This window comes from Chelon labrosus, assembly GCF_963514085.1.
Source record: "Chelon labrosus genome assembly, chromosome: 1".
NCBI lineage: Eukaryota > Metazoa > Chordata > Actinopteri > Mugiliformes > Mugilidae > Chelon > Chelon labrosus.
This window is the reverse complement of record NC_140337.1, coordinates 8,447,044-8,505,010: the sequence shown is the minus strand read 5'-3', so window position 1 is coordinate 8,505,010 and position 57,967 is coordinate 8,447,044. Positions and strand designations below refer to the sequence as shown.

At 41.7% G+C, this 57,967-nt stretch overlaps 4 protein-coding genes across 4 annotated transcripts; 3 read left to right on the top strand and 1 right to left on the bottom strand.

Annotated features, from left to right (window-relative positions):
• The first annotated feature begins 938 nt into the window (after nt 1–938).
• On the top strand, nt 939–6,104 carry b4gat1 (beta-1,4-glucuronyltransferase 1). Its single transcript, XM_084552187.1, has 2 exons — nt 939–2,658; nt 3,538–6,104. Exons 1-2 carry the CDS (start codon nt 1,567–1,569, stop codon nt 3,727–3,729), a joined length of 1,284 nt encoding a protein of 427 aa, XP_084408313.1. The 5' UTR covers nt 939–1,566; the 3' UTR covers nt 3,730–6,104.
• A 12,346-nt stretch (nt 6,105–18,450) lies between these two features.
• six7 (SIX homeobox 7) lies at nt 18,451–20,460 on the top strand (the record flags this gene model as incomplete). The annotated part of the gene is made up of 3 exons (XM_084566405.1): nt 18,451–18,858; nt 19,815–19,978; nt 20,250–20,460. The coding sequence occupies 3 exons, from the start codon at nt 18,451–18,453 to the stop codon at nt 20,458–20,460; spliced, it is 783 nt and encodes a 260-aa protein (XP_084422531.1).
• Nucleotides 20,461–23,671: 3,211 nt separating this feature from the next.
• LOC311494834 (actin-related protein 2) lies at nt 23,672–28,534 on the top strand. Its single transcript, XM_084554076.1, has 9 exons — nt 23,672–23,852; nt 24,917–25,027; nt 25,557–25,715; nt 26,217–26,346; nt 26,490–26,626; nt 26,710–26,859; nt 27,075–27,220; nt 27,306–27,438; nt 27,845–28,534. Exons 1-9 carry the CDS (start codon nt 23,805–23,807, stop codon nt 28,013–28,015), a joined length of 1,185 nt encoding a protein of 394 aa, XP_084410202.1. The 5' UTR covers nt 23,672–23,804; the 3' UTR covers nt 28,016–28,534.
• A 1,729-nt stretch (nt 28,535–30,263) lies between these two features.
• On the bottom strand, nt 30,264–56,236 carry rin1b (Ras and Rab interactor 1b; the record flags this gene model as incomplete). Its single annotated transcript, XM_084541556.1, has 12 exons — nt 30,264–30,587; nt 33,760–33,929; nt 34,867–34,998; nt 35,411–35,719; nt 39,305–39,875; nt 39,993–40,277; nt 40,490–40,653; nt 44,484–44,575; nt 45,064–45,136; nt 45,373–45,487; nt 45,747–45,890; nt 56,165–56,236. The coding sequence occupies 12 exons, from the start codon at nt 56,234–56,236 to the stop codon at nt 30,264–30,266; spliced, it is 2,451 nt and encodes an 816-aa protein (XP_084397682.1).
• Nucleotides 56,237–57,967: the final 1,731 nt, after the last annotated feature.

Here is a 57,967-nt window from a genome sequence, read left to right as displayed (position 1 = left end):
GCATGGTGGTGGTCCAGTCATTTATACTGAGTATTAGGCACATTCATGGTTCCCTGGGGTGGTCAAAGTAGTATAGATCAGGGGTTCCCAAACTTTTCCATGCCAAGGCCCCCCAAACAGCATTAGCTTCTGGCCAAGGACCCCTTTTGCAAACCTACAGGCAATGCTACAAAATATGTAAAGAAACATCAATTTTTAGAATGTTTTTTCTTACTTTTATTTACTATTCAATAACTATTACATTTGTTTAGCATAAGTGCTGCCTCATATTTTCTGATTTTAGTTGGCCTTAGGTTTTTGCAGCAGTGTCCTCCACAGCAGGGCTGTTGGTAAGTTCCTTCAGTCTCTTTCTTGTCAAAAACCTGTTCATTTTGCGCTAGCTACACGCTAGCTTGAGGGGCAAAGCAGCTTGATAAATGGCACAAACCGATGAGCATGGCAAATAACATTTCAATATATCGAAATTATTATAATATTATTATATTATTTTATCAGAATCAGAATCAGAAAAGACTTTATTGCCAAGCATGTTTGTACATACAAGGAATTTGCTTTGGTGTTGTTACGCATAAAATAAAATAAAATAAAATAAAATACAGAAACTATATTTTATTATATTATGAAAATGATTTAAAAAAAATAATTTGATTATATTTTACAATAATGATTAAATAATTAGATTCTATTTTTTTATCTGTGCAATTCTTGTCTTATCTTCCAATTATCTGAGGACCCCTGGCGCCCCCTGGCGGCCGCCCCCCACTTTGAAAACCACTGGTATAGATCACGATCCAGAGCATGTGAAAGAGATTTAATAAATGGAACATAGGATATCAAGCAAGCGATTATTTGTGTGTAAAATGAATACATAAAGAAGGAAAACTATGATATAGGATTTACAAAAAGAGCTGGACAAAAACGACGAGGATGGGATTCGAACCCACGCGTGCAGAGCACAATGGATTAGCAGTCCATCGCCTTAACCACTCGGCCACCTCGTCATGTGACTACTGTACGTAGGCCCACTTTTTTTTATAGAGAGACTTTTTATAGAGCGACGTTGATATGATTATTCAGTTTTTCGGTAATATTCCGGCCCTTATGTGAGCTCCCGCAATATTAACTCGAGCTTTTCATCTCCACGACACCCGTTAGCATTGTCTTAGCAAGCAGCTAGCGGAGCCTCGCTGCCAAATTCAGATGCGCCTCTTCGCCGTAGAATACGGTCATTGCACATCGACATGCGCCGCGGTCGCAGCTCAGTCTGGTAACAAATGTTTTGATGGAGATCATTGAAACTGGACCCGCTGGTCGCTCAATTCGTGATTGTCGTGAGTCTTATAATAAATCGCTATCCGTGTAAGCGCTGCCACTCACTAGATGAACATGCAGTTTTGTATTCTTTGTATCTTAGGCTAGAGGGCTGTAGTATTAGCATTGTGGTAGCCATGTAGGTAACGTTAGCTGGGGCGCCTGGACAGAAATAGACAGCCTTCGAGGAAGCGGCTCTCCTCTGTTTGGACCTGCTTTGTGTTCAGTAGTCGGTCAGTTTTTTGTCTCTCTGGAATGCATTTCTCCAAGAAATGTTCCGTCTTCAAAGTGGTGCTGAGTGCTCTGCTGATAGTGGCGCTACTGCAGCTCATATATCTGTCCTTCCTATCCAAGTTCCACGGTAAGCAGCAGCGGTACCGATACTCCGAGCTCTTCGGAGGCTCCGGGACCAAGAAAAATGCGCATCCAGAGAAGAACTCGCGGAAGGAGCGCCTGAGGTACTCCCTGTCTACCGGGGGCATCTTCGACAACAGTGGACAGTACCGGGTGTACAAGAATTTGATCAAAAGTGATTTCACCACAAATCTGAAGCCAGGCGGCAATGTCCTGGCTTTAGCTACACACACGACTATCAACAACCTCCATCACCTGGAATCTCTGCTGGAAAGGTGGCAGAACCCTCTGTCTGTGGCCATATTCGCACATGGGCAAGATGTTAAGTTTGCCACAGCTCTGGTGTATGCACTCAGTTTCTTCTGCCCTCACATCCAAGCCTTGGTGGACTTCCACTTGGTCTGTCTCTCAGGAGAGATTGCCAGCTTCCCTGAACAGGACCGGGAGCATTTTGCAGGGCTTGAGGACTGTGCCTCTGTGTTCTCCAGGCTGGAGACCCACAGGGATAAATACCAGAACTATGCCATCAGTGGAAACATCTCCTACCCCAACAACCTTCTTCGTAACGTCGCCCGCAGTGGTACAGAGTCCTCCTACATCCTGGTCATTGACATTGACATGATGCCAAGTGCTGACCTACACCCACAGTTCCTAGACATGATCTCCAGGCGTGAGCCAGCAAGTGATGAAGTATTCGTCCTGCCAGCTTTTGAGATACGCCACGCCAGGAAGATGCCTGCCACCAAGCCGGAGTTGGTTCAGCTCTACCAGGTAGGAGAAGTCCGGCCTTTTTATGAAGAGTTGTGTCCTCGCTGTCAAGCCCCCACCAACTACTCACAGTGGGTTAACAGCCACGTTAGAGGGACAGGGACCCTGGAAGTTGCCTACACTCTCACCTGGGTGGACCCCTGGGAGCCCTTCTACATTGGGCCCCAGACTGTGCCCCTCTATGACGAGAACTTCAAGCAATATGGCTTCAATCGTATCAGCCAGGTTGGTAAAACTTTAACATTTAAGTGCAAACGTTTATTTTTGACCATGGTTTGATAGAAAATAACCCAGTAACAACTACAGCTAGATAATGGCTTACAGAAATATTTTCTAAATACCAGACTTGGCATCAGGTGAATATTGACCAAAATCATAACTGGTCACTACAATTATGAACTCCAAGGCTGTCAGCCCCAAGTTTATGGCTAAGTCCCAAAACTGCTGGGTTCCAAACCTTTATCACAACCTGGTGCTTGACAATTATCCATCCTTAGATGTATTTCTTTTATCTTATACATGTGATAGCAGTCCAGTTGTTTGGTGAAAGCCTGAGATTAAACAGTTCGATGGCCCTTGTAGTTCCACAAAAAGACGAAAACCAACAAACCCTCTCAAAATGTTTTGGCAATCAAGTGCCAAGATCAATTTATCCTTACAACTTTTTGAGAGAACGTCTGCGAGAGTTGAAGATGTGAGCTTTAATCGTTTGGAGATATCTTTAGGACTGATGACTTCAGTTTTTACTTCTAAAGAGTTGCCAGACTTTGTGACATTGCAACACTAAATCAGTAAATTCAAATGAATTTACTTTACAATAATTGTTTTCAGTTGTTCAGTCTCTCATCTCCTTCAGTGGCTTCTTTTTACATTCTTCCCAACATCTCTAAACCATGATCAACTTCACCACTCCTCGTGAGCTCTTTCTAAAACATAATTCCTGCACCCTTTTTTTACACCCTATACACCTTAATACTTTCTTCCTCATTTCCCCTCTGTTGCCTTTATTCTCACTTTTTCTGCTCTCTACAATCTCTTTCCCCACTCTGGTCTTTCTCATCACTTACCTCGTCTTTCTCATCCTGTTGTTCTGTCTTCCTCCAGGCCTGTGAGCTCCATGTGGCCGGATACAAGTTCTCTGTGCTCAGCTCTGCCTTTGTGGTGCACCGCGGCTTCAAGATCCAGGGGGAGTTCCACGCCAGGAAAGACGAGGAGAACAAACGCAACCGGGTTCTGTTTCGCAGCTTCAAAGAGGGCCTGAAAACCAAATACCCATCCTCTGCCAGACGATGCTGAAACAGACGAAGGGCTCTGTATCCTGTCTGTATCAGTCTCTATTAGAATCTGTGTTCAGCTGAAATGATGTACTTTTCCTTATTGTCACCAGATTTGGCTTTCAGTCAAGCCCTCTATACTCAACTTTCAAAATCAGCACATAAACGTCCTAGTTTTTCTAATCCAACTATTTGAAAATAACAGGAAGTTATCTCAGGGGATTTCTGAGTACATCCTGCTTATCGGTACTTAACTAAAGCTAATATAAAAGCAATGTTATTCTATTTTAAAATCTTTTTGAGTGACTGCAATAAACATAGGTACGAAATTTCCACTGAATTTAACATGACCGGTTGCCTTGTTCCTTTTAGGGGAAAGAGCCATGGGTCATTGCTGTAAGAATAAAAAAAAAAAAAAAAGGACAACACCAGTATCTAAACTGACCTGAGATCATTTTGACGTCGTTATATGTGCAGCAGCTAAGAAGTCTGCAACCTGATGTAAGAAGTTGGTGTTCATTTAGTCACTCAGAAAGCTAAGGGGCATCACAAATGTGTCCTGGTTTTTAAGAAGACATTAGCATGGAAGCTAACGTGACTCTTGTTTTTTGCAGCAGGTTGTAGCGTGGCTGTTAAGTCTCACAAAGATAGAACAGTGATGTTGATGCTTTACAAATATACTGTTTAAAATTACATCATTCGACTGAGATGAAATTGGTTTGATATGATTGACTGATATGAAGAAGTGTTCTCCATCTATGTAGAGAGAGATCTAATATATTCTTCTCCGTGAATACAAGAGTAGGAGGCACAGCTGTGAAACCAGAACCCATTTGGAATCAGAATTATTGAGTTACAGAAATGTGCACATGTTGTGGATAAAAAAACTAATTGAAAACATGCAGTTTAATTTCAGTCCAACCTTAAATTCTGTCTGGAAGTCCACAAAACTCTTTCTTGGACATTTTTGCCATTCGTTCAGTACATTTATTGGCAATAAACTAAATGTTAACTAAGTCTGGTTATCAGGCTAAGTAGAGACCCAGTTTTTAACAAAATGATATTTTTTCAGTGATTGTAAATAAAGTGGAACCAAGGCCTTTTGAAATTCAGTCGGTACTGTGCTCTGACCACTAGATGGCAACAGCCACTTGAGTGGTAGGTGCAGTATATGCAGTATTATACCCTGTAGTGACAGCAGCAGGGATTAATCAACACCTGTGTTGATCGGTGCTCAGAAGGATGTGCTTTTACTAAGCGCCACAACGGTCAGCACATCTCAGAAGTTTTTGGTACTCTTTGAGTTCTTGCTGCAAACTGATGAGACGACTCTCCTTGCGTGATCAATGAAATACTGGGAAATGTTTGTATGGAGACGATGTACAACACTAGCTTTTTGCCAACACTGGAGAAAACTGCTGTATTATAATAACACTGAGGATCTAACACTTGTATGCCTCTATGATATCTAGAGCTTTTCCACCTCTTGTAGAGAAAATCAGGCAGCTACAGGCGGAAATGTAGCATGGTTATAGAGGGTAGAAGATAAATATAATGCACAGTAAAATCAGCCTGTGTTGTCTAAAGGATTTCTGTGGAAATGCCATCTTAACCACTAGTAAACAAATAGCTCATTTTATTCTATAACACTATGGTACATACAAACAGTATTAAACCTCAACTACCACTCTTCTCATGTCTTTTTGTGTAATTGCATATGTATGCTACAGTGTATGCAGAAGCAAAAGATTTAGATTGGTTGTTATGTAATTGTTGATTTTAGAAGAGATTTAAATATTTTTCCTTCCTCATTCTTAATGTTTATGATATATTTATTGTAAAAATGTTTGGTTATTTTTTAACAGGCGTTTATTTTTTTTTTGTTTGTTTTTTAAATGATCCCAACCAATAAACTGTAGCACAAAATAATGTATTTATGGTGTGGGATCAGTTTGAACCAATTACTTTTTGTGATTATGTGGTGCAGTGCTTTATATCTCATATGTCTTTTCCTTATTTGAGAATGTCTTTACTTTTTGGTATTTATTCTGTTTTCATGAAAGCATAATGCCTGATTTGTATTGTTTTGAATTTCTTATTAAACCTCCCGGATGACTTTTAATTTGATCCACAGTCGGTTCCTGGTCTTCAGACAGCTTCCTTGAGCTCTTGGAAACGCACAAATCCAATCAATTAACTTCACCAGAGGGATTTATAATGACAAGTAGTGTCAACAGTGTTTCTAGAAGTATCACTTAAATAGGAGATAAAGAAGCTAAGGGCAGGTCAAGGAAAGAATTACAGCACTCAATTTCTAAGTAACATGTTTCCAACAAACAGAACGCAGCCGACTTTGCTCATTTGAACGTAAATAGATTCAGTGTGTAGTGCCGTGTGTTATTCACAGAAAACCAAGTTATTTGTGGTAGTATCATTCTCTGAACACTTGACACAGCTGACATTAACCTTTGGTGTAGCATAGCTTAAGACGAGAGTTTACAAGCATCCCTGCACCAACAGCATGTAATGGGTGATTACAAAGTGAGGTGGCTCCGCATCCAATTAAAAGCTCCTACTTAGTAATTAAGATTTGTACCAAAGTGGAGTTGATGGCGTTTTTAGTAAGGCTTCTGTTTGAACAAATTACTTGTGTAACGGCTACTAAACGGCTACAATTCATGAGTAACCAAACAAAACATACAGAATATCCTATTAAATGTTTCTAAATTACAAACTTGTATTTATTATCTGTTTGTGTAGCTTCAAAGTTGAGTGCTGATTGGTGAGCGGGCCATCTGTTGGTTAAGTGGACCGCGTGTGACGTCCGGCACTTGACAACTATCCGAGGTGTTGTGGCATTTTGTGGCTAAGCCTTAATAATGAGCCACACACACGAGAGCTACCAGCACGCAACTCCACACTTTGGCTTTAGGTCAGCCTTCAATGGGAACGACTAATCATCAGTAAATCTTTTGCCTTCTGGTATATACATACCTGTTAGTTAGGCTTCTTTTCCTCATCCACACTTTAATTAGGTGCAGGTATAATTGTATACATTCAGGATACCACTAAGGCATGAGGTTTCATCTCGCCATCATCTTCCTCTGCCCCTGCTCAGGGTGTTAATAATGTGGCAGAAGGTGCAGAAATGTTAGGAGGGGGTGGTGGATCAGGAGAGGCAGGTTTGGTGAGGTAAAGTGGGGTTTATCTCAACAGCTTTGGGGAGTGAAGGCTTATCTGGGTCAGGAAGCTTTATGACATAAGCAATTAGGGTTGCCCTCTCTTGTGTACGCTAGCAGGAGGGAGGCCTCCCGCCATCTAGATTAGCCATCCTGCTAAGGCCAGGAGAGCTCCACGGCTTCTGGACAGAGGAGGGAACCAGCTGGAGGGCGAGGTGAGCAGGTGCTGGGAGGGGGTGGGGGTGGGGGGGTTCCTTGAGAGGAGGATGACGACGGTGAGGGCAACGAGAGCAAGGGGTCAACAAACATGCCTCGTAGACATACAGGGCCTGGGGTACGGGTCAATGAACTGGGGAGAAAAGAAAGAGTTAGTGACCCGTGCCGATGGAAGGAATTCACAAAATGAAACGAGGATACAAATGAAGTGGTAGTTTGTTCACTGTAGCATGTTTAACAGCAGCTTGAAGACAAAAACACAATAGAGGATGTTTATGTCATTCAGCTTAACATCAGCGATGTCTTCTCATGAGCCACTTGACTGGAAGGATTTACAAGTGATTAGGCCAATTGGTTTAGAGAAATGCCTGAAAAGATCTTTGCATATTGAACAAGTGATTTGTTAGCTTAAGTGTCTTGGTGTGGGGGTTTTGAATATGTGAGAATACCAAACTTAAAAAATAGAAATACTAGAGCTGTATGAGAGGTGCAGGATCTCTGTAACAAAGTCAGGGGGTAGATAGGATTTTAACAGGTTCAATATCAGCCTTCTCCACAGTTGCTAAAACATTAGGTACACTAGTGAAAACTTTGTGCTGAAACAGCATCCGGAAGGCGGTAATTCCACTAGACGATCAGTGTGGAGGATGTAATTTATGGTGCTGTTAAACTGGACTGAATTAAACACTGGAGGGTTTTTGTTATTTAGCCTGGCCCACTGATTAAAATGGGATTGTCAATATACCAGAAACATGTTGGTAAAAGACCACAGCCTCCAAAATGAAAACACAGTTGAATCAACAGTTCTCTCAGTTATTTTAAACAAATGCTGTTATAATATAATATTTCAACCTTCGTGATGCTGAGATTTGGTGCAGGACCGTTAAATTAGAATGCATTTGTGTGCAATAGTGTACCTAATGAACTGAGAGTAAATATATATTTGCAGTTACTCATTATTTATTCCAAAAATGTCACAAAGTGCTAAAAAAAACCTTCAAATTGTTTTGGTCCTCATCCAATTGTTGCAAAAGATAAATGCACACACACAGTGTGTTTGCAGTTACACTTAAACTAAAATTACTTGGGTGACTCATTGATTAATCAAAGTGGTTCATTTCTGTCTATTGTTATACAACTAGTCTTTCTGTATGACCTCCCCCTCCTGTTCGTTCATGTGCAGTTACATGTTAATTACCTGCAGCTCTCTCACCCCAAAACACAGATGTAGCATTTCTTGATAACACAGTCACAACAGATTGTAGCCACATGCTAAGTGTGTCTCTCTCTCTCTTTGTGATGTAGGCATCCGTTTCACTTAAACAAGTCAAGGCTTAGCTGCCATCAATGCCAGCTTTGGGAGACGTTTACCTGTCTGCTTACTGTAAAAAGCCTCTCAGGCGAAGGGCACACATATCACTCTGTCTCTAAACCTGGTGTTCTTGGACGCCCCGGCTGCCCGCATTTTAAATGTATCCTGCTAAAGCCAGACTCTAACGCCAGGCTGGAGGACAGAAGTAATGAGACGTGACACTGCCCAGGGAAAGAAAAGGAGGCCTAACAGATATAGGTAATCCTTCTCACCAAGCTAACGCCTCTTAGCCTTCCACCCCTGCTGTCACATGAACGCAGCAGGAAAAGATACAATCAACATATAGACTAAAAAAAAAGTTACACAGTAATCATTACAAATCATCTGGCTTACATGTACACGTCTTCCACCCGTATAGGTTTAAATAATGCACACGTTACACAAACGTATGGTCTTGACAAGATACACACACCCACACACACACAAGCACAGACACATAACGGCCGTGGACACGGGTACTTAATTCTGCTTCGATCGATGCGCTAATACAAGGCTCATTTATCACAATAAAACAGTAACAGATGATGGAAGCTATGATACAATGACCCCAGTGTTTGCACAACACAAACTGGGTGTCTGCCAACAACGTCTCAAAGATTACCTGAAGGATTTTAGTAAAATTATCATGCCTTACAACTGCTGCAACAGAAAACAGTTCTTCCTCTACAATCCTAAAAGGTGTATAATGTAAAATACAGAATATTGAAGCTTATTCACTTGCTGTTGGTGCAAACGTAGAAGGGCAGTTACAGTAGCTAATACACTTAATATAGCAGTTGTGAGACAGGAGATTAAGCAGGAATTATATGACAGATTAAACTTTAGTCGATCTGTCAGCCTTTGTGTACCAAAGGATCACACAACATGACTTTAATCAAAATCAATATAAGCCATAAGTGAGGGTGGCTGTGTTTGTTTTCACTATTTTTAGTGGACTTTCTTGCCTTCAGGCCGCCAGAGTCTGTACAGGTGCAACAGAAATCCTGTTGAACCACAGATGTTGCGATTAATACGGTAAATACAACTGTTGAGCAGTTTAAAATAGCTATTATAAGGTGTGACGCTAACGTTAATTACAACATTTACACTTGGTTAGCATTTGGAGATTTCAACATTATACTGAGGTTGACAAATGCAACGCAATACATTTTATCTGCCAACTTTAAGACACAAAAATGTCTCTGCTCTGCCCTGCACCATCCACGGTCATTTTAATGCCCCTAAAATGCACTTAAAGCTCAAATATTCTGTGATTTGACCTTTAACCTGACCCGTAATTTAGGAAACCAATAAACGATGAAGCAGAACCATTGTGGATGGAAAACATAAACGAACCTTCTTGGGCAAGAAATAGTAATTTAAATGACATTTAGCATCAAAGCTCTGCTAGATGGTTCTCAAGACAAGAACTGAATGAACTGAGTTACCACCAGAGTACGTTTCTCAAATACCACAAGCACACAGGTGAAGGTACAGGACATGGGTGGATAGTTTGCAACATAGACGTAGCATATTTTTTAAGTGTGCAGAGCATAATCTGTCATTGCTTTAGATAGTAGCAATAATAAAATCAAACATTTGCATCAAGCAAGCATACGCCTATGCTGATAAGAATATTAAAAACAGGCAAAATATTCATATTATCTATATATAATTAATCGCGAGTTAACTATTTTAATGTTTTGACAGCGCTAGTAAAATTGTTTGTAAAATGCTCCAAAAAACGATTTTGCTTCCTCAACCTAGCTCTTTAAATTTCCAACAGAGATCTTACCCACATCTACCAGACATCTCAGCAACTAAATGACAGACAATACTCCGGCTAGACTGTACCTCATTAAATACATCATTTAAACAACTATAATTATTTTGTGTTGCTGGAGTGCGGTCAATTAACTGATGACCACAATGTGTTCATGTTTGTGGTCAATGGTGAAAGGTGATCCTCAAATTACTGCAGCTAAGGGGTGACCTGGAGCCAATGGGGGTGACACATGTTGAATAACAACAATAAATAAAGGGCTAACTCCATATGACCATCCCTAATGTTTTCAGACATGTGCCTATACAAAGTGCTACACAAAGTGATCACTATAGGACTTTACCACCCTGAGACCACCTCTGTTTAACTGAAAGGTCACCAACCCACCAAGGTTTTTAGTAGGAGTTTTAATAGTTTGGTGTGCACTTCGAATCAACTAATCAGATGAAATAAGTGTAATTATGCCATCAGAGAGACCACAGAGCTCTAAAACAATACAGTTTGATGAAGAAATGCTCATTGTTCACTTACACTGAATTAAACTATAAATTTTGTACAGTACCAATTAACAAATGATCCATGTACTCTTTACCTGGCAGTGCACCATTGCAGCTATTTATCTATTCACTGCAGCAATGTAAAAGATGCAAATTTAGGTCTGTACCCAAAAGATGCCTTAGAAGAAAATCTTCCCGCCAACACCCCCAAATTGCACGCGTCAGGTCACAAAAATTGTATCTGTGATCCGCCCAAACAGACAAATACCCATACAATCCTTATCCAACACCCCTCTAAAATACAAATTATCCGTCAAATGCGTCTTCCCGCCTGACGGCTCAGCGGTCTTTCTGTCCAGGCCCTGTCAGCAGCACAAGAGGGCGAGGATGGGCCGGGCTGGGCTGGGCTGGGCCGGGCGGTCCAGAGAGGATCAGGGGAGATAAGTCACCAAAGCAGGAATTAATGAGCATTATAGTATTAGGTAAGAATAAGTCCCACCTTAAATCCCTCGGGATTCCTAAACAACTCCAGTAACACCTGTTACATATGATGATGGAGGGGCGTGGAGCAAGACGAGTTTTTTGTGACAAAGAAAGACACCGCGATAAAAATATCAAGTGATAATCTAGAGGAAAAATTATTTCAAACTAAGACTTGTGAACTTGTTTCAGCATTTCTCAAACATTTTACTCCCTTAATCTTTTAACTGAGTATTGTAGTGGAATGTATGGTATGTACAATAAAGTAATTCAACAACTTGAACAAACTTTATGTCAAAGCCTAATGAGGAACAAAAGGCCCAGGTAAAATACTGTAAATTAAGTATTATAACATAACATTATTTACATATTACATACTTATTAGTTCACTTTTTGTTAGCTGCCTAAAAGATTGGTGCTGACTTTAAATCACTTCCATCAATTTCTTTGGGTTTCCAGGCTTCCCTCAGTTAATTTTTCTCACCCAGTTACATCAACAACATTGTCCCGCGCCGACAGTCAGCTCTCAGCATTCAAAGCTCCCTCACCACAATTAGCAAACAAGAAAGTAAACAATCCAGTGCAAGCGGTGATTTGCTGGGCTATTTTTCTAAAGGCTTAAATTAGAGTTTGCCAGCTAGCCGTGAGCTCGCGATAAGCTGATCCCTCAAACAGCCAACATGATACTGTCTGGAGGTTGTTTATTGAACTGTAGAGAATGGCAACTTGAACCACAGGTTAGCCATACCTGGAAAGATCATCTTAATAAAATGTCCAGACATCTTGAAGTGAAAAAGTGCTTGTTGCTCTGACTCTGGTTATTGCCATGGCAAGAACGAATACTGAGTACTGAGCATTAAGATTGTAGACTTGTGAGAACCTGCCTCTGGAAAAGGACCTCTGTGGATCAGGCATGTTCCAGTGAATCCCACAGACAGTTGATCGATTTGGGATCTAGTGAATTTGGAGGCCAGGTCAACACCTTATGCTGTTCTTCATGTTTTTTGAGTTGTTCCTAAAGTGTTTTTGTGTGTGTGCCTGTCAGGCTGCATCCTGCTGGGGATGGCTGCTGCCATCAAGGAGTGTCACTGCTATGGGGTGGGGGTGCCTGGTCTGGTCTAGGTGGGTGCTACATGTCTAAGGGGCCATCCACACGGAGACGCTTTTTGGTCTAAATGCAGATGTTTTGCATCGTTTTGGCCGATCGTCCAAACGAATCCTGTAAACGCATTACCTTAAAACGCACTTTTCTGAAACCTGGTCCCAGGGTGAAAAAATTCGCAAACGCAGCCCTGGAGTGTTCGTGTGGATGGGGAAAACGCATATTTGCGTTTCGATGATGTCATCGCCACACCCCTCGAGCAGCCTTCCACCTCTTATATCCCGGGAGACGTCTCGTAACAACATCAACAACGATGGCGGACTACATGCTCGTGTTCCTGCTGGAGAAGATATTAAGCCTATTAGGGTTACTAGGGCAAAATATCATATCATGCGATTTGTAAACAGCGCTCAAGCTTTATGCGCATGCTCCGCCTCTTCCTCTCCGTTTTTGGTGAATTTCTGAAACTGAAACAGCGCCACCTATAGGCCTGGAATATGAAGTAGCGTTTTCAGTCGTGTTGAGATGGATCCGTGTGTACGCAAATATTCTTGAAACGATGCCAGGGAAAACGGAGGGGGAAAAGATCGTTTTGGTACGTGTGGACGGGGCCTAAGTAACATCCACATGAATACCAGGTCCAAAAGTTTCCCAGCAGAACATTGGATTGTCACAAGATGGTCGATGTTATTCACTTCTCCTGTCAGTGGTCAAAATGTTGTGGCTGATCAGTGTATATCCATTCCCATGTTGATAAGAATATTAGAAAAGAGAAATTAAACACAGATTTTAAAAACGTGCAAACAATTTGCAATTAATCACAAATGACCTATGGACATTCATGCAGTTAATTATGACATTTTAATTCTGAATTTGCAGTAAAAGTTATTTGGGTCAAAGTTACAGCTAGGTCGTTGCTATGATAAGTTTCTGTCCAAATACAACCTGTCTGAATGCAAAGGCATTGGTATGAAATACAGAATAAAAGGTTTGTACAATAAACTTTACAAATTAAAGCACTGAACTGAGAACATAGGTTGATTAATAATTAATTCGCTTATTTAAGCTATTTTGACATCAAGTTGAATAATTTCCTTCCAAATATCCCATAGTTTTGACCACATGTGTGCATGATTATTATGACTGCTTCAATTTAAAAGATCCAAGCTGAAATTTTACACATTTACTGTGGTATATTGTCAAATACATCTTATACAAATGTATGTTGATATAATTTAAACCTCTGCTTGGGTTTTAAAACTTTTAACAAAATCCCTCATCAGCTTTTGCCATCTAGGTTTGCTTTATATCAGCTGTGTCTATTGAATAAAGAGATCTTCCAATCTCTCCAGTTCACACCCCACAGCGATGGATGAGGAAGTCATTTTTGTCGTTTGTCGAGTGCTCCTGGCGTGGGCTGAGAGGTAAAGCTAACACATCGCATTTTGGAGACGAGGGGAGGAGAGGACACAGGGGGGAGATAGGCCTGTCTGAGAGGATACTGCTATTGAGTTGTAAATGAGCTTGTAATTAGCCCTTACACATTTGCCTGGAGGGAATCAGTGTGTGTGTGTGTCATTGTGTTTTTTAACCCCTTTTCCTTAGAATAGGGGTTGGCAGTGATAAGCAGATAATACTAATTACTTCTCCTCCCAATTGCTTGTTAATTGTGCTTGGTGTGGATTTATACAGCGTGGTAATACCCCCCCCCCCATTCATCACACACACACATACACACTCATGCCCCCTGCCTTGCCTGTTGGCAAAATCAACAGGTCATTTTTTAATCAGGAGACTCCTGTTTAAGCCACTGATTAATTATGCCAAGTGGGGTTCCACCATATATGGGTCCAGCCAATTAGGCAGGCAGTGTCTTTGTGTATGCACATTAAATTGTAACTGCTAAAACACTTTAACATAGTCTACAGTGTGCTCTTAAATTACAAATACAATAAAGCGCACAGTCAATGGAAAGACATGTTGGTTGTATTTTAGTGTGTATTGGGAAAAAGCTAAGTATTCCCTAGGAAGGCTATGAGTCAATCACAGGTTCAACACTCATAAGCTATGTGTGTATTCAAGGCTCGGTACGTCATAATGGACGTTGGTAACCGCTCCCATTTAATGCCAGTTCAGAAATTTCTCCTCCTTCTGCCAATGCACTTGTACGAATCTCGTCACAATTTTCATCCAGTGGTCTGTAGTGAAACAGTGAATCGTCTGCCCTTACCAGATACAGCACCTTTCTACCATAGCAAATGATTCTCATTCACTTACACAAGCTGTATCAGTGGAAGCTGCCATGCCAGGTACTCGTTTGCCATTGGAAGCAACTTTACTGTCTTCCTCAAGGACAGTTTTGCCGGCCTATGAGTGGCCAGGGATTGAATCATCAACATTGCAATTAATGGGCAACCCGTTCTACCACCTGAACCACAGCTGCCCAACATGTGACTGGCCAACATAACCATACACCCATTGACAAGATTTCAACTATGGAAACCACCTACAGTTATGTGTATGATAATGTGCTGCTTTTCAACAACGCATTGAGGTAAGACATCGCAACTCCTACTTCTAACTTGTGCATCATAGAATGTGTCCAGGTCCTGGTTCCTGTTGAAGATGAACTGGCACAACTTAAGGTGCATGGAGTGATCAAGACTCTGGCAACAGATGAAGTTTAAGGAACAACTTTTTTAGACTGATGCATGGCCTTCATCAGGGTGGTCTGATCAAGCACACAATTCTTGGTTCCTGCCATTTATGAGGATACGCTGTCAATTTCAATATATTGACTTTGCTGAGGATTTTTACCTTACATTGAAGAGAAGCACCAGAATGTACCATGCCATGGTCACATTAGCATTGAGGAAAAGGCATCTGCTCTGGTTTTTCATGTCCTTTGGATGATTCACCACCTGAGCAAAAGACACACAAACACGCAAGTATCTACAATTAAAACTGGCTTTCCAATTCTGCTGTGTTTGGACTGTTTGGGATGGGTTTGCTACAATATTTTAAGGCAATCTTGGAAAACATGTTGCAGAACTGGTCACTCTTTCTTCATAAGCAATTATGAGAAATACAAGACTAATTAATGTTTCCGTGGTTAATGGAGTGTTTACTATTGTTTTATATAGTGATGAGAATGAAAATATATACCGTAAGTATTATCACTGTAAAGTAGCAGAGAATATGAAAATATGGCCAGCGTGTGATCCATATGGCTTGGGATTAGAGCCTTCTGTGTTAAAAGTCATCGCTTTGTTTACTTTTGTCACTTCTGTTACAAATAGTGTGGGTCACACCTCCAAAACTAGGTCCACAGACGCTCAGAGGCCTGACACTGGAAAATGGCTGACACTAGCTCTGTGGCAGTGCGACGAACATTATTTAGATAGATAACGAATTTAACAAACATTAAATATATAGATGAAATCAATATCTTACGTTTAAATAGCACTGGTATGGTATGATATGCACTTTACAGTCTTGGAAAATTCAAGATGCCAGCATCAACACACTGGATAAAGGGGTTAATACATAAGTGATAATAGCATGAATCAGTGATGTAAGGAGTTTCTGTTTTACAAAGATGTATATAATTAACGTTTAAACCCCACCCCCACCTCTCTACAAACACATCATCTGTTCATCCCATCGCAACCTTATGATTCATCCTGTTCTAACGGCTTTGGAGTGCTTAAGCAGATTTTGGTTCAGTCTGCTCTCAAAGTGTTAAACAGATTGGTTGGGGGGGGGGGATTTCTTGTAACGAAGGTGAGTGTGTGTGTATGTGTGTGTGTGGTGGTGGTGGTCGGTGTCTGAAACTTGGACGGGTAAGATTAACTGTGAGCATGATCTTCACTGAGCTCATTTCTCCCCTTCTGTGCTAAAGAGTGTGACTGACACACACACACACACACACACACACAGACCCCCCTCCCCTTTCCTTTATCCCACCTCTCCCACCTGGTATTTTAATCTAGATTTAGGATCAAACACATATCAAATGATCGCCTACAGCTTACAAAGTAATTCTATATGATTTCTATCTACGTTAAACTCAACAGCATCTCAGGAACAGATCTATGAAACTTCTTCCACGACTGGCACCGAAAGGGTTAATCGACTGGTTATCCAAAAGAAAATGAACTTATGTCACTTGTGATAATTTAATTATTGTTTTAAGTAATTTATAGAGTAAACATTTGCTGCTAACAAGTTCCTCAAATCTAAGAATATGCACAGTGTTTATTGATATGATGATATTTAGTGGTACAGGATTATTAGACCACCACTATTCGTCTGGTGATGGAGGGCACATGCTGAAGACCACAAGCTGGATTTGTTTCATATTTTGTTTCTGGATGTGATCTGACCACCTCATATCTCTTTTCTTTCTCCGTGGAGAACCTGCGCTGATACAAAACAACTCCACTTCTACAACATAACCATAAAAATGCAAGTGTATGTGTGCAAATTGTTTCTTTCCAGATAAGAAACTGTAAAATAAGTGTATTTTACTACTAAAAATGTTGTTGTAAATTCTAAAACCCACCAATGAGCACTAATTTATAATTATTGTAGTTTTTTCATAATGAAAATGTTGTAAATGATTTCCATGAATCATACAGTAGCTGCTATACAGCTGAATATTTAAAACTACATTACATTTGTGTCCTAAGAAAACGACAGCTTAAGTGAACACAGATTGTAACTGTTATGTATACACAGTTAATATCTGTTTCATTTAGTTGTTTACAGTTGTGGAGGTCATTTAGAAGTTAGGGATAAAATAATAAGGAAAAAAGAAAAACTCACAAGTTTATATATCTTATCAAAATATATCTGGGACTCCAGCTGTTCGTAGATCAGCTATGGCTGTCTGGCAGGATCATATCTGTGTTCTAGACAGATTTGTAGACCGGATTTTAAACCAGATGATCCTTCACCTGACTGCAACCTTTATGTAAATCTATATTCACTCCAGGGGGTAATCTATATGTGCCTTCAGAGGCAATTATTTAGGACTTTAAATAAAACTACAATTGGCTTATTTATTCTGGTTTACTAATGCTTAACATACATGTATTTTCCCCAAGGCTACTTTGTTCAAATGAACATGTTTGCATTATAGTTGACAGATGCTCAGAGGACTCTTAACCTGATTAATAAGAAAATTGTCTTTAGACTGATTAATGAGCTACTGAGATCAGAGGGATTGGATCGGGTGTCCTGGAGCTGCTCTGCCACACATCGATGTCCAGGGGCGTTTTCATTATGTCTTGGCCTGACAAGAGGTCACGCAGGATCGCCTACATGCAACCATGTCTGTTTTAATTACATGGGTATTAGCTGGTCGGGATCGCTGCGGCTTTGTGTCCCGACATGTCCCCAAGGCCAAATGTCGGGGCACATGTGATACTGATTTTCATGTTCAGGGACGCCACTATTTAACTGTGCCAACCAAGTGTGTTGAAGAAACTCTTATATTACTTTTCCAAGTTTTCAGCCTGCAGAGCTACACCAGGAAGCATTTTCTACTCTTGCCTGCTGTCCAGAGACTGACATGTTTTATGCACCACACAAACTTTCTGACAACATTTGCCCCTTCCCATCATCTGCTCCTCAGACAGGGCTCCGTCCCCACCAGATCCGACCTATTAAATAACCTATCCTCACTTGTTTGCTCACTGCAGTCATCCTGGCAGTCAATGTATCCTCAGGCTAAGCCAAACAAGCTGATCAGCCAGGCACCTCTGTACACACTACCCCCCACTAAGAAGCTAATGGCCAGCACGTATAATCCTTCTCAAAACAACCACAGAGATGCTAATTGTATCTGGCTATAAATACAGGTTGACTCCTAGTCTTCTTTCTTCATTTGTCTCTACTCCACTAAACCAGGAACACGCCGCCTCCTGTTTACACCGGCTTCTCTAAAACATTTGCCAAAATACCAGGAAAGACGCGATTGCACAGAGAGAGGGCGGACAGACGCTGCAGGTGTCAGTAAACTTGCAGCATCTCAAAAAAAAGTGCGAGTGCACGGAGCTTTACGCACGGACTGAAGGCTTCATGCGGGTTTTGGAACTTCTTCACTGAGCTACTGAAAAGCAACAGGGCGAGATGTTCCCACTGCCCATGTTTACACCGGACCAGGTCGCTCGGGTCTGCGAGAACTTGGAGGAGACCGGGGATATCGAGCGCCTCGGTCGCTTCCTCTGGTCTCTGCCGGTCGCTGTGCCTGGCACCGCCGGGGACGCGCTGAACCGACACGAGTCCGTAATGCGAGCGAGAGCGCTGGTCGCCTTCCACGGGGGGAACTTCGAGGCTCTTTACCAGATCCTCCAGAGCCACCGGTTTACGCGCGAGTCGCACGCCAAACTCCAGGACCTGTGGCTGGACGCGCACTACCGAGAGGCGGAGAGGCTCCGGGGGCGGCCGCTGGGCCCCGTGGAGAAATACCGGATCCGCAAGAAGTTCCCACTGCCCCGCACCATCTGGGACGGTGAGCAGAAGACGCACTGCTTTAAGGTAAAGACTAGGAGAGATATATCTTGTAGAGGTATCATTTGGTGACATGTAGTTAGTGATGCACTTAAATGGCACAAATTGCACATTAACATTTGAAACTTGGACACCAGCTCTCTTGTTAAGGTGTTTTTGTAACCTCACTGCTGTTCAAGCAGCCTGGTCTTTGAGCTCTTAAGATGATAAAAGTCAGAGCCACGGTTATCCCTCTGCCTTCTGCCTACAGATCTACTTTAGGCTGGTGTCCTGCTGCAGGACCTGATATGTCAAACAAGGGCACTCACCTCTGAAAAGTCTACTCGCTTTAGAATACTGTTAAACTTTGAAACACACTGATCTGTTTACACATCACTGTCCTTTCTTGTATTTAATATAATAAATTCGCTCCGTATATAAGAACACTATTTTCAGTGCAAAGCTTGCAGACTTAAGCGCAGATTTAATATACAATACCCTGATGTGGATAGCACCTTAAACAATGAACACATTTTTAATATTTTATTGTCATGAGACTGATAGTCACATAAAATAATCTGGTCACAACAGAAGGCATACAGTTAGAGAGCAATAAAGCATGTCCTTTGCCTCTTAGGTAAGTTCCTATATGTGTGATCTCCCTCTTGTGTTCAGACAAAGTATTGCTCGTGAGTTAGTAATCTTTAATTCCAAACCTCAGGAGGGAGAGCCTGTCCACCAGCCTATTAAGCCCCTTAACATGATCCAATTTAGTGGATATACATTGTTCTGTGTACTAACGTAGGTTGTGTCTAGTCTAATACGATTATACCGAGCATAATATGAGAGTGATAAGATTATTGTGGTTTAATAGGATGATATAAAACGAAACAACTAAGCGTGTCATTGTGGCCTCCATATGCAGACTCGGTGCAAGTTTCACACATCTGTTTATAGGAAACTAAGAGACATGAACTTAAACATAATGTTTTATTCTCCTACAGGAAAGAACCCGGAGTTTGTTGAGAGAGTGGTACCTCCAAGATCCATACCCCAACCCATCCAGGAAGCGCCACTTGGCCCAGGCCACAGGTCTCACGCCCACACAAGTCGGTAACTGGTTCAAGAACCGCCGGCAAAGAGACCGCGCCGCATCAGCAAAGAACAGGTACCTCATACATATTTTTTATTGATTATGATAAACAACAAGAATAAGGATTAAAACTGGGCTTGAAGAGGATAAAATGTTCTCAGATAGAATCAATAGATGTCAATGTGCACCATACTTTTAAATACTAAATATGGCCTAATTCCACAAAGACTCTGAATAAAACCAATGATTTAATATCAGTCTGTAGAGTATACCTGTCTTATGTGGGATTAGAAAGTCTCAAATCTAGGACCTCACTCTTATCTCTCTCATCTCTCCCTCCACCCAGACTCCAGCAGGATTCTTCCCTCCTGCCTTCTGAAAGCTCACCTGACGGCTCCCATCAGGAGCGCCACCACCACCCCCACCTCCTGCATGCCTCCCCTCGCAACCTGGGCAGCCCCGAGGCCAGCGACTGCAGCACGGAGACGGAGCGCAGGGGAACAGGAGCGTCCACCCCAGAGATCTCCGTCAGCAGCGACAGCGAGTTTGAGCCTTGAGACAATGGACTCTTTCCCATCAGACTCAGACATATTCTAAGAACACTTGAACTTTCAGTGCGACTGTGAACACATTAGAGGTGTTCTCGTGGGAGGAGGCCACTCGTGGCTGTGAGTGGACAATGTAAAGGGAAAATATGCACTTAACAAGCACCATGGCACATGACCTTGACTGTTATATGTATTAGTTTTTAGCTGATCATGACTCAGCGCTGTAGATTGGTAAACATCCACAGGTGTAAAACAGTATTTTCAGCTCTCAGGCAAAGTATTTAGATGATGTCAATACTGACAAGTTTTTATATTGGTTTCAGTCAATATTTTTGGATAGATAATTTTCTAATAGTTTTATGGAAGCTATATATGTTTATCAGAGAATTATGTGAACGCAGTGAACAATGCCTTGGGATGGCTGTTATTGTATGACACTATATTAACATGCACATTAATAAATTATCATCAGATTAGCACAAACTCTAGAAAGTGCAAAACAGAGTAATTACCATTAAAGTAGAATTTTCCTACATCATTCACCTTACATAATCATGTGAATTTAAAGTTATGCACCAGAAATAGCTAGCAGTGGTGGAAAATCTTATGTTGTTCAAGTTTAAGCAAATTTATCAACATTAAAAACGCAGTTACATAGCCAAACACCACCTGTATGAAGGTAGCAGCCAAACATTCTTATGCAAACCATGAAAAACATAATCTCTTTTCTGTCTTATTCAGTGGAATCGGGTTATAATGTGCATGTATACATAGTGAAAAAAACAATTCAATACATTTCACTGCCTTAAAAAGGAACTAAGGGCATCACTCTTCAAGCTGTATATGGTTAACAATGTACACATGCTGCTCAGAAAATACAAACCCTTGTCATCAGCTGTTCACTTCTCTGACTGAAATGCGCTGGGCTGTTGTGAACGCTCCTGAGCTGCTCTGATGATGGACTCCTGCAGGAGCCGACACAGAAAACATGAATCAGAAAGGTCGTAAAGCACTCTTAACTCAATGTGCCTATTACATTTGAGAACAGTGAAACCCAGCCAGACACGATTGTGTCTTCATGTCGATGGCACATTCGAAAGGCTTACTGTTTGCTGTCTTCCTTACAACCGTCGTTTCTCACAATACGTTTCTGCATTTCAATGAAAATGTGTATTTTGTAAATGTTTTATGTAAATAAATGAACCTATTTTTATCCAGAGTTATTCTGACTCGGTGTATTTACAAGTTCCAAATAGTATGAATGCTGAGACACATTCAAATAAATTGCTCTCTTTTTAGCAGTGTCCTATACCTTAAATCAAGGGTGAGAACCCCAAACACCAGACCCCCTTTTGGACATATTTTTTAGCCTCATCTAAATTTTTGTAAACGATTGTAATGGTTAGCAATTACAGTTGCTTGATATGGTAAAGACACTGGCGACTCAGTTCCTTTTTCCACACCCTGAAAACTTTATGCTGGAGTTTCATTATTTATTTGTGGATAAAAATGGAGAAGTATATTGGCTGGCTGTGTCTCAGTTGTTAAAAGACAGAGCTGACAAAAGACAACATAAAATGGTGACACACACAAACTGTATTCTTGTCTCCCCCTTGCTCTCTACATCAGAAAATCCCAAATATTTAAATGATACAAATGAGTATGTATTTATATGCTTTAGATTATAAGTAATATGTCCCTGGCCAGTCAAACTGTCAGTTGTCTATTCGTCCTTAATTTTGACTTCATGCACTGGTTCCCCACCACTGTTTCTTCTTATGAAGTAGTTATTCACATTGGATTAGCAAGCTAGCAAACATTCAAATGACACAGAGCTGCATTGATGTTCATTTGGAGTTATCTGGGCCATATTATGGATGTAAGTCCATGACTTGCTTTCCCTTTGGCTCTGGTTTAGTTTAGGAGCATATGAATTTATAAACATTTAGCTCTTTAGCTGCTGAATTTCGCCAGCTAGCCATCTAGCTAGCTAGCTACTTAGCTAGCGCCTTGTGTAGGCTAATTTAGCTAACACTTATGCACGCACTATTTATGAAACTAACTAATTATAACCCTCATTTCTATATAAAAACGAGGTTTTTTGACAACTCTCACCAATGTTTGAAGCCACTTCCATTCTTCGTCTAGTCTGAACAACAACAATGTCCACTGCTGAATAAAGAAGACAGACCTACGTACGTTGGTTGCTTTCAAAAGAAGATGGCGACGGGAAGTATTGTCATCTTTCGTGCAGCAGTACGGAAGTAGGAAATGAGGGATTAGAAAAGAGCTATCTTATCTTTGTATTATTGTACTGTATTCTCAACTACTAGTAACACAACAAGGTTGGCAAATTTCAGAATGACTGAACTGAAATATTTCAACTTTTTTAATATGTGGTTAATAATGTAATCGCCAATGGTAAACACCCCTTTTACTGCCATTTTAATTAATATAAATTCAATAAAAGTCGAAATTCAGTATCATCATTGATACCATATTAAACAAAATTCGTAATATTTGTGATGCATTTTGTGATATAGCCTACTGTTGGTTACATTCACTTATTGTTATCCCATTACTATTCACCGGCATATTTTCTACTAAAAAGTTTGGAAAACATTTGTTAGTTGACTCTTAAAAAATGAAAATGGAATAGGCATTCGGTCAAAATGTTTGTGTCTCTAGTGCCTATATTGCTGGGTACTAAAGAACTATTTGTTGCTTTGAGTGTTGATATCTTAAAATGGTTGGTCTGTAATTTAGTCGATGTTCGTCAAATTAAACTCAGAATGAGTTGATGCCATTCAAAATCCAGCTTATTCACTTGCCTATATTCAAGACTATGAAATTAAACATGGAGCTCTTATTAAATGTACCAAAAGCTTCATGTTATGACCTACTGGATATTATATTACCAATATTAAGTTAACAAGACCACAGCTTTTGAAGTTCTTGTGTAGAAAGTAATGAATGTAAGCAGAGAAATGTCTTCTCAAGAGTGGACAGAATGGGGACATTTAAAGATAATTGGAGCACCAGTTGTGCTGTTTGTGGAAATGTCAGCCTCTAAATGTCTCCTTTGTAAAAGCACTACCTGTTTCTCTCAGAAAAAAATAAAACAAAACAAAAAAAACATGCAGAATTGCTCTGCTTCCTGCTTCACTGTAAGAAATGGGCGTCTTTACATTACCTAGTCCCACCCACACTTGCAGGAGTAGAGAAGACTTCTGCTTACCTGTCAGTTGAAGTCTCTGTTAAATCCATGTTAGGATCATTTTGAATAGGTTATATGTTAGTTGGAGTCCAGACAGGTGGGAGTATTTGGAGCTGTTTGTAGATTTTGTTGAAGCATGGACAGCCAGGGGAGGAAAGTAGTGGTCTGTGACAATGGGACAGGGGTAAGTCTGATAGTCCAAAAGTCAATATTGCACTATGTAGTATGTTGTTAATATCATTGCATATAGTAAGCTATATAAGCAACTGGTATTGGTTTTCTTCTTTTCCATTACTGTCATCTTGAAATATTATCTTCATGGCATCACACTGTTCATGTAAACACATATACCTTTAAGAGATTTTGAGGAAAACCTACAATCAATGTTTATTTCACTTAAAAGTTATTGATCTAAAAATGACATTCAAATACTTTAGTGTAAAATGTCTGAAGAATTCTGAGGGTGTGAAACAGTTCGCATACTGCAGCCTGATTCCACATCTGTCTGGACTTGTCACTCCTGCCATTAGTGTGCACACACACACAGCCATAAATGGTTGCGATGCTTTGAACTGAGCACGCATTGGGTGAAAAGAAGGAAGAGAGATTTGAGCAGCTAAAATCTCAGGAGTGGCTCTGTAACACTGTACTGTAGAATTTACGTGTTGATTTCTGAGTGTGGAAATGTACCTTCAGTCAGAAACTGACCTCTTTGTTTTTTTCATTTTAACCTCTGACAGGAATCTACTATGTCCCTGCAGGCTAAGGAATGTGTCTATGGCCACAAAAACAAGTTGAGACAATAGTAGGAGCTTTAGTCAGGACAGCCAGAAGAGCAGTCTGTGAGGATCTGTGTGGCATTTAAAAGCTGTGCAATAGCACATTTATTTAATTGTGCTTGTCAAATGAATTACTCTACATGCTTTTAAAAGTGTAATGAAATTGCACTTGCATCGTCTGATAAAAAAGACAAAATCTAGTAAAAGCATCGCAATAATACACTCCCGGTCCGTTTCCTGGATGCAGATTAAGCCCAGCACCAGATTAAAATGACTGAACCGGATTTATGAATGGACTGTAGAAAGGGCTTAATGCAAGATCACAGTTAATGCTGAGCCTCGACTCAGGCCGTTACAAACAAACTCTCTGTTTCAGTCAACAAAAGCCAAAACGAGAACTGTGTTCGCACACACAAAAAAGCTCTTGATAAACTCTCCTGATATGTTTCATTTTCACATCCCTGCCCAGTTTGTCAAGTGTGGCTTTGCTGGATCCAACTTCCCTGAGCACATCTTCCCCGCCATGGTGGGCCGGCCAATCATACGATCAACCACCAAAGTGGGCAACATCGAGATTAAGGTGAGATGAAAAGAGAGCCTGTTCTTTGGGAAGTCTGACAGAAATAAACAGATATAGACAAAACAGCAACGGGAGAATAAAATGGATAGAAAAGGGGATATCACAAACTCCCATACAACCTTATCTGGTAGGTTTGGACACATACTTTAAGACGTGTTACGCTAACGTGACCTAACTCTGCTCCTTCGTCTTCAGCTAATGAGTATTAAAGTGTCTTAGAGCTGCACACCTGTTAGCTTCCTGGGCCACAGTTAAGTTCATACGCTCATGTAACCTTAGATGCAGAGTTCATTCAGACCTTTTAGCCTTTTAATCCCTGTCGGATTGTGCAAAGGCATTTTGTAAAGCAGGAATAAAAAGGACACTGGCACACTGGCATAAACAGTACACACAGGTTTGGTAATAAAAATGACTCGAGGGGTGATTTTGCTCATTATATTTTGCCATTTTAGTAGCCTGAATTCACAGGCTCATCTCAGAAAGCTGGACTCTTTACGGAGCTCCTTCCTGATCTGATCTCTTCCTCCAGGACCTGATGGTGGGGGATGAGGCCAGTGAGTGTCGCTCCATGCTGGAGGTGTCCTACCCCATGGAGAATGGCATGGTGCGCTGTTGGGATGACATGCTCCACCTGTGGGACTACACCTTTGGCGCCGACCGTCTGAACATCAACCCATCAGAATGCAAGGTGCAAAACGGATGCATCGATCATGTGTTTGCGCAGTTTGGTCTGATTCTTTGGGGAATATGAACCTGTTCTTTGAAGCTAGTGCTAAAGTTTGCATGAAACAACTTTGTGCATCCATCCATCTATCCAGCTGAGGTTGGGTTTAAGTGGCACCAAACAAAGCATGGTGTTCTAGACGTCCCTCTCTATGGCGACGTCATCCAGTTCCTTATGAGTGATTCCAAGGCGTCTCAGCCCACATGAGATATTTAATTTCGTTATCAAGTCCGTGGTCTATCCCAGAGTGTTCCTCCAGATGGACATTCCTGGTAAAAGGAGGTGCAAGTCCCCTGTCTTCTGGCCCCATCCAAACCTTTATTTTGTCCTAAAAGATTAACCTCAGGAACATGAAAGGTGTTTCATATCGTAATTGTGACATTAACCAACAAAACATGATATTTTCTCGAATTTTCTCTATAGATATGCATAGAATATTACTGACATGTTTCTGTCTTTTTCAAGATCCTACTGACCGAGCCGCCAATGAACCCCACCAAGAACCGGGAGAAAATCGCGGAGGTCATGTTTGAGAAGTACCAGTTCCATGGCATCTATGTGGCGATTCAGGCTGTGCTCACTCTGTACGCTCAAGGTAATGTAATGTATTACATCCTGCTTTTAAATCTATTGAAATCCTATGTGGCCTGACCTTCACGCTTGAACGCAAAGAGTATTGAAATTTGGCTTTATTTTTTTTTAATCACATCCTCTTCTGGGAATGGATTTTGCCAATAGGTTTGCTCACTGGTGTGGTCGTCGACTCGGGAGACGGCGTCACCCACATCTGTCCGGTGTACGAGGGGTATTCTTTACCCCACCTGACGCGCAGGCTGGACATCGCCGGACGTGACATCACACGATACCTCATTAAGGTGAGATGCAGGGTCTGAATATAGGAAAAACTTGGAAGTTGTACAGAACCTTACTTTAACAAGTCACCTTTTTCTCTTCTCAGCTCCTGCTGCTCCGTGGCTATGCCTTCAACCATACAGCCGACTTTGAGACTGTGCGTATGCTGAAGGAGAAGCTCTGCTATGTGGGATACAACATTGAGCAAGAGCAGCGTCTGGCCACAGAGACCACCTTCTTGGTGGAGTCGTTCACGGTGCGTTGAGGTGCAACATTGCCTTGTAGACATTCAGAAACTAAAGAAAATGTATTCTGTTTAATCATCTGCTGATGAAGTATGGATCATCAGCCTGCACCACCAAGTCATGTGTCCTGGCATACAGTACAACAACTCTGACTAAACTGCATTGGTGATATCATCATGAAAAAAACCTTCAGTTAAACTTGAATTTGCTCCATCCTCTGGCGCAGCTCCCTGACGGCCGGCAGGTGAACGTGGGTGGAGAACGATTTGGAGCCCCTGAAGCTCTATTCCAGCCTCATCTAATCAACGTGGAAGGAGCCGGAGTGGCCGAGCTGTTGTTTAACACCATCCAGGCTGCAGACATTGACCTCAGGTCTGATCCTCCTCCGGATCTCTAAACTTCATTTTTGTCTAACAAAATCTCTAACAATCATTTCTGCTCACCGCTTTCGTTACAGGGCCGACTTCTATAAGCACATAGTTCTGTCAGGAGGGTCCACCATGTACCCCGGCCTTCCATCCAGACTAGAAAGAGAGATCAAGCAGCTGTACCTGGAGAGGGTGCTTAACGGAGACACGCAGAAGCTATCTGTAAGAACTTGAAGATTAGTTATCGTAGTCTTATCTTGTTAAGGAGCAAATCTTTGTAAGAGTGTGGTACCAGTACGTCAAATATCGTGTTACACAACAGTTTATACTTCACGCACCTGTGCACCTATGCGGAAAACCCATGATTATCATCTGTTAGTGTCAATAACTTTTTCCATTAATCTATAATTGTTACATAGCATTGATGAAGTAGCTTTTTCTAATACTAGAATCTGTCAAAACAATCTCACTCATTTGCTTCTTCTGGAGTTTTCACTCCCAAGATTTTAAGATTAAAAGCTGATTTTGAGCAGACACTCTGATCACTGCATAAGTTAACTGTTGGACCAAGTGAGATATTTTCCTACTGTCCTTTGATAAGAGCTTTCCTTTTCTCTCACCTCTGCAGAAGTTTAAGATCCGAATCGAGGACCCTCCCAGGCGTAAACACATGGTGTTCCTGGGCGGCGCCGTGCTGGCCAACATCATGAAAGACAAGGACTCCTTCTGGCTTACCAGAGAAGAATACCAGGAGAAAGGCCTGGCCGTGCTGCAGAAACTGGGGGGTGGCATCAGATAAAATAAAATAACTTTCATGTCAACTCTTCATACTGGATGAAAAAGTCTCCCCATTCCTGCTAATGCTAGTTAATCAACTGAAAGAAAAAAAAAGAAAAAAATAGACAATTTTATACTGAAATCACTTGGAGGCCTAATGTCTCAGGAAATACTTAATATAGTTTTGTGTTTTTTACGTCTAAAACAATTAATAGGTGGTTTATTTTGCATCACTTCACATGGATATGTATACCTGAGACCTAATACTATACTTTTTGTTTAAACGGCAGTTTGATTCAGCCTTGTGTGACTACGCTAGCAAAAAGATTCATTATTTTTCAGGAAAAGTTTGCTTAAATCTCCAAACAGAATCAAAATAATTTGTCATGCCCTCTTCTTATGTTAAACTACTGATGAAACAACGATGTGAAATATGTTACTCATCCTACTGTAAAAAAAATAGATCTGTGAAAATCTATGCTGTTTTTAATGTTTTGCCCGTTATGTAAGTCTATACATTAAAACTTCTCATGCAGGTAAACGTGGCCCTTTCCTTATTTAAAACATAAAATAAATGAACAGGTAACTTTAACAGCAGTATCTGCTGCCATCTGGTGGTCCACACATTAAACTGCAACTTTTACAACCTCATCGTGACACAAAGCTGGATGTAAACAACATACTGAACAGATATTGCAATTTTTATTGCGATACTGAGTTACCTGACAAAGTACAGTAATGTGTTTGTACACTGAAAAGAAATAGTGAGCTCTCACAATGAACACATGCTTCACGCACACACACACCACATTCGAAGAACCTTCACATTAAATGAAAAAGCATGCAATAATGTTGAGAACACGTCATAGTCCTCCAACGGAACCTCCTGGGCCTACTGAAGACGCCTCCATACCTAGGTTTGATATCTACCCAACAAATTGAACGATTAAAAGTTAGTTTTAAATACACAATATGATCATTGAGAATGACACTTGAGTTGAACAGTCAGTTGATAGTGATGACTTGCAGCAGGGGTCACCAGAAGCCGGTGACCTTTGTACATTTTACATTCGACCAGTCACCGTGAGGTCCTGGTTTATCGGTCGGGCTGCCCTCTCAGTCCGACCAGGGTTGCCTTACGGTTCGGCCCGAGAGAAACGGCAGAACTCAAAAGCAAGAAACGTGAAATGAATGCAGCTCTGAAAGGATTCAACTCTTGACACTGAAAAAAAAGATTTTAATACATTCGCAAGTCATTAAGTAAATGCGTTGCAGGTCGTCTCGGTGATGTGATGTGCTTTTTTTTTTTTTTTCCTTGCTTGTTCGTGCTCGGTTTAAAAACAGAGATCTATCACTTCCCTCCTACTCGCCCATTACTCCACCTGCCAAAACCGTTTAATAGAATACGCAGGCAAGGAGGAGAGTCTGCGCCTTTTCTGAAAAGAGTAAAAATAGAATTGTCTCTGTGGGCGATTCTAAAAATAAACAGCTGATTTAAAGCTTCCCTCAAGCTGATTTCGTTCAAAGTAGACACCTGATGATTCACAAAATGGCCTCTTTTATTTTTTGTTTTAATCTGTGTTTTTGTCACTTTGGTATTGAGGTTTGGTCTTGGCTTTAACACATCTCACCTTTTTGTCAAACTGTGTCCCCACCTCTAACAGCATAGTTCCATCCTGCAGACGTTTACACATAACAGTGAAGTAATAAAACATCCAAGTGTCTTTTAGATTGTGCCCAGAACTATACCGTGAAAGGGTTACATCACCGCGGTGGACAATTTCTCCTGTGCGTACAGGAAGTGATTTTGTTTCCAGGCAACAGGAGCCTCACAGAATTTGTCTTTGGATTCGAGCCTCCTCACGTTTTAATGATGTAATCCCTTCATGGTATAACTCTGGGTTCATGTTTCAAATAACAACCATATCCATTTATTACACATTTTCCATGTCACAAATAGTACACTCCTTTACACTGGCAGCCACACCGAGTGGTACATAGTACAACTTTTGGCAACAGTCCCTGTGTTGGTCCTGCTCCACTCTGCATGTTGGTCCATTTAGGAAAGAGTTTACCGTTCAAGGTCTGCTCCGTGTCCGGAGAAGGGCTGTAGTTTTTCACAACAAGTCCTGACCCACGACGAGACACAACACACCGCCGGAGAGAAAGAGACAGAACAAGAGAGAGAAAGAGAGAGTGAAAGCGAGAGCGACCATCCATCTCCTCCTCCTCCTCCTCCTCCTCCTCCCTCCTTCCTCCATGCCTCCCACTCACTCCTCACACACCGACTCGCTCAGGTCCACGGCGCCACCTCTGGTGAGCCGCCTCATCTTGCTGAAGTCATGGTCGGTCCTCAGGTAGGAGAGTGAGGGGCCTCCCTCGGTGTGGCTGGCCAGGTCTTGAGGCTGGGCCTGCGGAGGCAGGGGCCTCATCTCGCCGCCGCTGCGCCAGTACAGGGTGTATTGCTGCGGGTCGGACACTCCGAAGGTGGAGGCGCACAGCTGTGCCAGGGCCTGGCTTGTCTCCCCGGCTCTCCACTGCACGGTCCGCACGGCGCTCCGCTCCCCGTCCTGGAACAGTATCCGAACGCACCTCTGGAGGGCGGGAGGGAGTTGGAGAAGAGATGGAGAGAAAAAGAGAGTGAAAATATACTGTATTCATGCAAAACAGAGGTCAAGAGGCTTATGGAGTGAGGGCAAAGGAGGGGGAGGAGAGAGAGAGAGAGATGGAGCCAGAGGAGGAGTGAGAGCTGTATAAACACACAGGCTGATAATCCACTTCAATAAATGAGCCAAAATCATGTTCATAAAAGAAACGATCTCTAAAACAAAGCTCCTTCTTCCCACACACAGACAGCAGATCCAAGAGCTTCGTGTAAAAAAAAAAAAAAAACGTCTTGCTCTTTTCTTACGACTTCATTGACAAACTCCCAGAATGAATCCACTGGAGCACATCCACGTCCAAACTCATCAAATATGATCCTTTCTGCTCGCCGTGCTCCGGTGAAGTTTTCCCTCTGCGCTTCGATCCAAACTTTTTGACATTTTCCAAAGAGCCAAAAGCGACCAAACACACACACACAGAAAAAAACAAATAACGAGCCCGCTCTTGAAACACTTAAGCCATTATATAATGTCAGATTCAACCACCTACAGACGCCCTCACAACTCTCTTTAAAGCGCACCAACAGAGAAAACATGCTGGACATAAGCCCTTTTACCAAACATCCAGCCTTGAGATACATGAGAGAATCCTCTCCCCTGCCACACACAAACACACTCTCCAACCATCCTGCCGGCACACACAACTACCTCCCCCAGCACACAGACGCACACAGGCTCTTAAAGAACAGAAGGAAAGCACACAGTAGCAATTATAATCAACAGGTCTGCCATTATCAAAACTTACAGAGTCACTGAGCTCCTCGCTGTCCGTGTGCATATTGTGTTTGCCTGCTTCGATGGGTAGATGCAGCTCAATAAATTTCATGTTATCTGACCGCCCACTTCTTCATAGCACTTGGCTCACTGATCCCCGCCTGTGTCAGTGGAAAATCTGGCTGCCGGGTGAGTTAGATCGGCTATTTGAAGCCAGGAGAGGCACCACGTGACGAGACAAAAACGTTCTGGATGACAATGCCTTTTTTTTTTTTTTTTTTTTTTTTTCCCATCCATGGCATCTGGTGGACCGTTGTACCAATCTGGAGGCAGGAGAGTGATGATGGGATAGTGTAGGTAAAGAGTCAGTGTGTGTGCATTAGTGCATGCCCAGTCGTAAGCTGGCGGCCCCAGATCAAGGGATTACCTCTAAAAATGTCTAAAAACTAATCCCCCCGAATGAATTTGAAACGTGTTTGCACGCGAAGAAAGGGAATCCAGGTGTGTTGGGTCGCCCTTGATGAATGCTGGTGCTGCTGTTCACCTTTTGTTTCACCTCTAAGCAAATCCTCCTTCTCCTCAACTTTCCGAGCAGCAGCAGCTGCTGCAATACCCCCCAAATCAACTCTGAATTAAATTTGGGTCACTGCTGCTAGTTCTACCTCACCTGCCAGCGTCACGGATGCAGCACAATGTGACGCAGCTCGGCACGCATCACCCATCAGTATGATTAATGCACTGTAATGTCTGACCCCTTTGGGTGGATTAACGCCAGTTGTTTTTGTTGCCGATTGTGTCTTTTGTGTCATTTGAAAGTCATAAAACACGTTCGTCACTTCTAGTGCTGATGAAGAACCACAATCCCAGCAAGTTTTATAAAGACCTGAAATCCTCTGTTTGCCATTTCCAAATATTTGCTAACTGACAGATAAAACTACAGGTTTTGATCGCATTTGTCCACAATTCACATTTGTTGCAAGTGAGGCCTTCCGTCATTTGTCAGATGGTGAGAGATCTCAATCCTGTCGCTTATTATTCTCTGGCGATCACAGTCAAAGCCGCCAGCTGCCGACCGCCGCTTCACATCGTAAATTGGGAGCAGATGTGCAAAAAAGACTGAGCTATTCCTTAAAATTTAAAGGTTTTTGAGGTGACAAACAGTCCTGTCAGTCTAAGCCAAAACGTCCTCTTGAAACTGCAGGTGAATGCTTTAATTGTCCTTGAGATACGCCTGGAACTTTATTTGAGCTGTTTGGCAAGCTGATTTGACTGAGTACAGTATAGAAAGACACACACCTGTGTAAATAAAAATCACGTCATGGAATGAAAGCAGTTTCAAGGCGTATGTAGAGGTGAGGGTTTCCAGGAGTGCAGCGGCCTCAATAAATGTGAAAGGAAAAAAAAGTTTGGGATCACCAGGACTCCTACTGAGTTTTGCCATCTGGTCAAAAATGTTAATGAAACAACTTGGCCCCTGATCATGCATAGGCGACCAGGGAGTCAACATTCACTCTAGCAGAGCTTCAGAAGTCCTTGGCAGACAGGGGCAGACACGCCAGGAGGACATCCATCTCAGTAGTACCCGGTCATTCAGGCATTTTGATCGACCAAGCCAGATGAATGCCAAGACATATGACAAACTTCATTTAAAGGCTATCTGAAGAAAAATATGCTCTGGCCTGATGGGACAAAACTATTTGGGCTGGATGAAAGCAGATATTTACAGGGTTCCTTGAAGAAAACCTGCTCTGGAGTGACCTGAAACTGGATCAACGGTTCACATTTCAGCACCAATGTGACCCAAAGGCGTCCAGTCAAGATGACAGAGTAGTTTTGGGACAAGTCTCCGACTGCTTTTAGGTGGTCCAGCCAAAGCCAAGACTTAAACCCCACAGAACATTGATGGAGAAGCCTGAAAATGACAGTTCACAGATGCTTCTCATCGAATCTGACAAAGCTTTAGAGGAACTGCCAGGAAACATGAAATAAACTAAAATAAACTTACCCAAGATGACTAGAAGCTGTGAATATTGCAAAGGAGCTTCCACAAAGTACTAAACTGAGGATGAATGGATCTGAATACACGGATGAATGAGTCTTCTTCTGTATTTCATAGTCCTTGATTCACACTCAGCTCCCTGCACCATGTAGTTTTGTTTCTTTAAATAATCTTATTATGTCATTCAGTCAATCGTGTTGAAAATATCCCTTCGAATTGTCTCACTGCATAATAAACAACTGCTCCACACATCCATCAGCATTTCACACAGGGCAAGTTTGTGCGAAAGCTATACGCTGAATTCCTCCACAACAAACCTACATGTATGTAATGCTGCCAGTGTTACCGTGGTGGTGGTGTAGTACTACAATCTAACCAGCTCGTGCCTACTTGGCTCTGCTGATTCTCTTTTTGTCTCTGGGCCTCCCGGCTCCGTCTGCAGCTCCACTCCTTCAGCGCCTCCTGCACCTCCTGCGTCACGCAGCCTGAAAACGACTGCTCCCTGTCCAGGCTCTGGATCAGACACAGGCTGGCATACACACTGGTCAGGTAGTAGCCACCTGCGGGCAAAAGAAAAGAGTAGGAGGAAAGAAATACTGCAAAGATTGTCATAAAACGTAAGTGTTTTGTAATTTACTCCTGTAGAAGAACCAATAGTAGTCAATTTAAGTAGTAACCATTTCAACTATGCGGTTAGGGTTAAGCTCAGTGATACAACGGTAGAATATTATAAGAAAAAAGTGCTACGTATTTTACAAAATGAGAATAATGACGCCATGTTACAAAATGTGTAACGCCTAATGTTGCTAAATGCTAATATTTAAAAAACAACTTTTGGGGCAACTATAAGCATTTTTTAAGTTTTTAAGTTCGGGAACTAGACCGCATCCCATATCATTCCATTTCCCACGCTTATCTATAAAAGTGTGGCCTAATCTTTTCTCTCTCTCTGTTCAACCCTCTTTTCTTGTCTTCCTCTTCCACCTTTCATTACAAGATCCAGGGGACAAGGATTTGAAGTTTTCTGAGATGTGCCCCCACCCTGAGTCTCAATCCTGGGTTCCTCTACCATCATCCATTTACACATTCCGCCCCCTTCATCCCATCCCCTTGACCCTTTTCAATCCTTTTCATCCCATCCCCTGTGACCCTTTTCATCCCATCCCCTTGACCTTTGTCACCCCTCCATCCCTTTCTCTCAAGACCTGTCTACCAATAAACGTATTTGCATCAATTAAGCATAGTCTCCGTTAGTGAATAGACGAAATATATTTGCCAGACTGACAAACCCACAGAAAGTAGAGGTTGAACATTTTAGCATTTAGCTGCTGGAGACCAAAACAGAGCTAATAGGAGATGTGTCAGGTGAGTCCACATGTGCATCTACTTGCTGATCTACAAGGAGTTCAACTATTCCTGCATGAGGAGGTTGCCTCAAACATCATCTGTCACTAGTACATTTGGGAACAAATGTAGCATTTAGGGTTTAGGTCATACCCTCCCCTCCCAGCCAGGAGGGCTCCAGCAGCTCCATCATGTACTCCACCTCTATCAGGATATGAGGTCTGTTGCACTCCACAATCACATAAGACAATGACGGCAAGAAGTCGTCCCAGCTCACTTCTTGTCCTGCAAAGGAAATAAGGGAAGGACAGCAAATGAAAGAGGCTGCCGTCATATACTTGTGTAACATTGGGAGGTGACTATTTGAATAGAGCTATTCATGCAGGATATTGCAGTGATGTATGAGTTGCCATAATTATACCCAGCATACAGCTGCACTGACGTGGCAGTGCACAATAGAAGACAGGTTGTGCTACTGCTTCCACAGTCTGAAATGTGGAGCTTTTTAAAGCGACAAAACACTCATCTCTGCAACGATTGTTGACCTTAATTCTTTTCACAGGAAAGATTTAAAGCAATAACTACGCCATGTTTATGAATGTTTAGTTGGTCATCCTCTTTTTCTATTTAGTCAAAAACCTCAGGGTTAAACGTTGAACTGATCAAGTTTTGACAATGCAGTATGAATGAGTCTCACCATGTAAGGACCCCATGGCCTTGTGGACACACTTGCACACTTGCAGCAGCAGCAGCACCTTGTCGATGGGTGAGTGCGTCCGCTGCATCAGTGCCAGCTTCTGCTTCACCCTCTCCACCTCTCTGCTGTCTGGGACGCCCGTCCTGACGCCGAGCTGCTCCATGGCCGCGTCCCCTTTCAGGTGCAGCATGTTCTGGATGAGACGATGGCTCGAGCCGTCCTGGCTGTGCAAAGCCATCAGGGCTTTCTCAAGGTGGGACTTCAGAGGCCTCAGCACACAGGAGAACATGGCCCTCTCCAACGCCAGGTCTGCGGACAGAGGGAGGGCTTCAATGTTTGGGGGGGGGGACTGAAAACTGCTCTGACAGAATGAAAGAGAAGAACTCATTCTGTGGGTTTTATTTATATGGGTCATTTGCAGGTGGAGAAACGTGTCTACATATCTCGAGGCACTGGCAAGACGCCCAGAAAGGTATGCTGATCACTGCAGGAGAATTAATAGAGCGTCAACAATGAAACATGCCTTCGGAGCAACTCAATATTTTTAAATAAATAAAGCCTTTCAGAAGAAAAGGAACGACTTTGTTCAGTTTTGATTCTTTCCTGCATGTAGCGGCACCTACTGAAATCACACAGCTGTGCTAGGGATTTCAATTCGGATTTGTCAATGTGTGACAAAAATCGGATTTTACCGTTTTACAACTGGGAACAAACAGAAAATAAGCAAGCACCAATACTTTACACTTTAAATCATCCACAGAGGAATTGTGCCATTTAGAGCTACAGAATGAGGAAAAATGAATGTTTAACCTTGCTAATTAATTTTACATATCATACTATATCGCCAATAGTCCTCTCTCTGCTTTCAGATTTACTGTAATATATGAAAGGCATTATTCTCCATAAAACCTGGAATTTGTCTTATTAAATGGAGTTTAATAAGAAGTAATCTAAATTTTGGGATTATAACAGAGCATAATCCAAATAATTCATCATACTCTTCTACTGTAAAGCTCACTGTACAAATAACCACTGTTTTACACATTTAGATACATGCATGTGCAGATTAAGCTTGCAGGGGGGGCCCAGAATCAGTTGCTTGGCCTGTTTATTTACCTCCTTGAGCAGTGCCAGGGGTCCAGGAACCGTTTTACCAGTTCATCAAAATTCTCAGCACACATGGTGTGGATATATGGATAAAGCTGCTCTTTGCACATTACAGCTCAGGAATTTGTGAGCTTGAGGGAAACCTTTTTACGTAACTTATCCTGGCTTCAGTGGCGTCACGTTTACTTGTAACCTTTTTGCTGACGTTTTCAGAAATGGTGGAGGTCATTTAGGATATTGTATTTTGTCTGGTGTAAATACTGATATTTCGAACAGTTTGATCCTTTCGTAATCCTTTCGCATTTCCTACATTATGTTACTACGCTCGTTAGCTTGCTAAACTGTGGCTTCTATACGCCTAGATGTCATAGAAATATTTAAAATAGAGATCCACAACTTCCTCATTTTTGTCAGTTTCGGCATTGTTCAGTGAGTCTTCACAACTATATTTGTCACACAAGCTAAAGAGTGAGCTTTAAAAGCGCTTAACTAAGTCTGTTTTTAATGATGAATTTAAGCTCTGGACAGAGCCAGGCTAGCTGTTTCCTCTTGTTTTCAGTATTCATGCTAAGCTAGACAGACCTTGTCTTCATTCTGCCCCCAGCACACAGTAAATCGCTGAACAAATGGATGGGTTAAATGCAGAAAAATAATTTCTCCATGTGGGAGAAATTATACAAATGTCAAACTGTTCCTTTAAAACCTGTTGCCACTTTCTTAGCCCATGAAAAGCTAACCACTTGGAGATACGGGGTTCTTTTCTTTGGCCTGGCAACAGTGATATTTAATACTCATGCACAGTACACATGCATGCATGCTCTCACACGTGGAAACACACTCTGTGAGTCTCCAGCAGTCAGTGGGCAGTCCTGACTAAGTGGGTAACAATTCACCAGTGTGCACTGTTTTCCACTCATCATAAACATCCCCCTCTCCCTCCTCTCCACCCTTCACGTTTCCCTGCTGTATAATCCACCAGCATCTCCCCTCCATCTACCTTACTACATCACTCCCCCTCGTGATCAATCATTCACACCCTTCATCCTGTTTTTCTACCTCCCTCTCTGCTTAATCCCAGCGTCCATCTCTCTCTCTTCGCAGCTCTGGAGAGTAACGTTACATGTAATGTGATTACAGCTCTGTCACTTACTGCCTCCTCTGAAACAGCTGACTTTTTTTCAGCTGTTACTAGCCGACCTGTAACAGATTACATTTTCAAAGTAACCTGCCTATTTCCATCCCTCCCTCCCTCCCCTGAATCGTGCTGCTCTTCAAGTGAGCGTGGGACTGTGATATCTTTTTATGATAAACGAGGGGGAGAAAAAAAAAATGCAAATGCCTCCCACCGACGCAAAGCGAGATAAATCAGAATCGCAGCGCAGGGAGGAAGGAAGGAAGGAAGGGAGGACGGAAGGCAGCGGCCGACCACTCTCTCTCCCCTGAAGCCTCTGCACAGCCAGGCAGCCAGCGCACGCTTACACACATGCACACCAGCCACACACGAAGCAGTTCAAAAAAGAAAAACCTACGCACAGGACTGTGTCAAAGGATCTGACTACAATCCCTCCAAAGTAACACCTTGCCACGTCTTTACAATAATCACGCGCTGAATGTGATGAATGTGAGTGCGGGATGCGTCGGGCCGGGCTTTCCTAATACTCTTTCCTAAATACCAGAGACAATATAAGCTACAACAACAATGAATGAGGCTCTACCCCTCCCCACGCAAACTACTTTGTGTTGACAGTGCCTTTCAGTGGAGCCTGGGCAGCCCACCATTTATCAGAATAGGCTGTCTGTTTCCATAGACCTGCGTCCTCTGGCACCGTGTCTATTGAATCACATGTCTTTCTAATAGTACAGCTTCTTTTTATTTTCCACGTTTCTCTCTCTCTCTCTCCTCCAGTCGCCTGCTGCACTCACCGTCCCCTCCCTTAGACGCGATAAACTAATCACGCATTCATATGAGAACTTCACGAGGTTGAGGATACTGAGCCCAGACCGTAATCCAGCGCAGTCAGCAAAATTCAATCAAATCACTGAGTGAAACTAAGTTAGTTTGAAATGTAAACAAGTTAAACATTGTAAAATTACATTTACGTGCATAGTTTGGAACACTTTTTAAAAGACAAGTGGATGAACTGTCTAAACTGTTATATATATAGGATTACTGCTTTGTGGTTGTATGCCACCAACAACCAATCAAGTATAGCTCATGTTTTCGGAGAACATCAAGACATCATAATGATGTCTTTGATTATCCTATTTGACATTTGTAGTAAATTTTGTCATGCTTGGTCAAAAACATATTTTGAGAGGTCAGAGGCCATGAATATGACATTTGACCTTTGACCCCTGAAATGTAATTATTTAATCCATGAGTCCACATCGTTGCCAAATTAAGGCATTGGCGAGATATTGTAAGAGAAAATATAATGCATCCTGCTGTGAGGCATAAAAGCCATAGAAATATATAGAGGGCAATATAAATGCTTTGTTACTTATATGTGAGGCTATAATAACTAAAGCACTAGAGGCTGGACACTGAACCATGATAATGTGGTAGATAACTCCTTGAAAAACCCTGATGTGTAATGAGTTTGTCATCAACGTTTCTACTTTCTTGTCATCTTTTGTTCCATAAACTTTAAATCAACAAATTCAAAAAAATATATAATTACAATCTGCTCCACTTGATTGATAATAAAAGTCACAGTTCAAACAATAAGTTCGATAATACTATGTGCAATAAATCTGTACTGACATGTTTACCAGATTTCTGTTTACCTTTCTCGTTCTCTGGCACCAGGGTTTCAATGGGAGGCTCCAGCTCGCCGCTGTCCAGCAGGCAGCACTTAGCCTGGGACAGGAACAGGCGCAGACCCTGCAGAAGCTGCACAGAGGTCACACGGGGCGAGGAAGAGGATGGCGAGGAAGAGGATGACGACGAAGAGGTCAGGGATTTCAGCACGTCTCTCTGCTCCAGGAGGAAGTCCTGAACCATGCCCCCGAAGATTGAGCGCCTGTCCCTGGACAGCTCCTCCACCAGCCGAGTCAGCCGCTTATCCGGAGCAAAGAAGCACACGAACGCCTCGCTCATGCGGTGCATCCCACCGCGGCCTCGAGAGCGGACGAGCGGCGGGCGCTGGTAGGTGTGCATTTGGGTTTGGGCCATGCTTTCTGGATCTGAATCTGAGTCATTGTCCTCGTCCATACTGCTGAAGGAGCTGCTGCTGTCGAGCTCGGCCAAAGACGGAGCCGGGCGCCGCTCCAGGGCCAGAACGGCCACCTCGATACCTGGCTCCTCAGCTCGGGCAGACGGCTGGTCCTTTGGAGGCTCCTCCACCTTGGCAGATGTCTTAAACAATAGAGAAGCCATCATCTTACATGATAACTCATACTTGAATGAATCACGCACTGACTTAAGACCGACAACACGATCTGAAACACAAATAAAGATCCTAACGCTTATTACTTGCGGCACATAGACAGACATCATGTCGTCTTCCTCTGCAGACCCAGGTGACACAGCAGGGGTTCTCCTCAGGACGCCTGCCCCGGGGTGAACTCTCCTCTGCGGGTTGATGTCGGATTTGCGCAACCTTTCTGACCCACCAGGTTGCTCCACTGACGGGGGAGGTGAGTAGGAGCCGACCCCCTCCAGGGACAGGTTCATGGAGGTTTCAGAGAGCCGGAGCCGCATGCTGCGCTTGAAGCGGTGCCGTTTATTGGAGGCACTGTGGTTTGTGAGTTGTGGCTGCTGCAAAAAATTTAAAAGTGGATTCAAGACTGCACCTTCCCATAGATAATAACTGGTTCAAAATGTGTTTTCACCTGTTATTTTTTCTATTGATAATCCTTAATAATCCTCAGACATCACATAAAGAACCATGTGACGTACATTAAGATAAAATGCAGTCCCCTAATAGACTCAATGAAGGTTCACTTGACCTCACACCTTTCATTACTAACCTTGCTAACCTCCAGCTGCAAGAAGAGCGGGTTGATAAAGCAGAGTTTGCCTAGTCTGCCTCGGGTCAGCAGGGAACATCGGTCCTGGGCTGTCTGGCTAGTTGATGCAACTGGCTCCATTGGACCGTTTTGGATGTCTGAAGCACTTGGTGAACTCCAGAAGTCTAGTTGGAAATACAGGAAAAGGAGAACAATTAGATATTTAGATTTTAATTTAAGGTTCTCATAATTATATTAACTCAACAAACCACACCACAATATAAAATGCTTCATACATGTCTGAGACAGCGCTTTGCTTTTTGGTGATCTTTGTAGTCATGCAAACACTTTAAAATTAAAACATTACAGTTCTTATTTTTTCTCCTTTAACGAACTGAAGGGGAAAGAAGAAAGACGGTTTTCAAGTGACATAACACACACACAATATTTCTCTACAGCGAGCTGACTAGAGCAGACTGATTCTGCAGAGCCATGATGAGAAAGAGTCTGGTTATCATTTTTAGCCCTGAAGTCGCACCTCTCTCTTCACTACAACAGTACATGTTACTGTGTTAAAGCTGGCAGCCACTACTTTAGCCAGTTCTTAGTTTACTCTCTCACGTTTGCAACTTTTCTTTTCAGTCAGTGATTTCACCCTGGAAATATGTTTTGAACTCACATGCTGAACTCTGAACAGTATTTTGTAAGTATAATGATTAATGGGCAGCATATAAAAAGAGTTCACCGTCATGTCTGGAGATAATGTGAGGCTGTAAATGCTAAAGGCTAACTTCAGCATGCTAACGTTCAAATATTATGCAGATATGCTGCCTTCAAATGGCGTTCAAGAGGTAGCATACACTGCAAGGAGCGAGAAATGTGTTCTTGTTCTCGAGTTGGCAAGAACAAGCACAAAGTTAGCTTTGGCCATGTCATTTATAATGCACTAGAAACTAAAGCACAGAACTCCGGGAAGTCCTCATAGGGCCCTCCAGCTGCCATGCGTGCTAAGCATTCTGGTAGATGGACAACGAGAGGCACTTTTCTTATTTTCGGATGTCAGCCAGTTGTTTTGACAACTATGTCCATCGGATATCGCCGTTCTTTCAGCATACAGTATGCCTATATATCTACCCATGAGAGACTAGCGGTAACCAGTGATGGGCAAGCTACTTGATATTTGTAGTGAGCTAAGCTACTAGCTACTCTACAATAAATTCAGCTTCACTACACAGAAGCTACCACCCATAAAAATGTAGCAAGCTAAGTTACAGTCTGTCAAAAGTAGCTTGATAAGCTACATTAGTAGCTACTTTCAGTTAATCAAACTGCATGCCAAGTCAATGCAATTTTAGTGATCAACACAACTGTCAGTCAGATAAAGGCTAAAATATGATTTATTCATTGAACAATAGCCCAATACACAAAAAAATAAATACAAATCAGAGCACATTTTTAGCTCTAGTTACACAAGAATGCCTTTTGAAATTGTAAATAAAATAAAGTATGTAAATAAAGAAAAAATTATAGGAATGAGCCTGAATAGGACAAAAATATGAGTTTAGTTTCCAAATTAACATTGTATTTTCATTACAAATTAACACTGTAATTGTATTTTCCTAAGAACTATTTAACTGTAATTTAACTGAATTGCTATATTTCAACAAGAATGCCCTCTGAAATTGTAAATAAAATACAGTAAGTAAATAAAAAAACATGGTCTCCACCAATGTTCCATCTAATTTTTCACGTGTCTGGGCATACACAAAAACTGTGAGTACACTGTGGACCACTGTGGGCTACACACCAGTATCACACCTGTCCAAAACCTGAGATCATAGCAAGTTACATAGTTAATCAAAAGAATCCCATTATAGCAGTAATTTCCGTTACTTTCAATATAAGTGATTTGGCCCACTTAACATAAAAAGGACAAAAATCTTGTTGTTCATGAGCCGTGTAGTATATGTCAGTGTGAGGGTTCTGCTGTTGTCTGGGTGAGGAAGAGTCCTGCTCTGGAAGAACTGACACATGTACACCTTTCAGAGATAAAATAAACCCTGTATTAAAAAAATATTAAAATTAACAGATTAAAACCTGTCCTGCTTAACTTAAAACTGTATAAATGAATATAAAACAATAGAAAGCAGAGCATTCCTCTTGTAATAGTGCAATAAGAAAAGTTCAAACAGAAAATTTGAGGAAAAGTTGTAGACACACACTCCGACAGCCATTCCATCTTAAAAGAACCACATTTAATTTTTGCTTTGTCTTGGTGAGTGGATGCGCCACTGCCTTAACCGCACTGTTACCTAGCTAACCTGCAAAACAGCGGCGCCACGGCGCATATGGGCGGGGCACGTACTGTCATGATTGGCAGCGTAAGTGAACCGCATCATATCATTGGCTGGACAGCTGTCACTCACTGAGTTACATTGCAGAATGGTACATAAACAAATAACAATTTACTTGTTTAATTTATTTATAGTTCATGTTGGATTTTTTTATGCGCTGCATTGATTTTCTTGTGCGCGGAGAACGTGCGAGCAGTGCGCTCTTCTTGCAGCTGGAGCTTAGAGGGAACATTGGCCACTAAAGTGACATATTTTTGAAGGTATGGCCACCACGGTGTATGCTCATGCTCTTCCACGGATCTTGGGCTCTCTCTCTTTTCTCTCCAGTATGTGTGTGTCGCTTGTCTATGTCGTCACCGTGAACATTCTGTAGGCCTACGCATGCGCGTTTTTGTTTTTGTCGACACAGAAACATCCTGTTTTCCTAATTTGTGTGTTTGTTGGCTGCAGGGAAATGCTGTTGTGTGTGAAATGTCAGAAATGTCCAGGAGAAATTAGCTTTCGAGGACGCTACCGCGCTACTCGATCAATAAAAGAGCTTAGCTACTGAAAAGTTACTTGGTTTTGTAAATAGCGACGTTACTGCCAAGCTACTGACAAAAGTAGTTAAGCTAGTAGCGCGCTACAAGTAGCGACGCTACTGCCCATCACTGGCGGTAACTCACAGAGCGGCCGCTAGCGTTTCCACATTAGCCACGCCCATTCCAATATAGGAAAGTGCCTCTCGCGCTCGTCGTCTATCTCTGATCTCGCCCTCATCTCCCACAATGCTTAGTGCATGTGACGTATACTGCAGTGGGCGGGCCCTATGAGAACTTCCCCGGAGTTTGGCACTTCAGTTTCTCGTGAAGTATAAATTATCTGGTTAGAACGAACTTTGTTCTTTTTCTCACAGACCTAGGAGCTAGAAAAATTTCTCGGTTCTAGCGGAGTATGTAACAAACTTAACAGTTGGCAAGCTACCAACTGAATGACTTGATGTAGGAAAGGCAACAAGCATAATGAAAGGATGAGGTCGTTGGGGAGATTGTCAGATTGTTCTCAGATTTATTGTAAAGTTTTATGACTAAATCCCAACATTTTAACTTACCATCCATCTTGACCATTTCTGACAATGTCAGCAAACACGTTATGACTCATGGAACATTTCACTTATGTGATGGACAAGACCACACAAGGGATCCGTTTAACGTGGACTTATGATCATGATAAACACAACTGCACTTGAAGGCTGCTGTATTTACCAATTCATCATACACTCACTGGCCAGTTCATTGGGTACACTAGAGAAAACAAATGAATTCTATTCTGAATACCATAACCTTCATGAAACTAAGATTGAATGCAGATCTGTTATACTAGACTGCAGTCATTTCTAGTGAGTGTAGTTTAGCATGTTAGCATGCTAAAAAATTCTGGGGTAGGAATATGATTAGTTTTGGTAATGCTAAATGAAAACTAATAGGCTCACAAAACGTTACGTCTTGATATTCAGCAGCAGTCCAGTTAGATCAGTACTATACCCACTGATCTATTTCAATAAGAATCTCCATACTAGCACAACTATTATGACAATCTTAGAAAGGTAACTATTGTAGTTTGGGGTAATTCAGAGTACCTGATTAGTTTTTTGGACATGGGTGAGATCAGCAATGACTGACCTTGTCCCATGTGCGAGATGGCCTCCAGCTGCCTGTGTGTTGCGGCGTTAGCAATAGCCTCTGGTAGCTGCAGCGGGAAAGGCAATACATCCCTGCAGATAGAGAAAATCAAAACATTGTCCAAGCCTGGGCTCATGTGTGACCAAAGGTTTCAGGCTAATTAACACCAGGCACACTGCATGGCAAAATGTATAAGGACACTTGTAAATGTAAACCAGATATGAAATCATTTGAAAATCGTAACTTTTAATCTGTTGCTTTAAGCTTTTTTTGGGTCTCCCATCAGATTTTCAATCCTGGCTGCAAACATTTGTTCCCATTCAGGCATAAAGAGGGAGGTCAGCCACTGATGTTGTATGAGGTTCATCACAAAAGTGCTGGATGGGGTTGAAGTCTATGCCAGTGGAGATGACGGTTATGTTGAAACAGGATATCCCTAAACTGAAACCACAAAATTGCAAGCATGCTGTTCCTACATCATTAATAGTTCTCCTATTTAAGGAATCCTAAACACAAAAGCTCAACCAAATTGTTCACATACATTTGGTCATGCTGTGCATCAGTTAATATGACATATTACCTGCTGATGCAGTAGAAGGCCACCAGTCGACACAAGTCCGGGAAGCTGAGTGCCGAGCTCTCCAAGGCGAATGCTAGTTATGGAACAGACAGAGTGTGATTGGCAGCTGTGGAGGCCGCGAGACACTTGCTCAGATTTAACAGGAAATACGGCAGCAGCAAATATTTTCGAGGACCTATCTTCTCCGAGCTGCATCACTTCATTCGATAAGTGTGTGAACTGCTGTGCAGCACAAATGCTGACTAGAGGAGTGTACCGCCATAGCTGCAGGGGGATAACACATGCTAATCCAGCTTGTTTTATACTCACTGGAGTCCTCCTCACAGATGAAGCACTCCTTAATGGAGGAGGCACTTCTGTCCGCTGTCACTCTCAAACACAGCACCTTCCTCTGGCTGGAGCTGCATTTACGCACTAAAAAAGTCTGGCATGGAATCACAGAAAAACTGAGTAAAAGGGAGTTAATGTCTTATTAAAGTGTGTATATTTCTATTTCTGTGCTACAGGAATATCCAAATGAGATGCAACATGTTAATTTGTAAGTTTTAGCGGTGGTGGTGTATGTTTTCTTCAACTCTGCACAATGTTTGGATAAAAGTTGAATGCAGATGGATGGATAATAATGCACTCCTGTATCCTTTTCTAATAATGCGATAGGATTAATGTGACGGATTGCCCCTCACCCCAATAGGCTCTCTGAGCAGGATGTAGACGGCAGAGTCCTGGTTGAGCGACAGCTGCAACCACACAGGATGTGTGAGCAGCAGGCGATCCAGGACGCTGAACGCCCGCTGAGAACCTCGCTGGGTACTGCCCACCTCCTGCATCTGCAACACAGAGGTGTAGTCGTCCAAAAACATCAGATGAGCTGATCCTGCCAATTATTTCGGCCTCAAATACCAACTGTCTTTTAACTGACAGAAGGCTTTTTGCAGAATCCCAGTGATGATGTGTGATACCCAACAGGGACGTTTCTTTGCCTTTACTGGAAATAGCTTTTGATCTCTGCTTGGACGTCCATACAAATGTGACTTTGCTTCATCTTTCAATTGTTGAAATTGTTTAAATAGTTCTCACCATATTCTTATGGATAATCTTTCTCCTCATCTTCTGCAAAATCAATGATGGTCCATGTTTTAATATTCAGAGTTCTACCTGAAGGGTTTCATTTGAGAGGAAAGACTCCAGCATGTGGACTCACTTGCCAGTTCATTAGGTACACTAGTAAAATTAATGCATTCTAATATAACAGTCCTGCACTAAATCTTCTTGTTTTCATTGTGGAGGCAGTGGTTTGTAGTACTATTTGTTGTACTGACTTATGTTTGTATTATTTTGGAAGTTGGACACACTGAATTCTTATTTATTGTTTTATAGATGACCATATCAAATATCTTAATATATTTAACTTTTACCTGTGGTCTGAAAGTGGCTTCAACTTTTTACCCAACTTCAGTTCAAAGTTCCTAAACATTTATAGCCGCTTTACATCCTTCTGTTCATTCTACAATGTGCCAAAGTGTCGCTCTGTGCTTGAAATGCTGCACACCTCTCCTCCTTCTGTCTTCACCAAAACAACAGAAACAGCAAATAATCTTCATAATGTATTACTGTCTGCACAGATGCACCTCCACATGTACCTAAAATGACCAGAATTCAGTTTGAACTGTGTGTTTTTGCTTATTTTTGGCCATTTAACGTTAGTATTCAATCAGAGATTTACTTTCTCTCAGATCGGCTTGCTGCTGGATGTCACACTGTGTGGGCTGCCGGCGAACGCTTGCGAGCGTAGCAGCAGATGGTTCCCATGGCAACCTGGGCCTACACATCCTACCAGGCATTCCCACTCAGTGAAACACCCTTTCTCTGACAAGTTGGAGATGCGCGTGCCTGCACGGGCACGCAAGCACACACTCATTTCTACAGTATACGCACGCCAGCATGAACACACACTTGCACTCACTGTTTGCTAAAAGGTGACAGGTTTTCCGGGGTGCAGAGGTGTTTTATTTATAGGAAGGTTTTTTTTTTTTGTTTTTTTTTCAAATATGACTTCACTTTTTCGAAATACAAAAAAATGATGCCATTAACAATCTGAGCTCAGATGCAGCAACCTGTTGTATTACTGTTAGAAGAAGTATTATGAATATTGTTTCCATTCAATAACACATTTGAATTTTTCACATTATTCATCAGCTCCTGTCACCTGTTACATAACCCTCCTCCTGAGGTTACCAGTTATCTCTGAGCCAGTCTGTTCCCTGTACGACCATTAACTGTGAGCGATAAACACCACTTGAGGTTAGAATTCAAGCGAAGGAGATATCAATCGAATAAAAGGGTTGGAATTATATAATGATCACAGGTTTGTGCTGACAGCTGCAAGACTTAGGCAAAAGAAGTGTGGCTTAACTTTCCAATGGCAAGAATGAATAGTTTGAAAAATCCCAAAGAGCAATTTAAGACTCATGCCCTGCTCTGTATTTGTTAAAGTGCAGAGATTTTCATTTAAATAAAAGTCTGATGAGGTAATGCAATGGTGGGAGAGGGTACTGCAATAGTAATGTGTTTGCATTATTATGAACTCTGTGTCTGTGGCCACATTACCAGGGGAAAAATATTTACTGCTAACATAATCACTATAAACAGATAAACTGGATAGGAATGCAGAAAGTGTCAGTCCATACGGAGATTGCTGCTAACACAAACCAAACTTTTCCAACTGCTGCAGCTTCACGTTAACAGCATTTACCTGGCGAAACATTTGTCAGTGATTTTAGCACTTTCTGCTGTTGTTCAACAAAAATGCACCTACAAAACAAAGACAAAATCATGTGTGGCATTCACTGTCAGTCGAACAATAAGTATCAGCAACAGTTAGCTGTGAGATGAAGAGCTGCAGCATAAAATCTGATCACAGCTGAATTATGGAAGAAGTCCAATTATTGTCCGATTTCAAAATTAAATCTGAAACAGCTTGTCCCCAGAATTGACTCGTAGTATTAAACTGCATTTGCTGTTACCACCTGAGACTAAAAGTGTTAGATCAGCCACAACTGAAGCGTTCAAGATAGCAAACCTGCACTACTTCGCATTAGCCAAACTGATTCATCTTCATTCAGAAACCTTGTGAAAGTACCTAATACTAAAGCATACACAGTTCAGTGATACAAATTCAAGCTATTTATTTTTTATTTTGAATAGAAGACTGGGGCTAACTACCACTAGATTCATGAAGTTTTGTATTAGCATTAGCTCATGCTAGCTAGCTGCAGTTCAAAGAATTTGCTGCCAACACTAATCCTTTTTTAAGGCAGACATTTTGGATTGTTGTAGCAGAAGAAAAGGTGAAACAAACTTCCATCAAGTGTCCTAGTAAGTCATAACTTTACTTACTAGTAAGTCATAAGTCATAACTTTGTGCTAAACCTGGACAAGTCTAGCCACAGTCGGTTAAATAAAGAAGTCAGAGATCCACTTCTTAACCTCAGAACAGACACATTTCACATGTGCATCGCAAGTCAACAAACACAATCATGTTCAAATTACAAACTGAGCTTCTTTTGACGTGAAGGTGTGCGAAAAAAATATCATGTGCGTGCATGTGCGTGACTCTGAGTGGGCTTGCAGAGTCACCTCATTGTATATCCGGAGCCAACCACCACGCAGATCCACAGTCCGATGACCCAACCACACACAAGGCTACAGGATAGGCAGAGAGTGAGGAGGAAAAAAAAAAATACAGAGCAAGACCCAAGAGTTTCGCTAGCCATTTCCAGGTCCGCCTTACATAAAATGCAACGCTGCCCACACACACAGAAAGACTTATGTAATTCCCTCAGAGAAAGAGAGACACGCAGAGAGGGAGAAACAGAGGAGAAAGATAAAAGATAAAATGACGAGAAGTAAAATGCCACGACTGAAAATTAAAGCTGGATAAGGAAATGGCAACTTCAGCTGGCCCGCAGCGCTGCAGCTCAGGCTGGCAGACTGGAAATGTAATAAGCAGAAGGAGACGTACACTGTATATTTAACAAGGTGTTTTGGCACCTGAGGGCAGCAGCAGCAGCAGGAACCCAGCAGGATAGAGCAGAAAGTCTGATGCTGCTGAACGCTATGAGTACTTAACAAGATGAAGAGACGGTTAGGGCAAGACTTGTCTGAAGGGGGATGGTGGGAGTAGTGGGAGGAAAAGGAGTGCTGAGCATAGCAGGGAGAATCTGTCGGGAGTTGTAGAGGAGTTTTGGAGAAGGCTAAATTATATTCCCTCATCTGGGAGATGGGCTCAGTAGAGGGGGGTGGGCTTGTACAGTCAAACCCGGAGTGAGAGTTGCAGTGACTGTTAATGGGTATTTTGGAAAGGAAACATCAGATTTGATTGTGCTAATGTTGACTGACTGCTGCAGAAAGCCTGACTACTTTACACCTTGCAAGAGATGAGAAATTTGGAAGCATGACTGCAACACTGAGCAGAAGGACCGACCGACGTGCTGGATGAGCGAGTGATGACAGACTGATGGAGTGACTCAAGCACTTACAAAAGACAACATTTAACGGATCACAGCAGGTGCTATAGGTAACAGTGTTGGACTATGCTTTCCATATGCCAGTTGTACTTAGCTTTTGAGGGCACAGGTACGAGTAACTCGTCAAGTTCATGCACTCGACAGATAACATCACCACCTGTCACTTATGGCAGTTAAACCAAGACCAGGTTCAAGTGAAAAAGAGGGCGTTAAGGTGAGAATTAAGTTACAAAACAAAAAAATCGAATACTTTTTTTAGGAGAACAGTGTGGGACGAAAGAGATCACTGACAATGAGCAGCTGCTCAGCAAGAGGCTCGGCTTCATGCAGATGGACAACATCATGCTGTCCAGATTTGCCGGACGCAGTTTGTCCGCCTCCAGAGCTGTGTCCTCCAGAGCTGTGTCCTCTCCGGCTGCAGAGAAGCACAGTGGCGCCCCCAAGGGATCAACCTTGTTTGAAGACTCCACGCCACATCCAAAAGCTCTGTTGTGTTACACACCGTTGAGGAAGAAGAGTTTGGTAAGGCGTTAGAAAGAGAACCACTGGCTGAGTTAGGGGCACGCACACAACTTCACTTATGTGCAAAGTGCATGGAGAAGGAGAATGAGTCTCAAATGAGCTTAAAGTCTGTAGATCTATATGTCTACTATTGAACTATACTATAGTTTGGTAATGTTCTTCTTCTTGACTTTTGAACATTTTGTCTTCCTTCAGGGTATTGAGTTTTGAACTTTCTCTTGTCATGTTTGGTTTCCCTTGATTCCTTTTTTATTTTTGGAATGGTTCCTTACCTTGTGTCTTTCAGTTAGTTGTACTTCTGGTCTCTGTGTTACCTGTGTCTTGTTCTCTCATCCCTTTGTCTTTTGTCCATTCGTCTGTTCTCTTACCATGGATATACCTGTTGTGCTTACCAGTTGCACCCTTGTTCCTGGATGTTTTTCCTCATTCCTCATGTCGTTGCTCGTGTTCCCTTGTTCTCTGAGTTTTGACTTCTTTTTGGTTTTTGGATCATTTGGATTACCCTGTCTCACTTGCTTCCTCATGTGTCCTGCATTTGGGTCCTACCTTCCGCTACAACACTTGTCTCCCCTGGTAGTTGAAGCAATAACACAAACACTGTTGTGTACATACATATGAAGAATACCTACAGTCTACAGTCAAGCCCAAAGGAAGTCCATCAATCACTACCGTTCTTTGACTGTAATCCATCCTCTGAAACTCCAGAAATTGTTTAATTTCATTCTGTTTGCCTGACAGAAACAGAGGCGGTCCTGGCTAGATTTACGCCCTGAGCGAACCATCCCTTGCCCCCCCCCCCCCCCCCCCCCCCCCCCCCGCCGCCTAAAAAAAAAAAAAATTACCCCCAAACCCCGCCACCAACAAAACAATATATTATATTATTTGTATTATTTTATTATATATAATCTTAAATACAAAAAGGTAACAAGAACAGAGAAAAAACAAGGTAAATAAATGAAATACAGTATATAAACACCAATGTAAATTGCACAAATCCTTCATCACAAGATCTAATAACCATGCTTGAAAATTTTTTATTTTTTTTCACATGGATTGCGCCCTGGGCGGTCGCCCACATTGCCCATAGCAAAAACCGGCCCTGGACAGAAATGTTAAATTCATACAACCTAGAGTTACATCTGTCGCAGTCATAGTCCTAGTCGCTGTAAGCTGCTCCATTTTCTTTCCTACAGTTGCCCCCTTCTTCAGCTTTGGTTAACCAGTCATTGCTTGTTGACACAAATCATAAGCATGGGAATGTTGCGTAAGACCAAAGATCCCCATGCTTTCCCTTCTTCAGTTCCTCAATGTCATCCATCCATTTCAGAAAGTAGGAACAATTGGCTTGCATCAACATGAAATCTTTCTGAGACACAGAAGGTAATAAGTGAAAGAAAACATTCAGCTTGCAACATTTAAGACGCTAACATCACTCCATGATAATGCAATAACAAACACTGACTATAATTAAAATTAACTAGCAATATAAGAAGCAACTCTTTTTGCATACCATCATGATTTAGCCTGGAAAATGCTCAGCAGTAATGCAAAATATACGCAATTTGAAGTCAATTAATGAAAAATGGTCCTACATTTCCCAGAATGCATTTCTGCAGCCTCCACAGAACATGTGAGCTTGTTTTAAGTTGAGTTTCATTCAACTCAGTGGCGCTCCAATGATGTGTATGACTATATGTTACTGTTACTCTTCTGTGCGTCATGGCATGAAGCCCAAATGATTTGATTGACCCAGCAGATCTTTGCAGGAGAATAATTAGTTCCCAACGGAGCAACTTCAGACCAACTTTCCCCCACAAAAATGTTGTGGCCGCAGGAAGTTCGGGCTGGCCTCCAGGTTATACAGTACTTCACATTTTGCCAGTTATCCACAGGAAAAAACTGAAACAACTCAGAGCATAACAATACAAGTCGAGGGACAGTTACAGAGACTCCCGAGACAGCAGCAGAGGGAGGATGAGGTTCTCGACAACATCTCCCACCCCCTCGACACTGATGCAACTAAACAACATCTCCAGACTCTGCCTCGTCAGACAAGGTGCAGCACAGAGTCCTCACAAAAGTGACCTCCAGCCGACACACAAGCAATGATGGCGACACTGAAAACAGACAGCCATGTTGTGCTCTTTGCTCGTCACATCCTACATATGGTGTTTCCATCTGGAGATTTTGAAAGGGAGCTATTACATAGAAGGTCTCCAGAAATTCACACATTTTAAAATATATCTCTATAGAGTTTTCTTTTTATATATATATATATTGTACGTATGTCTTGCTTTTCTCGTCATGGAACAGCGGACAGTCTTCTAACTTTTTAGTAGGTCTTACTGGTTACTGTGTAAAATGTACACAGTGACACTGCAATACATGTACACTGTAATCCATCACTGTACATGTACTGCAGCTGCAAAAATGTATTTGGCTGTAACTGATTGATACAATTACATAAAGCCAAGTAATTCATTCACAAAATATGTTAAAACTTCTTACTAAAATGTGCTCAAACACACACCTCCTTCTGCTATGGCGAATAACTCCTACAGGCACACTGAGCAGAAAGCCTTGGCGAAAAGTGAACCCCAAACTTTGCAAAAAACTTTTGCAGTCGTGACTCAAAATAAAATGACCATGCACACTGTCAACACTACATCCTGCAACTTGACACAAACTGTCAGCGACAGGCGACTGAAATAGGAAAGAAAACGAAATTGTTTGTGTTAGTTTTTAATAAGTAAAAGGCTCAAATTTAGTATGTAAACACTCATTCATTCATTCATTCATCTTCTGTAACCACTTGTTCCTGTTAAGGGTCACGGGGTCTGCTGCAGCCTATCCCAGTTGTCATTGGGCGAGAGGCAGGGTACACCCTGGACAGGTCGCCAGTCCATCGCAGGGCTAACACAGAGAGACAGACAACCATTCACAGTCACATTCACACCTACGGCCAATATAGAATCACCAATTAACCTAAGCATGTCTTTGGACGGTGGGAGGAAGCCGGAGTACCCAGAGAGAACCCACGCAGATGCTGGACGTATTGCCTGCTTAGACCTGCAAAGATGGTCGTCGTACTTTATGTCGCTCTGCCTTTTTTTCTTGTTTTTTAATGAATACATTTAGATAATGTCTTTATGTGCTATTTTCTTCTTAGGAGACTAGGATTGTCAACTCTTTTCTTATTTTAACGAAGAAAAAAAAATAGCATTAAATATTCCACAACTACAGATCTACTGAGGCTTTGCTAGCTAAGATAGCACGTACCCCTAGAGTTTTCAATTGCTCCAGAATAATGGTTGTTGATTGAAATGAGGCAGAATTAGAGAATTCATCTACAAGAAACTTCACATTACAGATGCTAGAGGGACTAGCTAAGCAGACATTGCTATGGCTAATTGACCTGGAGTTGTGGTAAGCTCAAACAGCCAAAAAAAAAAATTACCAACTTTTGAGCTGGTATTTTGGATGTTCTAATAAAAGAAATGTCAAAACTAAGCAAGAGCGCTTAAAGATTAAAATACAATTGTCCTGTGTTATTTATATGATAGCATCGTACTCCTGAACAAAATGTGTAGCTCTTTTAAAGCGTTTCTAGCAAAAAATAAGTTTGTGAAAGAAAGAAAGAAAGAAGAAGATGCTAGTCAAACCGAGGCTAGCTAAGAATAAAGACATCGCTATGGCTACCTGAACTGTATGTGGTCATATTACAGCAGCGTTGTGGCCAAATAATGACTTTCACAACACAACTTTTGTTCTGGATTTTAATATTGTAATGAAAGAAATACAAAAACTAAGCAGGAGTACTAAAACATTAAATTCTCATCTCTATTAATCAACAGCCACGAGCATCAGTCAGTGAGATCTCTCATTTGCACAAGAGTGACCATGACGGCGGCTAAGTTTAGCCATCAGCCCATCACTGCATGCGTAGGATGACTAATGGAACAACATAATTGCAGTGGGCTATAAGTATCCACAGGAGGCAACAGTGGGCACGGGGGCCTGCTGACTGATGACAGGTGTCCGTTTTGATGCCTGCAGTAAATGCGGCGTAGCGATGGCACTCGGGCCAGTGACAAGGAAGTGAGAGCTGTGTGTTATCATGTGTGTGTGTGTATGTGACGAAGTTGTACAAAGGCATTCGAATGAGTCAGAAGCAACACTTGGGCTGTAGGAGAGAAGAAGGACTGTTAGCATAACTGTGAATTTTCATAATTTTAGAAGCATATCGCTTAACTCGTGCGGTGATTCAGAAGAGCCTTATCATAAATAGTGTTGTCAGACCAGAGGTGTGTGTGTGTTTAAAAGAGAGTGCAAAGCTACAGACTATCCATCATGATGTCACAAAATCAATAAACTGATCCATATTTCTCAGTGAATGATTCCCGAGGCATCTCTTTGGATTTTCTCTGCAGTATGACACAGAGAGGAACCACACAAAATCTGAATCAACACTCAGTACTCCTCTTTTGTTTTAAGGAAGATCACTAAAATAATACATAGATAGAGACAGGATGGATTAAAGTCAGGAAAAAGGGTCAAATATATATATATCTATATGTTTGCTATCAAAATAAGAAAATTACAGTTGTGAAGTCCACAGTTATGGACAGCGAAATTGATAAAGTCATCATCATATTTTCTGGTATATTTTCATATTTGGTTTGCTAAGTGTACACAAAGGCACATAGAGAATAATATGACTAGTCTCTATTTTCTGTTTTAACTGGTCATTATCATTTGACATGTTTTTATCTTCATTGTTTTGTATTTATGCCACATAACTTCACCTTTCAAGTTCACATTTTCCATTGTCATCAACCCCAGCTACTTCCAGTCTCAGAAATACATCATATTCCACCTGCCCAACATGAAACGAAAGACAGACACTTACTAGTGCAGCAGCAGCTTAAAGTAGCACATTTAGCTTCTAAAGAGTCAAGATATTTCCCTTTGGTAATGACAACAAACAGAGCTAAAAGTGAGGGAATTCTGGTCTTATTTTCATCTAGTGCACAGAATGAATGACAGTGTTGATCGTTAATAGACATGTTAGCTAACATATTAGCCATCAACTCAACTTAGCATTGTGCTACACTTGTTTTCAATTATACTACATAGTACTAGCCTTTTCTAGTCTTCATCTAGGCAACATTCAGTTAATGTTGCCAATAAAACACACCTTTTTTTGGTGACTGGACATTTTGTAAATAAAATGATTATTTCAGCCATTTTGGTTATTCAAAATACTTAATTAAAGTGAAACTTGTAAAAGGGGCATCATATGGAAGGTTCCAAGAAACAGTAGAACTATTTGTTTCTGCAGATTTACATGTGTCTTCTAAAAGCAAGAAAGTTGAGAGGCTACTCCAGAAACAAAAACAAAAAAAGCCCAGTCTGCTCTGATGGGTCAGCTCCAAAGGCCTAAGCAGAAGGCGGCATTGCTGCTAGTGAAGGAGAGCCCTTCTGCAAGGGTGGGACATGAGAACTGAGGAAAGCATGTCATTGGATGCAGGATTAGTACACGCCCCCAAGTGCTGGATGAGTCATCAAAAGTCTTTTACCTTTAAGATCACCTACAAAACAACTGTTTTGTAATTGTTCAGAAAGATACGGACGTTAAGGTGAAGTATATGAAATGTGAAAAAAAAAAAAAATCTAATTTGATTTCATGGGAGGCCTTTAAGGACACAAAAATGCTATTTGACCCTTTGTAAAGGCCTCACATACTCACACAGGTGCGTATAACAAGTCTAGTTGCCTTTCTTAACTTGTTTTGGATATACCATGACCTGGAGGACTGAGAACCTTCACAGACTTATAATGTGTCCTTCTCCAACAGGTGCAACAAAACAAGAGTGAGGTAGTGTTTGTACACGCCCACAGTTTTCAGAAAAGGTCTAATCAAGCAGCGTAAGTGAAAACACCAGCAGGCTATAGGTGTATAATGACAATGTTTGACTGATGATTGAATTAAGTTTTGACTGATGTTTGTAGGTGACTTTAATTAGTCACTGAGTCATTTATTTTCTCCTAACGATATTCTGGAGCTTGTTTGGAAAGACTGTTCTCGAGCTGCAGTGCCAAATTTGTCCATCTGAACAGGTCATTCAATCTTGCATCAAGCTCTGAAATGTAATTTATTTTTTTCCCTCATAATAAGCCACGAAAACTTGCCAGAATAACAGTCTAGTTACAGCCTATCCACTCGCCTCCCGTGAAAACTGAAAACCAACTTTTTCCAAGATGCTGTCACCGAAACACAAAACAATCTCACAAAACTGTCACATTCTTTTCACACCACATTCAATTAAAAACAAGGTTGAATATGAGCTGCTCAAAAGCGTTCACACTTTTCGGAGGAATAAAGGTGACGCGTGGTTGCCAGCGATTCTTCTGACTCCAATTACAGCTGCGTTCGGTTACCCCAAGTTAGTGCAGAGAAACAATAGGATCCATGCACTTTTTTATCATCACATATCCTGCCTTCTCTGATCTGGTTTGACCTCCGGGATGATGGTGTGATTCACAGCGTGACTAATCATGGAAGAGGAGCACTTCATACAAAATGTTATTTCTGTAAAAGGGCTGTTAGGTAATACCAGAGGTTTTCAAAAAAAGAAAAAAGTGTGAATAATATCTCTAAAAGACGGGGTTTGTGTAAATTTCGTCAAAATACTGAGCAACACCAGTCAGAGACTTTACGATAACCTTAAAGTTCAGAATCCTAAAGGTCAAGAGCTAGGTCACTAAGAACGTTAACATGTTGCTTCCAAACAAACTGGAGGATCATTAGATTTTAGAATAAGGTTTTTGGAGACTTCAAAATCCAGATTTTGCCCATACAATGTTTTCTTCAATTCCACATGGTGCAACGTTTCCATTGTACTTAAATTCGCAGGTTTTTCAAGAATTTCTCCGGCCTGGTACAAACCTTCCGAGCGTCGCATTGACAGTGACAATGAGGGATCACCGTCATCCTCCATTTTCACATTGTGTTAGAGTGACCACAAGAGGACAAACGCCTGCATTAATTTTCTACTCTCCGAAGCAGCCGGGGGAGGGAGGACGTCGAGCCAGACCCCTTCCTTTTCCAGCGTTTCCAACTCCAGTCACGTTCCTTGCCAAAACCTAGCCTAACTGTTACATCAGGTGCGAGTCTGTTGACACAGCATATCAGCGGCAATCGCATTTTAAGGAGTCACGCATCATAATGTCTGGTTTTAGGCTGATTCTTTCAACCACTATAAGCTCTTAAAAGCTCAGTCACAACGTTTGCATTATCCACAAGATTTACGCAAGAAACGTATGAAAACAACAGGAGATATAGCACTCCGGGTGTCTGAGAGTTTGACAGCAAAGACACATCTCTAGATTTAATTCAACTTGAACTTTTAACACGTGAGCACATCTTAAGTAAGAGACGTTAGCAACTAAATAGAAAGTTCTGTCACCTCACTCATTATTATTTCGTTAGTAGTGTCGCATAGACTGCTGTGACAATGAGAGGTGCATCTGACTGGGGTCAGTGAGCTTATTCAGGGGGTAATGGGGCAATAACTTCCAGTATAGCAGCAATATCATGCCTTATTACTGTATAAGACTGTTATTAATTTGTGTTTGTCTGATCCTTGCAGTAACAACTGGTGCTAGTTGTGTATCATTTTCTGATGACTTCCTCCTTTAAGGCTTCATATCAATGCAGAGCTCAAACGTCCCTTAGTTTTTTGCTAACTTCCTTCCATAGTTTTCTTGTCTGTTGCAGAACTTTAAATTTTTCATTTGATATGTGCACCGATCAGGCATAACATTATGACCACCTTCCTAATATTGTGTAGGTC

Excerpts from the sequence above, each read along its gene's own strand:
- b4gat1 (XM_084552187.1), top strand. The coding sequence starts at position 1,567 with ATGCATTTCTCCAAGAAATGTTCCGTCTTCAAAGTGGTGCTGAGTGCT. Across the intron at positions 2,659-3,537 it reads GCTTCAATCGTATCAGCCAG|GCCTGTGAGCTCCATGTGGC; the intron begins GTTGGTAAAACT and ends GTCTTCCTCCAG.
- LOC311494834 (XM_084554076.1), top strand. The coding sequence starts at position 23,805 with ATGGACAGCCAGGGGAGGAAAGTAGTGGTCTGTGACAATGGGACAGGG. Across the intron at positions 25,716-26,216 it reads TCAACCCATCAGAATGCAAG|ATCCTACTGACCGAGCCGCC; the intron begins GTGCAAAACGGA and ends GTCTTTTTCAAG. Across the intron at positions 26,347-26,489 it reads GCTCACTCTGTACGCTCAAG|GTTTGCTCACTGGTGTGGTC; the intron begins GTAATGTAATGT and ends TTTTGCCAATAG.